This window comes from Oryx dammah, unplaced genomic scaffold (genome assembly GCF_014754425.2).
Source record: "Oryx dammah isolate SB20612 unplaced genomic scaffold, SCBI_Odam_1.1 HiC_scaffold_25, whole genome shotgun sequence".
Taxonomy (NCBI): Eukaryota; Metazoa; Chordata; class Mammalia; order Artiodactyla; family Bovidae; genus Oryx; species Oryx dammah.
The window spans coordinates 10402851-10474939 of NW_024070209.1; the positions used below are offsets into that span (position 1 = coordinate 10402851).

Consider the following 72089-nt stretch of genomic DNA (forward strand, 5'->3'; position numbering starts at 1 on the left):
CCCTGGGATTCTCCAGACAAGAACATTGGAGTGGGTTGCCATTTCCTTCTACAATGCATGAAAGTGAAAGTGAAGTCACTCAGTCGTGTCCAACTCTTAGCGACCCCATGGACTGCAGGCTACCAGGCTCCTCCGTCCATGGGATTTTCCAGGCAAGAGTACTGGAGTGCATTGCCATTCATTAGGCTGGCAATAATAAAAAAAAATACATAATAGCAAATGTTATCAATGATGTAGAAATATCAGAATCTTCAGATATTTGCCAGTGGGAATGTAAATCGGTGCAGCTAACGTGGAATACACTCTGTCAGTTACCCCAAAGGTTAAACATACAATTATCTGTTTCTGTATGACACAGCCACTCCTAGGCATATACCCAAGAGAAAAGAACACATTCGTCCACACAAAAACTGTAGCAAGAGTATTCATTATAGCCAAACAGTGGAAACCCAAATGTGCATCAATAGATGAATGGATTAAAAAAATATAGTATATTCATGCAATGGAATAGTGTTCATTTATAAAAAGAATAAAGTACTGATACATACTACGATGTGGATGAAACTTAAAAACATTATGGTAATTGAATGAAGGCAGTCACAAAACACCACATATTGTATGATTCCACTTATATGAAATATTCAGATTAGGCCAAGTCATATAAAAAGACGGTAGATCAGTTGTGCTAGGACTTAACAAGAGGGAGGCACAGGGAGCAACTGCTAATGGGTACCTGTTTTGGGGGGGATGTATTGGGGGAAAAAAAAAAACCTAGAACCAGATAGGGGTTGAAGGACTCTGAATACTCTGTGATAAAAAACACAAAAGTGTACTGTTTAGAAGGGTGACTTTGGGGCTTCCTTGGTGGCTCAGTGGTAAAGACTCCACCTGCCAATGCAGGAGACACAGGTTCCATCTCTGACCCTGACCTAGGAAGATTCCCATATGCTGAGAAGCAACCAAGCAAGTGTGCCACAACTATTCTGCTGTGTTCTAGAGCCCAGGAACCACAACTACTGAGCCCAGGTGCTGCAACTACTGGAGCTGGTATGCCCCAGAGGCTATGCTCCCTCCACAACAAGAAAAGCCACCACAGAGAGAAGCCTGTGCACCACAAGTAGACAGGAGGCCCTGCTTGTCACAACTAGAGAAAACTGGTGCTTAGCAACGAAGCTGCAACACAGCCCCAAAATGATAAAATAAATAAAATTACTCAAAAATTATTATAAAGAATGAATTTTAAATCTCAACTTAAAAATCAAATTAAAATTTAAAACATTTTTTTTAGGGAATGAAGACTCAGGGCTTTCTATGTCTTGAGCCCAGGTTCCATCCCTGGTCAAAGAACTAAGATTCCACAAACTTCACACCACAATGGAAAAAAAAAAAAAATTAAGGTTTCTGCGCTCACAAAGGCCTCTTGCCACCTACGGAGGCAGGAGACACACAACAGCGACAATCAGAACCAAGCGCAAGGTCAGCCATTCTTCCAGGCCAAGGACCGTGAACCCACCACGACTTCCGGAGCGGAAACCCGACCTTAGAGGCCCCTGATTGGCTGAGGTGAAGGAGCGGGCGGTGCAAAAGGGGGTTTGTAGATACGCTCTAGAGGTGGGGGGCGGCGCCTAGATGGGGGAACGAAGCCTTAGATCGCGAGATTTTGCTGGTTCCGCATTTTGGGTCTGGAAGGTGGGGGAGGAGTACTAGGCGGGTTCAGTTGCTCACACCCGCTCGCACCGGCTCTGCCTCGGTTCCACCCGGGCTTGGAGCTGTGGCGGCGCCGGCTTCGGCTGTCCGCCGGCTTCGGACCTTCCGCTCCTTCCCGGTTCCGCGCGGACTCCGAGTCCTGACCGCGGCGGGGGCCAGCGGCCCCTCCCCTCCGAGGACAGAAGATGAGCTTCCTCTTGTGAGTGTGGCCGGGGCCCCAGGGCTGAGTGAGGGCCGGAAGGGGCGATGGGGCGCGTGAGGCGAGGGCAGTCGCCCGGGCCGGGGTAGGGGTGCCAGGTGCTTGCTCTGCTAGCGCTCGGAGTCTTGGGGGAGTCTAGGATACGGGCAGAAGCCGACGGAGATGAAGGTCGAGGCAAAGGAAGCGGAGCGAGAAGGTTGGGGTATAGAAAGGCCCCGAGGCCGGTAGCGCCTCGAAACTTTTCCGCCCGAGTGCGCCTGAGGGCAGAGAGACGACCCGGGGCTCCCAATTTCTCTCACGTCCCCAGCCTTTTAGTAACGATGCATGCTGACTAAGCTTTTTATTCCACCGTACGCCAGCTTTATTATCGTCAGGATTAAATTTCCCCCGCGGAAAAATGCCGCCCCTGGAAAATGTGGGAGTGTCTCTAAAGTTAAGCTGCGGCCTTTACAAACAGTTCTGATTCAGCCCACTTTGTGAATTTGTGTAATTAACTAACATCTTAACTCAGTAGAATCCTGTTTTAGAGATAGCTGTTGGACCCAAATGAGCCTTCAAGTGGGAAAAGTTTGTAAATTCTCTGATGATTCTTAAGCACATTAACGTTTGGGAAGCATTGCTGTAACACCTTTTTTTCCTCGAGTGACCCTCTCTACCTAGTGTACTGCTTAAATATCTGTTGTATGAGCGAATCCATTTTTAGTTATGGGCATCACCCACATACTTGATATCTAAGTGTGTCATAACCAGAGTTCACCCCGTTTCTTATTGTGAGAAATTTGGATTCTTTTCTAGTATTTTACTATTGTAAAATACGATTACAAAGCTTTAACTAATAATCGCTTTTCCCCTTTGGATTATTTTTTAAGCGAATAGCCTTCTAAGTGTGATTACCATATCAAAAAATCTATTTGACTTATATTTTAATTGAAAGTTTCCTTATTACCAGAACACCCCCCCCTCCATAACCAGTCTTTTTCTTATGTTAATGTTTAGTTGGTGGTTTGTTTGTGGATGCACAGTTCTTATTTGTTTTTTTTGTTTTTTTTTTTTTGACGTAAATATGGCTCTGTTTATTTCTTTTAAACTTTTATTTTGTTGATAGGCAACTGAGTTTCCGCTTTTTGGCTATTATGAATAATGATGCTGTAAAAGTTGTGTATAGATTTTTGTTTTGGATGTATGTGTTAATTCTCTTGGAAATTTCCCCACAGCCTCTCTAGCACTTGCTAATTGAATTTTTGATTATAGCACATCCTAAGTGGATGTGAAATGGTATCTCATTGTGATTTTAATTTGTTTTTCCTTAGTGATTAATGATTTTGAGCACCTTTTTGTGTGCTTATTGGCAATTTGTGTATATTCTTTGAAGTAATATCTATTCAAACACTTCGACCATTTTTTAAATTGGCTTGTCTTTGGTTTTAAGTTGTAAAAATTCTTTATCCTGGATATAAGTCCCTTAATCACATATGCATTTTACAAAATTTTCTCCGATTTTGTAGATTCTTTTCACTGTCTTGATGGTGCCATTTGAAGCACAGACGTCTTCACTTACATGAAGATCATACACAACCTTGAGACATCTTTTCTTGCTAGTTTTCCATATTTAGCTTCCTGTCATTCACAGCTTGTTTTTATTGTAAAGGGCCATTCCCTCTAATGTAATACTTCGCTATTAAATTTAGCTCTTTATTATGTTAAACAAGCTTCCCATGTTAGATTTTTATTGTTTTCATAACTCCTTTTTACTTAACAATCAGTCTTATTTAAAATTCAGATTACTCAGGTAAAGTAAAAGTCCTCAGTCTTGTTTCCTTCCCTTCCTGGAAGTAATCACCAGTATCAGTTTGATGGGTGGCATTTTCTGTGCATTTACAAAATAGACTTCTCCTGTACATTTCATATTGTAATATGTGTGACCATGTATTGAAATCTATCTATGTGAATTCATGTAGCTCTGTCTTGTTCTTCTTAATTGCCGTATGGCATTCCATGATATAGATGTGTCATACTCATTTCTCTACTAGTAAGCTTTAGGATTGTTTCCAGGTTTTTCACTATTGAAAACAATCTTGGAAAACACATCCTGATATTATCAAGGACAGATGCCTAGAAGCAGAAGGGACGGATTGAGGAGCATTTCACATCTGTTCATTTGTCACTGTTTTTCTTTCTGAATTATATAATCATCTCTTTAGCCCATTTTTCTAAAGCCTTTTCTTAACCAATTATAAAAGCCCTTTATTATGTAGTTCATACTTTGTAATATATGTTACAAGTACTTTTTTCCCCTGAATTATGGAAGTTTTAATTGTTATAGTTAGAAATCTGTCCATTTTTTCCTGAGCTTTGTGTCATATTAGGAAGACCTTATGAATGGTGTGAGAGAGGAATAAAAGCTTGCTTTTCCCCTCCAAAACCAGTTGTTTATTTTCCCTGCCATAAATTTCAAATGTTTGCTTTGATGGCACCACAAGTATTTTGATACAGAAAACTGGATTTGTAAGCTATAAGAGCCTTAGAACTACCACTCTCGCAGCGCTGCTTTCTGTAGATGAAAACAGGCCAAAAGGAGGTTAGGTTTCTCAAGACATCACAGAATTAGTGGCAGATCAAGAACTAGAATCCAGGTTTTTTCTTCTGTTGGTTAGGTTGCCCTTTCTGTTATACCAGACTGCTTTGTGCAGCTTAATAAAATTGCCCTTTATGTGAAATTGTGCTGCTATTCCTGTTTCTGTGTAGGGGAAACTTTGTAAAAATTTTAAATCTTTACTTTATTGTGTGTCCCCCACCCCCACATTGTCACACTTTACGGGAAATGTTTTTTAATTTCAAAACAATTTATATGCCTAAAATGTTCATTCTATGTCCGGTCCTAAAAATGGATATATTCTTACTTTTAACCTAACAGTAGTAGCCGCTCTTCTAAAACATTCAAACCAAAGAAGAATATCCCTGAAGGATCTCATCAGTATGAACTCTTAAAACATGCAGAAGCAACTCTAGGAAGTGGGAATTTGAGACAAGCTGTTATGTTGCCAGAGGGAGAGGACCTCAATGAATGGATTGCTGTTAACAGTAAGTTTTTTTAATAATTTTCAACATTACTAGTTGATAAGATTTTGCTAAAGTCTTTTTGTTAATGAATTTTCTTTTGTGCATGTGAGTGAAAGTCACTCAGTCATGTCTGACTCTTTGCGACCCCATGGACTATACAGTCCATGGAATTCTCCAGGACAGAGTACTGGCATGGGTAACCATTCCCTTCTCCAGGGGATCTTTCCAACCCAGGGCTTGAACCGAGGTCTCCCGCATTGCAGGTAGATTCTTTATCATCTGAGCCACCAAGGAAGCCCTTTTGAGTATTTAAGTATCATAATAAAACATTATCAGTGAAGAAACATGTAAGTGCAAATACGTCCAAAGTGTTTTCTCTTCAGGGTGTAGTTGTGTAGTTGAGTAGAGAGACCTGAGGAGAAATGAAGAGTGCTTTGGGCTAATCTCTGAGAATGGTCTGAATTGCTGAGTAAAGGCAAATGAGAAATTGATAAAATACAAAGATCCTACCTGTGATGGACATGACTTTGTAGGGATCTATCTTCACAGTTGTGCCCCCACTCCCAGCACCTTTCATTTGCCTGTGTATACAGAAAAGTCAAGCGTAGTTGCTTTGGTCAGTCACTTGATTATTGTGACTTTGGAGTAGTCAGAAGGAAATTGAGAGACTGGGAGAAAGCAGCGTGATCCATGAGCTGAAAGTCACTCTGAATTCAGGAAGGTAAGGGCATGACATGGGAGGATATGCCGAGACTGGAGCATCATTTTGGAGTCCATCATTTTTGAGATGAGATCAGTTCTGGATGATAGAGTTTAAGTCTACTAGGAATTTTTGTTGTTCCAGGAATCTTTAAAACTTTTTAATGGAAATTTTCAGACATATAAATGTAGAGAAACTAGTAGAATGAATTCCCAGGTATCTGTTATCCAGTTTCGGCAATTATCAATACATGGCCTTATGCTGTTTCTGTATACTACCCTGATTATTTTGAAGGAAATCCCAGACATATTTCTGTGATAATGAAAATGTGTATCTTCACTATGGCCATTTAGCACTTGTAATGTGGCTACTGAGACTGAAAGTGAATTTTAAATTTAACTTCATTTTAATGTAAACTGCACTTCATTTTAATGTAAATTGCCCTGTGTGTCTAGTGGCTACCATGTTAGTACAGATTTGGAGCTTTTGTCAAATTCAGGTTTGATTTTGTTTATTTTAAGACTACTTCTCAAGTGGTGGTACATACTTCCAACAGTGTAGATGCTTCTGGGTTGATAATCATTGCCTTGGTCAGTGTGGCCTAATAGGAATATATTGTAAGTTATAAATGTAATTTAAAAATTTCCAGTAGCCACATTAAGAAAAATTTTATTTTCTTTAACTCATTAAAAAATGTTATTCATGTTACTAAGAGAAAAAAAAAAAAAAACAAGGTGCAAAACTATATAATGTGTTTTCTTTTGTGTTAGATGGGATAAGGAAATTTACGGGGCAAGAGTCAGAGAAAATTAGTAGTTACCTGTGTGTAGGGGGGAAGTTGGAATGGTTGGGAATTGATCTTTTTTTAAAATTATTTATTTATTTGGGTGTGTTGGATATTAGTTGTGGCATGCAGAATGTTTCCTTGCCGCTTCTCTCTCGTTTTGGCGCATGGACTCTAGAACTCGTGGGCTCAGTAGTTGCCCAGTGGCATGAGGGATCTTATTTCCCTGACCAGGGATTGAACCTGCATCCCCTGCATTGAAAGGTGAATTCTTAATCCCTGGACCACCAGGGAAGTCCCTAGATTTTTTTCTGTATATATTTTTATCTCTCTTTTGTTATGTGAACCATGTTAAGTATTATCTATTCAGAAAAGACTCCTTTTTTGTAATCTTATTCAAATTATTATCTTATTCTTTTTTAGATTTTTTAATTGAAGTATAGTTGATTTACAATGTTGTGTTAATTACTGCTCTACAGCACAGTGATTGTTATATATACATATATTCAGTTATGTATATGTTTTTTATATTTTTCAGTATTATCATAGGATATTAATTCTTCCTACTATTAGTAGGACCTGTTGTTTATCTGTTCTATATATAAGAAGCTTACAAATGCTAATCCCAACTTCCTAACTGATCCTTCCTCCATCCCCTCCCCCCTCCCTTGGCAACCACCAGTCTGTTCTCTGATATTTGTGATATCATATAGTATTTGTCTTTCTCTGAGTTACTTCATTTAGTGTGATAATCTCTAGGTCCATCCATGTTACTGCAAATGGGATTATTTTTTGCGGGGCGGGGTGGGGACCAGCATGCAGGATCTTAGTTCCCCAACCAGGGATTGAACCCATGCCCCCTGCATTGGGAGCACCTAGTCTTAACCGCTGGACAGCAGGACGTGCCATATTTTGTTCTTTTTTATGGCTGAGTAGTATCCCATTGTGTATATGTGCCACATCTTCTTTATGCGTTCATTTGGACTTTTATGTTGTTTCCGTATCTTGGCTATTGTGAAGCGTGCTACTGTGAACATAGGAGTGCGTGTATCTTTTTGAATTATAGCTTTGTCTGGATATATGCCCAGGAGTGGAATTGCTAGATAATATGCTAATTCTATTTTTAGTTTTCTGAGGAACATCCATAATGTTTTTCACTGTGGCTGTACCAACTTACATCCCCACCAACATTGCAGGAGTGTTCTCTTTTCTCCACATCCTTTCCAGCATTTATTTGTTGACTTTTTAATGATGGCCATCCTGACTGGTGTGAGGTGGCACCTCATTGTAGTTTTGATTTGTGTTTCTTTAATAATCAGTGATGTTGAACATCTTGTTTGATGTTGTTTCTCATCTTCATTTATTTCTCTGTTTTTGGCTGCACTGGGTCTTTGTTACTGTGTGTGGGCTTGCTCCACTGTGTGTGGAGAATGGGGGCTACTTTGTAGTTGGAGTGCACCGGCTTCTTACTGCAATGGCTTCTCTTCCTGCATAGCACTGGCTCTGTGGCGCACAAGCTTCAGTAGTTGTGGCACATGGGCTTACAGTTAAGGCATGTGGGGTCTTCCCAGATCAGGGATAGAACCAGTGTCCCCTGCATTGCAAGGCAGATTCATAACCACTGTACCAGCAGGGAAGCCCCAGTGTTGAACATCTTTTCATTTGCCTATTGGCTATCTGTGTATCATCTTTCATTCTGAAGGAGTCTGTTGGCCTTCTTCAGCCTTAGACTTTTCTTTGAGACTTACTGCTCTAATCAGCTAGTCTCAACCTTTTGCTTCCAGGATCCTTTTGTTCTCTTAAAAATTATTGAGAACCCAAAGAGTTTTTAATTATATGAGTTGTGTTTAATGATCTTGTGTTAGAAATTAAAACTGAGCAATTAAAAATATTTATTTTAAAATTCACCTAAAAATAGCAATAATAAACCCATTACATTACCCATTAACAAGTGTATTTTTATAAACATAGTTATTTTCCAAAATAAATCTTAGTGAGAAGTATGGCATTGGTTGCAAATCTTATTTAATGTCTGATGACTGGATTCTCATACTGCTTCTGTATTCAGTCTGTTGTGGTGTCACACCATGGAGCCTCTGGACAGCTCCACCGTGCCTCCTAAGAGAGTGAGAATTCAGAGCAATTAAAATATTTCTGACCTCACAGTTTCCCCTATGAAACAGGGAATCTCTGGACCATATTTTGAGAACAGACCAATATAACCAGCACTCCATCTAGGTGCATTCTTTGTTTTGAAAGAGTACTCAATGTATTACTTTCCTAGAAAACATGACTAATTTAAGAGGAAAGTTTATAAATGAGGGGGTTTTGTATAAAACTCCTTTTGACATGGTGGAGCTTTTTTATGCATTTGTTTTTTAAGAAACTTGGAAAAGCCCTAGTTGCGTTTAGGTAGTCTTTTAGACAGGGAACTGAGACATTTTAACAAATCTTTCCAAGGCTTATGTGGTTTTCTGTGTGCAAAGCAGTATGTTTCAGTCAGTTAAGCCTGAGTTTCTTACCCCCTTCCTCTTCTGTTTTCTTCCAGTTCTAGCTGAAGCTCTTTAAGAAAGTACTCCTTGACTGTCTCAGCTTCTCAAGATGTTACCTTTTCTCTGAATTCTTCTAGCACTTTTTGTTGGCCTTTGGATGCTCTCTTATATGTTGTATTATCCCTCTCTTGATTTTGTCCTTTTTGTTAGCTAGAGACTCTAGGACAAGGGACTTTATCTCATGTATTTTTTATGTCCTCAATATGCACTGGGTCTCAATTTTTTATCATAAATTAGATTTTTTAAATGCCTGATATAGCTGAAACACCTCCCTCACAGTATATTCACAATACTTTTCCTCTCTTTCCTAACACAAATAGTATTGTCTGGTCGAGACTGATAAGAAGGTATGGCTTTTCATTTGCTTGGATGTCATCAAATTGTATATTCTAATGTAATAATTACCTTTAAGTTAGAATTTTTGTTTTTAAATTTATTTACTTTTAAATGAAACAAAGATGAGCATTTTTAATGATAAAAGGTACAATTCACAAAGAAGATAGACATCATTAATCATTAGACACCTAACAGCAAAGATACATAAAACAAAAATCAGAAGATATATAAGGGAAAAGAAAAAATATATAATCATAGTGAGACATATTAACATTTCTCTGAGAATATTTTATCAAGTGCAGAAAAAATAAGAATAGGAGCATCTTGAATAATGTCATTAATAATTTAAATACAGTAGATTTTATTTATATTAATTTGAACATTTCATACAAAGATAGGCACAGTAAAGGACAAAAATGGCAAGGACCTAACAGAAGCAGAAAAGGTGGCAAGAATACACAGAAGAACTGTATAAAACTCTTAATGACCCAGGTAACCACGATGATGTGGTCACTCACCTAGACCCGTTCATCTTGGAGTGTGAAGTCAAGTGGGTCTTAGGAAGCATTATTATGAACAAAGCTAGTGGAGGTGTTGGAATTTCAGCTGAGCTATTTCAAATCCTAGAAGATGATGCTGTTAAAGTGCTGCGCTCAATATGCCAGCAAATTTGGAAAACTCAGCCATGGCTGCAGGACTGGAAAAAGTCAGTTTTCATTCCAATCCCAAAGAAGAGCAATGCAAAAGAATGTTCAGATTACCATACAATCGCACTGGTTTCACATGCCAGCAAAATCCTTCAAGCTAGGCTTCAGCAGTACATGAACTGAGAAATTCCATAGGTACAAGCTGGGTTTAGAAAAGGCAGAGGAACAAGAGATCAAATTGTCAACATACCCTGAATCATAAAAAAAGCAAAGGAATTCCAAACAAACATCTACTTCTGCTTCATTGACTGTGCTAAAGCCTTTGACTGTGTGGGTCACAACAAACTGGAATATTCTTAAAGAGATGGGAATACCAGACTACCTTACTTGCCTCCTGCAAAACGTGTATGCAGAACAAGAAGCAACAGTAAGAATTAGACATGGAACATTGGACTGGAATCAAGATTGCTGGGAGAAATATCAACAACCTCAGATATGCAGATGATAACCACGTTAATGGTAGAAAGTGAAGAGGAATTGAAGAACCTTTTGATGAAGGTGAATGAGGAGAGTGAAAAAGCTGGCTTAAAACTCAACATTCAAAAAACTTTAAGATCATGGCATCCGATCCTATCACTTCATGGCAAATAGATGGGGGAAATGTGGGAACAGTGTCAGATTTCATTTTCTTCGACTCCAGAATCACTGCAGATAGTGACTGCAGCCATGAAATTAAAAGATGTTTGCTCCTTGGAAGAATAGCTATGTCAGTACTAGACAGTGTTTTAAAAAGCAGAGACATCACTTTGCTGACAAAGGTTCATCTAGTCAAAGCTATGGTTGGTTTTTCCAGGAGTCATGTATTGGTGTGAGAGATGGACCATAAAGAAGGCTGATCACCAAAGAATTGATGCTGTTGAACTGTGGTGCTTGAGAAGACTCTTGCGAGTCCCTTACATCAAAGAGATCAAGTCAGTCAATCCTAAAGGAAGTCTACCCTGAATATTTGTTGAAAGGATGAATGCTGAAGCTGAAGGTCCAATACTTTAGCTACCTGATGCCAAGAGCTGACTCATTGGAAAAGACCCTGTTGCTGGGGAAAATGGAGAGCAGGAGGAGAAGGGGGCAACAGAGGATGAAGTGGTTGGATGGTATCATTGACTCAATGGACATGAGTTTGAGCAAACTCAAGGAGTTAGTGATAGAGAAGCCTGGTGTGCTGCAGTTCATGGAGTCACAAAGAGTCAGACATGACTTAGGGACTGAACAATAACAATCTTATATTCTAAACAAATGTATTTAAAATTTTGTATCTCATACATTGTTACTAGATGTTCATAGGACATTTAGAAAAACTGGTAAAAAGATAAACGTTACTAAATTTCAAAAAGTAGAATGTTTTTTGTGATTCAGTTATATATGTATACATATTAATTTTGAAATTGTTTTCCATTATAGATTATTACAAGATATTGACTGTACCTTGCAACACAATCAATAATCCCTGGGCTATACAGTAAACCTGTGTTGCATATCTTTTTTTTTTTTTAATTAGAAATCTAGCATTCTGTTCATGCTGAAGCAAACAAGTAGAATCAAACTAAACCAAGTCAAACAGACTAAATTTTTTAGTTAGGCAAAAATTCAGAGGTTTTCTAAAATTTATATATTATGCACATTATATATATGAATACAAGAGTTTTCTACTATGTTTGATAAAGGCTTGAGAAAGAAAAATTTAAAAAAAAAGAACAGATGGAGAAATTGGAAGACATTAACTAAATGGGAGCATTGAATAAGAAATAGAAAAAGTGAAACAAACTAGATAAAAGTAAAATTTCCTCGTATGGTCCAGTTGTTTTTAAACATGGTTGCGCATTAGAAACATATCTGGAACTCTGGCGCAAAAAAAATCTATACCTATGTATTTGTATTTTTCAAAAAATTCCAAATTAATTCTGATAATGTGTCCAGATTTTAAGACGTGATTATAGGTTTTCCTATTAAATGGTAATTTTGGTAATACAGAATTCTGTTATTTTTCTTTTGACCAATCATGATACAGTGGTATTGAGAGATAGTTACATAATCACGATAGTGGGAGATGTTTATCAATTTTCATACTCAATAGCCACACAAAAACGATAATTACAATTGTAAGCCATAATGGGGACATGATTAACCTAAGAACATAATTACATACAATTTGAGGGGTCAAGCAGAGTGATGTGGTAAATAGAAGTGCATACATGCACATGTTTTCATCCACCCAGCCAGTCTGTCTTTTTGTTGGTGCATTTAATCCATTTACATTTAAGATAATTATTGATTGTGTATGATCCTGTTACCATTTTCTTACTTGTTTTGAGTTTATTTTCTGTAGGTTGGTCTTTTCCTTCGCTTGTTTCCTGCCTAGAAATCTTCCTTTAGCATTTGTTGTAAAGCTGGTTTGGTGGTGGTGAATTCTCTTAACTTTTGCTTATCTGGAAAGCTTTTGATTTCTCTGAAATCTGAAGGAGAGTCTTGCTGGGTGGAGTATTCTTGGTTGTAGGTTCTTCTTTTTCATCACTTTAAAGATATCTTGCCATTCCCCTCTTGCACATAGAGTGTCTGTTGAGAAATCAACTTGATAGTCTGATAGTAGTTCCCTTGTATGTTATTTGTTGTTCTTCCCTTCTTGCTTTTAATGTTTTATCTCTGTCTTTAGTTTTTGTCAGTTTGATTACTGTGTGTCTTGGTGTGTTCTTCTTTGGGTTTATCCTGCCTAAGACTCTATGTTTTCCTGGGCTTGGTTGACCAGTTCCTTTCCCACGTTAGGGAAGTTTTCAGCTACTGTCTCTTCAAATATTTTCTCAATTTCTTTTTCTCTCTTCTCCTCCGGGGACCCCTATAATCTGAATATTGGTCCATTTAAATCCCAGATATGGGGAAGCCTGGTGGGCTGCTGTCTCTGGGGTCGCACAGAGTCAGACATGACTGAAGCAACTTAGCAGCAGCAGCAGAGGTCTCTTAGGCTGTCTTCATTTCTTTCCTTCTTTTTTCTATATTCTGTTCTGCAGCAGTGATTTCCACCATTCTGTCCTCCAGATCATTTGTCCGTTCTTCTGCCTCAGTTATTTCTGCTATTGATTCCTTCTAATGTATTATTCATCTCTGTTTATTCTTTAGATCTTCTAGGTCTCTGGTAAACATTTCTTGCATCTTCTCAATCTTTGTCTCCGTTCTTTTTCTGAGATCCTGAATCATCTTCACTGTCACTCTGAATTCTTTTTCTGGAAGGTATCGTGTCTTGATTTAGTTGTTTTTCTGGGGTTTTAACTTGTCCCTTCATCTAGGACATAAATTTCTGCTTTTTCATGCTAATTAACTTCCTGTAATATGGTTTTTGTTTTAGTTGCTGGGGGACTGTGATTCTTCTTGCATCTTCTCAATGCCCTCTGATGGAAGAGGCTAAGAGCCTTGTGTAAGCTTCCTGATGGAAGGGACTGGTGGCGGGGAAAAAGTGGGACTTGGTCTGGTGGGCAGTAAAGCTTTAGTCCAGTTATCTGCGGATGGGAAGGGTTGCCTGGGGAGACCTTAGAAATAGCTGTGAAAAGAAGAGAAGCAAAAAGCAAAAGAGAAAAGGAGAGATATAAGCATCTGAATGCAGAGTTCCAAAGAATAGCAAGGAGAGATAAGAAAACCTTCCTCAGTGATCAGTGCAAAGAAATAGAGGAAAACAACAGAATGGGAAAGACTAGGGTTCTCTTCAAGAAAATTAGAGATACCAAGGGAACATTTCATGCAAAGATGGGTCAATAAAGGACAGAAATGGTATGGACCTAACAGAAGTAGAAGATATTAAGAAAAGGTAGCAAGAATATACAGAAGAACTGCACAAAAAAGATCTTCACGACCAAGATAGTCACAATGGTGTGATCACTCACCTAGAGCCAGACATCTGGAATGTGAAGTCAAGTGGGCCTTAGAAAGCATCACTATGAACAAAGCTAGTGGAGGTGATGGAATTCCAGTTGAGCCCTTTCAAATCCTGAAAGATGATGCTGTGAAAGTGCTGCACTCGATATGCCAGCAACTTTGGAAAACTCAGCAGTGGCCACAGGACTGGAAAAGGTCAATTTTCATTCTAATGCCAAAGAAAATGAAGTCGATCAGTCGTGTCCGACTCTTTGCCACCCCATGGACAGTAGCCTGCACCAGGCTTCTCCGTCCATGGAATTTTCTAGGCAAGAGTACTGGAGTGGGTTGCCATTTCTTTCTCCAGGGAATCTTCCCGACCCAGGGATCGAACCCAGGTCTCCCACATTGTAGACAGACGCTTTACCATCTGAGCCATCAGGAAAGTCCAGTGCCAAAGAATGCTCAAGATTCTCCAAGCCAGGCTTCAGCAATACGTGAACCGTGAACTTGCAGATGTTCAAGCTGGTTTTAGAAAAGGCAGAGGAACCAGAGATCAAATTGCCAACATCTACTGGATCATGGAAAAAGCAAGCGAGTTCCAGAAAAACATCTATTTCTGCTTTATTGACTATGCCAAAGCCTTTGACTGTGTGGATCACAATAAACTGTGGAAAATTCTGAAAGAGATGAGAATACCAGACTACCTGACCTGCCTCTTGAGAAATCTATATGCAGGTCAGGAAGCAACAGTTAGAACTGGACATGGAACAACAGACTGGTTCCAAATAGGAAAAAGAGTACGTCAAGGCTGTATATTGTCACCCTACTTATTTAACTTATATGCAGAGTACATCATGAGAAACACTGGCTGGAAGAAGCACAGCTGGAATCAAGATTGCTGGCAGATGACACTACCCTTATGGCAGAAAGTGAAGAGGAACTAAAGAGCCTCTTGATGAAGGTGAAAGAGGAGAGTGAAAAAGTTGGCTTAAAGCTCAACATTCAGAAAACGAAGATCATGGCATCTGGTCCCATCACTTAATGGCAAATAGATGGGGTTAACAGTGGAAACAGTGCCAGACTTTATTTTGGGGGGCTCCAAAATCTCTGCAGATGGTGATTGCAGCCATGAAATTAAAAGATGCTTACTCCTTGGAAGAAAAGTTATGACCAACCTAGGCAGCATATTCAAAAGCAGAGACATTATTTTGCCAACAAAGGTCTGTCTAGTCAAGGCTATGGTTTTTCCAGTGGTCATGTATGGATGTGAAAGTTGGACTGTGAAGAAAGCTGAGTGCCGAGGAATTGATGCTTTTGAACTGTGGTGTTGGAGAAGACTCTTGAGAGTCCCTTGGACTGCAAGGAGATCCAGCCAGTCCATTCTAAAGGATATCAGTCCTGGGTGTTCTTTGGAAGGACTGATGCTAAAGCTGAAACTCCAATACTTTGGCCACCTCATGCGAAGAGTTGACTCATTAGAAAAGACTCTGATGCTGGGAGGGATTGGGGGCAGGAGGAGAAGGGGACGACCGAGGATGAAATGGCTGGATGGCGTCACTGACTCTATGGACACGAGTTTGGGTGAACTCCGGGAGTTGGTGATGGACAGGGAGGCCTGGTGTGCTGCAATTCATGGGGTTGCAAAGAGTTAGACACGACTGAGCGACTGAGCTGAACTGAACTGTGCTCCCTTCTTGGAAGCTTGGCTTGAGGTGACCCAGCCCTGGGTTTTATAGACTCTCTGGTAGGCTTTACTGGGGGATTCCTAGAGGGTTTACGCCAAGGGGGACCTGCCAGTGCCACCGACACTGTAGTGAGCCCCTGTTGACCTGTGCCTCCTCAAGAGACCCTCCAACACCAGCAGGTAGTTTTGGTTCAGTCTTCTGTGGAGTCACAGCTCCTTTCCTCTAAGTCTGGTGCACACAAGGTTTTGTTTGTGCCCTCCAAGTCTGGAGCCTCTGTTTCTCCCCGTCCGGTGAAGTTTTGTAATCAAATCCTATTGGCCTTCAATCAGATTCCCTGGGGATTCCCAGCCCCTTTGTCGGATCCCCAGGTTGGGAAGCCTGATGGGAGGTTCAGAATCTTCACAACAGTGGGAGAACTTTCATAGGTCTCCCACCCAGGGGCTGTGGCATTTGATTTTATCATGATTGCGCCTCTCCTACCATCTCGCTGCAGCGTCTTCTTTGTCTTTGGACATGGGGTATCTTTTGGTAGGTTCCAGCATCCTCCTGTCTATGGTTGTTCCATAACTAGTTGCAGTTTTGGTGCTCTTGCAGGAGGCGATCTAAGTGCACGTTCTTCTACTCTGCCATCTTGAACTGGAAGCTCAGTTGCCATTGTTATTAATATCTCTAATGTTTTCCTGCTTACAGGCTGTTTAAAACCTTAGTATATTAAAAATAAGTGTATATTAAAAGTTTACTTAAGGGCGCTCCCTGGTGATTTCAGTGGCTAAGACTCTGAGCTCCCAGTGCAGGGGGCTTAGGTTTGATCCCTGGTCAGGGAACTAGATCCCACATACCGCAACTAAAGATTCCATATGCTGCAACTAAGACCTGGCACAGCCACATAAATAAATAATTTTTAAAGTTTACTTTAGGTGTGACAATTAAAAAAAGAGAATTTATAGTGCCCCTGGATTGTTGAATCTCCTGAAGATTCTTGACTGAATCCTCCAGTTGAGAGACTGATGTTTTATTGTGTTTACATAAACATTTTAACACAATTCTATTAATTTTCCAGCTGTGGATTTCTTCAATCAGATCAACATGTTATATGGAACTATCACAGAATTCTGCACTGAAGCAAGCTGTCCAGTCATGTCTGCAGGTCCAAGGTACTTATACTGGCTATTATATAGGTGTTTATTTATTACTAAATAAAGCTAATTACCAATTGATACAAATTAAATAGTAAAGACTTATTGTTTTTCTTGCCTGTTCACTTGTGAAAACAAAAGCTTACCTTTAGCCTTTTAGTTATTAAATACTTTGGTATGTGTTTCCCAGTGTTTTGATTTTTTATAATTGCATTGTAGTAAGTATGTGTTCAGTAGGATCAAAAGTAAAGAAATTTAGATTTATCTTGCCTTTGCAAAAGCTATTTCTTCAATTTTGTTAATGGTTTTGTTTCTATTTTTTAAATTAATTTCTTAGAATTTTTAGTTGACCCTTTAATATTTAATTTTTCTCCTTGTGTTTATTTGGTATTAATTACTTCCAAATTGTGCTGCTTTAGTTACCTGGCTTAAAGAAGCTAGATTAAAAATTTTTGACTGTAATAAATTTCTAGAAATATTGACAAAGAGGTAGAACCCTTTATCACCCACAAGATTAAGATGTTATAGAATTAACGTTTTAGTATCCTTCCAGTCTTTTTTCCTATAACAGTTGATTGCTTTTATGTGATAATAGATGGTATTAAGATATTTACCTCTTGGGAAAAAATAGTCCTTTCTGAATTTGTGTCGTTTTTATGTAAAGGTGAAAGAGGTCCCCAGTGAATTTGAGTTACATTATTTTAAGAGAGATGTGTTTTATTTTGTGAAGTGTTGTTTTAGTCCTCAAATTTCCTATCTTTGGTTTAAATGGTCCGTAAAGTGAAGTTTTATTATTAGTCATTCTAGCTTAGCAAAGGTGAGGTAGAAAAAGATGCATGCATAAGATTTATTCTTTAGAACCCTCTCAAAAAAACAGGCTCTACTGATAATTTCTTAATGGCCAACAAGCTCAGAATAGGGAGGATCCATCAGCACCTTACCCACTCCTCAGCACCCTCTGTCTAACTGACAGGAACTCAGTTCCTTGGCCTTTCTCAGGGCTATGTTGTAAAACAAATTCCAGCATAACCAGCTGACATACTTTTTTCTTTTCCATTTATTACCATAGTATTTCAGAATATTGTGTAAGTTGAGTTGGCCCTCATATCCATGGTCCCTCTGCATCTGTGGATTCAACCAACTGTAGATTGTAGTATTTATTATTGAAAAATATCTGTGTATAAATGGACCTGTGTGGTTCAAACCCATGTTGTTTAAGGGTCAGCTGTCTTTCTGCAGGGACTCCCAAGTAATCTTCAGTAGAACTTTGGTTAATTTACTAAAATTATATGTGTGTGTATGTGTGCATGAACACACTTAACAATGTAGACAAACTGTGAACCTACTATGATTGTAAATTGCAACATGTTTTTTAAAACTTTATTACTAAAACTTTTTTCTCTCCAGATATGAATATCATTGGGCAGATGGTACTAATATTAAAAAGCCAATCAAATGTTCTGCACCAAAATACATTGACTATTTGATGACTTGGGTTCAGGATCAACTTGATGATGAAACTCTTTTTCCTTCTAAAATTGGTGAGTTAATGTTGTAGAACTAATATTGTTTTTAAATGATAAATGTGTTATGTTCTTTTTAATGCTCTGTTAGTATAACAAAATCTAATAAAGATTGCCAGATTTCTCTGCAAAAAGGTGGTAGATGTATACTCCTTCCAGCCATGTTTGTGTCTGCCTGTGTTTCTTCGTCAGTACTAGTTGCCTCTCAGTTTTTCTTTTCTAAAATGGGTAAATAAATTTCTAATATAATCTTCATTTTACAAAATATTGAAAAGATTGGGCGTTTTTTGGTTTATTGATTGTTGTTTGTTTCCTGTTTATATCCTTTTTCTGTTTCTTTATGTTAAGGATATATTAGATCTTTGTTGTGCATGTTGTATTTTTCTTTAGGTTGTCCTATTGACTTGTTTATGAGGGTTTTTTGGCTATGTATGTTATCTTGACATATTAATCTTTGCCTTTATGATGATTGGATCAGAAGGGACTTTCCTACTTAAAGATCATAAAAACATTTGTCGATGCTTTCATTTAGTACTTTTGTGGTTTTGTTTTTAAATCTTTGTTCTGTCAGGAATTTTTTCCCAATTATAAATGCGAGTCAGTTTGTCCAGTACCATTTATCAAATACATGGGTCTTTTATCCCCTGATTTTCGTGTGTGTACAGCAAATTAACATATGTTTTGGAGTCTTTAAATGTCTTTATTCTTACAGAAATTCCACACTGTTTTTTAACTACCACGGCCATGTATCTTTGAACATCTTGTAGGCCTAGTCTCTCTTCCTTGCTCTTCTTTTTCAGAATACTTACTCATGGCTATTCCAGAAAGTTTGTTCTTCCAAAGAATTTATAAACATTTTGTCAAGGTATAAAGAAGACCTGTGAGATTTTTATTAAGATTTCATTCAGTTTGTAAATTAATGTAGGGATTCTTGTTCTCTAGACAATACTGAGTCTTTGTATCCAAGAACAGTCTTTTAATTATTTCTTATTCCCTCTTGGAAAAATTTTGTATTTTACTTTAGTCCTTCATGTTTCTTAAGTTTATTCATAGGCCCTTAATGTTTTTATTGATACTCTGGTTTCTAACTGGTTATTGTTTAGTATATAGGAAAGCTGTTGATGTACCTATGAATTTTATAATTGACCATCAGTTTCTGACTATTTCTTTTGGATTGGTTTTCTTGAGTTTTTAAAGTTTATAGTCATATCAGACTAAGATAATACTAATTTTTTTCTGATAAATATACTGCTCGTGTACTCTTAACTAATTGCAGTAACTAGTACTTTCAGAGCAGTGCTGAGTAAAGGTGATGAAGGCAAACATCCTCTTCTTTACTTTCATGTGAGTGCTTCTAGTCTTTCAGCATTAAGCAGGAATCTTACTTTTGGTTAGAGGTTTGTGAATTTTTAAAAATCAAATTGATTGTAGGGTTTTATCAGATGCTCTTCTATTTTCTGTTGTTGATCGTAAGGTTTTCTCTCTTTTTTTCAATGTTCCGGTGCAAGAGTTTTTTATTTCTGGATATTTCGATTAAGATTTTGGCATTGATATTTATAGATGTGATTGGTCCCTGTCATTTTCAGTATAGGGTATCTAATGAACAACATATTGTTAGATTCTGTCATATCTGTTTGGGTTGCTATAACAAAAAGTACCAGAGACTGGAGGTCTTATAAGCAACAGAGATGTGTTTCTTAACTTCTGAAGTCTGGAAGTCCAAGATCAGAGGCCAGCATGGTCAGGTTCTGTCATAGGTCCTATTCCTGGTTTACAGATAGCAAGAAAACAGTCTTTTCGTTGTATCCTTACATGGCAGAGAGGGAAACCATCTCTGTTTCTTCTTATAAGGGCACTAATTCTAGCCAAAGGGGCAGAGGCCTTATGGCCTTAATCACCCCCAAAGGCCCCACCTCTTAATACCATTGTCTAGGGTGTTAGAATTTCAATATGATTTTGAAGGAGGCACAAAGCCTGCAGTGTGGGAGACCTGGGTTTGATCCATGGATCAGGAAGATCCTCTGGATTAGGGCATGGCAATCCACTCCAGTATTCTTGTCTGGAAACTCCCCATGGACAGAGGAGCCAGGTGGGCTACAGTCCAGGGAGCTACGAAGAGTTGGACACACCTGAGCAACAAAGTGCGTGCACGTGCATGCACACACACACATTCAGAACATAGCAGATTCCCTTTTGAAATCTAATCAGAGGCTCTTAGGAGAAAAATTTATGTCATGTTGTTAGATTTGGTCTGTTTGCTGTTGGTCATTTTTTCTGTTCTATAAAGCCTTTTGTTTCCTTTCTCATAGATCCTTTATTGTGTATTGGCTGTGCTTGAATGTTAAATTCAGCTTGGAAAGTGCTTAGATTAAAATAAATCACTTGTATTTATTGAGAAGGCAGTGGCACCCCACTCCAGTACTCTTGCCTGGAAAATCCCATGGATGGAGGAGCCTGGTAGGCTGCAGTCCATGGGGTCTCTGAGGGTCGGACATGACTGAGTGACTTTCCTTTCACTTTTCACTTTCATGCATTGGAGAAGGCAATGGCAACCCACTCCAGTGTTCTTGCCTGGAGAATCCCAGGGACGGGGGAACCTGGTAGGCTGCCGTCTATGGGGTCGCACAGAGTTGAACACGACTAAAGCGACTTAGCAGCTTAGCAGCCCTCTTATGGAGGTAAAGAATACTTTTGTCATTATTCTCTTTCTTCACCTTCCCAATTCTTCAATATTTTATCCTAATGTTCTGGAATTATTTCCCCCTTCATTAGACTATTATCCAGATCTTAACATATGCCATTATGTATTGTTTTAGACAAAACTTGATTGTTACTCATTTTTAAGCTAATATATCTAGCTTATTAATATTCTTTTTAATAGCAAGGTGCCCATTTGCTAGTTCTGACAGAAAAAGGATTTGACTTAAATATCCATCTCTTCAATACATGAATAGAGGACCAAGTCCAGAAAAACATGTCCATAACTCAGAATAATGTGTGAAAAGGCAAGTTGTTACAGAGACTGGGGATGAGGGGTGGAGGAACACATGCGCATACATCCGCTCACAAGAGCAAAATGCACTACGTGTCAGACTGTCACGGACTGGTGGAGAAGTCAAGAGTGCAGAATGCAGGGAAGGAGAAAGCGTTCTAACTTCTGTTTTCTGAAAAATTAGAGAAAGGGACCTGTTAAAGAGGAGTATAGTGTTATTAGGCCAACTTTTCTAGGTTATTTGGGAACCTTCTTGTGTGTTTGTCAACTGTACTCCGTGCCTGTTGTACTGTCTTCTGTGCCTGTTTCCTAAGAAGCATTGATCTTGTCAACCAAAATTCTCAGAAATGCAGCCAGTCAGATCCCCACCTGCACTGCTTGGAGAGAGATGACTACGATGTCTCCCAGTTCTTTTATGAGGAGATATTTATTTTCTTTGAAAAATAGGGAGGTGCCATTCTTCCCTTTTATTGAAAGTATTATTCCTCTTCTTACACTACAGGAAAATGGAAATAACACTTTAAAAAATTAAATATAAAGTTGGGGACTCCTAGTCTAAGAAGGAAGACTAGATTTTCAGAGTACTTCAGAAGATAAAATAATTTTTATTTGTAGACAGTAGATACTAATGACTCAAGGTGTGCCTTTTTCTTTTGGTTGGGAAGGTTCCCAGTCCTGGTAGAGTATGTGTGTGTGTGTGTGTGTGTGTGTGTGTAAAAAATCTTTTTAGAGTTATAAATTCCCAAAAGTAAAAATTTTCTATTTATAGTCTAAACTGTAAATAGAACTTCCTGGGAGTTCCTGGCAGTCCAGTGGTTAAAACACACTTCCAATGCAGGGGCTTCGAGTTTGATCCCTGACTGGGGAGCTAAGATTCCCAACAGGCTGCATGACAGGGCCAAAAAAACAAGTTGTTGCCGTTAATTTTAGGGAGAAATTCTCCAGTGTTAAACAAATAAAATTCAACTTTGATTTAGCGTCATCTTCCATAACTTGTCACTTGTGCCTGCTATTCTAAGGCAGTCAGCAAAAGTGTGGTATAAAGATACCTCACATACTTAGGTTTGGGTGGTTTTTTCCCTTGTATTTTTGCAATATATATATATGGATAGAAGCTTGTATTTGTGAATTTGTGTATTGGAGATGTTCATGGCATTGTCTGAATTTTTCTGCTATTTATTTTCCTCTTACTGATAAAGACTGATTGAGACATATATATATTACAGGTGTCCCATTTCCTAAAAACTTTATGTCTGTGGCAAAGACCATTCTAAAGCGTCTGTTCAGGGTTTATGCCCATATTTATCACCAGCACTTTGATTCTGTAATGCAGCTGCAGGAGGAAGCCCACCTCAACACCTCCTTTAAGCACTTTATTTTCTTCGTTCAGGTAAGTTGAATTGCATTGAATTTGCCGTGTCCTTTGACATGGATGTATTTGAATCGGTAATTAATAAAGAGTATTTGTAATATCTTATCTATAGATATAGAGGTAAGCATGCAGAGTTCTTCTGTTTTATTCCCTTTTTCTTGTTTATTTCTTTGATGTACATAACAGAATAGAAGGCATCACCCCCATTTGGGGCCTTTTGCCTCTGGAGAGACCTGCCCTGGTCTTTGATTGGAATATGACATGATGCACCAAACACCCAGGGAAGCTTATCAACACCCTGATGTCCCGTTGCCACCGCTGAATAAAGGGATGCCATGGGGAAAACATCTAGGGTTGTGTCGTTTCATGAGATGTCTATGCCTGAAGGAGAAACTTTTGGCAAAAACTCGTTAGCTACTATCTTAAGTTTCCAGAAATCTACTTCAGGCCAAATCTTACAAAGTTAGCAGCTAGAAACGTCACAAAGAACCACCCCCTTCAGAGGTGTGGCCTATTTCCTTATGGGCCCTTAGTTGGAATTAGAACTTTTTAAAGTAAAAATAATTCACATTGTTTGAAAAAAATGATCAAAGAATAGGGACTCCTTAGCCTAACTTTAGAAATATCTCTCTATAGATATTTTGATGGGAAAATCAGTAGCTTTTAGAGTAGATATTATATATCCAATTCTGTGTACTACACATAGGAGAATGTACTGTGCTTTCTTTTTTGTCTTTCTTAGAGATTGTTGCCTGTCATAGATAGTATGTAGATGTAGGTATGGAGGCCACTATCAAGTCCCTTGTATTTTAAAATAGAGAGTAAAAATGATCCTATTTTAAAATATTCATAGAGATTATTTCATCATTCTTTTGGATTTCAGAAAGCTAGAGTTGGGAATCCTTTCTCTGAGTGACATAGAGTTTTAATTTTAGATCTACTTTTTAATTTTATTTTTCTTCTTTTTTTAGGAGTTTAATCTGATTGATAGGCGTGAGTTGGCACCTCTTCAGGAATTAATTGAGAAGCTTGGATCAAAAGACAGATAAATTTTTCTTCTGGAACAGTTACCTTCTTGCTTCATCTACTGCTAGAGCTATCTCATTGCTTTCTGTTATAGACTAGTGATACAGACTTTAAGACAGGATAAAAAGACACCAATTGTCTGTGTCTACTGATAAAATTGTCCCAAAGGTAGGTTGGCCTAATACCTTCAGAGAGAAATTCAGGACATGGCTGAATTCGAGGCACTGTATGATCACTGCTGTTACTACCACAGAGTCATTTTTGGTTGTAGTATATGAGGACTAACTTGTAGTTTATTAGTTTACTTATTCATTTACTGAAGAAGATGACTGAAGTCTGATTCAGGTAACAGCATGATGGATATAAAAAATTTCTACCAATAATTTGTTGACAAGCTTCCAGAACAAATTTCCTAATAATGCAATCAGATCAGTTTTATTTTGCTTTTATTTTACAAATAGAAGAGGCATTTTGAAATTTTCTTTAGATTAAAAACATTTGTGTCACTTTGGATAACCTTTTAGTTTGAAGTTTATATGCTCGTGTTTTTATAGGTAATATACATGTATTTTTTTTCAAAATCCATGATTGCAATTTAAATCATCATAAGACATGGTATGGGAGCAACCAGAGTTATTTCTAAAATGACTTTATTTTTTAATCTTTATTTGGGATTTTATTCACAGCCTATCTAGATTTTTAGTGTGTATCAAAGAATTTTTTTAAGGCATCTAAGAATTAATTGTCTTGCAGATTTTTATTTTGAAAAGCTTCATTCAGATTAATTTTAATATGTAGGTTTTGGCTGAGAAAAGGAAGACGTCCAAAAAAATTACAACAAATTTGGGTCTCAAAAACCATTATTTTCATTCATGTTTTTGGTTTCAGAGGCCTTGAAATTTGGATAGGAGAATAGAAGAAAGTACTCAAGAGTACTTGATTATTTTGTTTTGAGTTTTCCATAAATAGAAACTAGTTCTGTGTATTTTTATTGTGTCTTGATACTTAGTTAAGAGTAGTATAGAAATGCATGAACTTTATCCCAATAAGGTTAAAACATAAGGAAAACCATAATTAAAAACCTTAAAGGTATGCACATTTTATAACCCAGCTAAAAGTTTGGTGTGCTACATGTTCTTTAATGTGTGTGTGTGTGTGTGTGTGTCGGGGGTAGGGGGGTATATGTTTAAAGGACACAAAAATGGGATAAGTAAAAAAAAACTTCATGGATTGGCGTTTTATTTGTTTTAATTGTTTTTGTATCAAAACTTGAAATTATTCTGTTGGGGTAAAAAGAATCTCCTTTAGTGAAGAAAAGATCTAATTTTCATTAGATTTTTCAGATCTAGATTGTTCGAAGTGTATTGAGGCACACATTGCTAAAGACTTGCCAGACTGGCAACACTTGAAGTTCATCAACATTTGTTTTAGAGCTATGATTTTTGCAAAGTACTCACCATGTTCCTTGATACCTTTGGTTAAGGTTAAATTTTGAAGGTGTTTTTTGTTATTTATTTTTATTATTCTACTAGATTGTAAAGAAAAAATGACTTAGAAACTCCATTTTTGTAATAACTCAATTTCAATAAATTCTTAAATATATATAGAATTTTAAAGGAAACAAAACATTTTATCTGATTTAGGCTGAAACCATACATCATTGTTTTGGGAAATAGTGGGAAAATCTCTTATTAAAAAAAGTCCTCTATGAAACATTCCATAATCCTCATTTGAAGATTATCCAAAAGAACCATCAGGCATTCTGTATGTTTATGTTGATCATTTCCAAACAAGAAGATTTTTAGAATGTTAGGATATTACTGCCTCTTGACTTTGAACATTGTTGGCTTTAATTAAGTCTGCTAGGAATGAAATATTTCTCAAGATTGTATTTTTATCATTTCTAATATTTCAAGTATCATCAAATAAAAGTGTTCTTACTTTCCTTCATTTATTTTCAGTGGTAGAAATCATCCCTCTCTGCATGACTTAGAGCCCTAAAACTAAGTAACTAAAGTAACAGTAGTAGAGACAGCTTAATAATGGAACATAGATTTAAAACTTTGTTGGTAATTAAGAATTCAGGTAATTCAAAATGTCCCTTTTTTAAAAAAACTAAAAGCAATACCAAAAAAGCATTCCCAGTTAATCTGGCTTAACCAACAGTGCAACCAAACATTTGTGTTAACATTATTTATTTATATCCAAGGCCAGTAAGTAAACAGGAGAGATGGAGCAAAGGGCAGAGAACATGGAGAAAATAGCACCTTCTTGGCTTGGCTAGAAGGCCAGCCTTTGATTGAAGTTGGAAGGAGTCAGTCTTTGACTCCTCTCAATCTTGATTTATCTCCCTGAGTAACACTCACTCCCCTGGCTCCTCCTAATCAGAAGTCCTCTCTCAGTGTCTCATCATTGCTCTTCACACCCGACTAAAATCATGGGTTGGATAGTACTTGCTGAATTATGCAGTTAATCCTCTGGTGCTTTAATTTCCAGGCCTTAAAAAAAAAAACTTTCGGACAATGATGTGCAGATTTTTGTTTAAATAGTGAAACTTCCTTGTTCTACAGTTTTTGTATTGACAACCAAATGGCTCCTTTATTCTTTGCCAAACTGTGAAAAAAGTGGTTTTTAGTAGGCTGCCAGTTAACAAAGTATTTCCTTTCATCTTAAGACCTGTAGATCCTTAGCTCATGTGGCTGCCTACTTGAGAAATGCACATCTGTATTCATCATGACATTGATAACAACAAAAGAAAAGTTTTTCTAGTAGAGCAGAGGCAAGAGGAGCAGTCTTGGTGGTAATGTTAATTTTTCAAATATTTTTGAGATTTCGTGATTATGCTGTTTGGCCCTCTCTCTGAGCAGTGAGGTCACATTAGAAGTGGAGAAGCTTCTGAACATTACATCATTACCTCATACACATAAACCAGTCCCAAAGAGTGTAAGTCCTAGAAATTTGTTTCTAACTGGCTTTAGTCATGCTGCTGGTGTCACCTTTGCCTGATTATAGGAGTCTGTCTCTGCTTTCTGTAGAATTCTGGCCTGAAAATACTAGCTGGGACACCAAACTAAGCAGCTTCAACAGGGACATTATTTCCTCTTAATAGCAGTTCAGGGACTGGTTCAGGATTTGGTGTTTAACTAGTGTACAATTCTGGCAAAGAGGGAAAATAGTAGGTCCTCAGTCTTCCTGTGCTTTTGCATTAGATTTTGATATTTCAGATTGTAATGGACTTTGGGGGATGATATTATCTGTGGTAGCAGTAATTTTACTGAAGCAACTGCGTTGAAATTCACTTGGGTTTTCTCTCATCAGATTCTGTTTCAAACAAGTATTCTGTAAATCCAAATGGATTACCAGTGTGCTATAGATTTATTATAGGACAACATTCTATGTTTGGTCTACATTGAAAATAACTTGCTTAAGTTAGTCTTGGTTATCTAAAGTATTTTTAAATGTTCTTTACATGAAAATTTATTTTGTATTTTTAAACCTTTAGGGGCTTTATCTATTTTTCTAAGTCGGTTAACTGTACTTTTTAAAAAAAGTGTTTTGTATCTACTTTTGTAACTTCATCAGAATAAAATATATTGAAAGAAAGGACTGATGAAAGTATGTCTCAACACATTTGTTTCTATTTAACTGTGAAACTTGAGAATTTTGCAGGGTCTGTGGAAGGTTATCTTGGCTTATCATTTAGGAGTGAAAATGTTTTTTTAACTCTTAGAAGAAAGGGAAGTTCCTAATCTTATAATACCAGGGCCCCACCGCCAAGAAACAAACTGTGCCTTGGGATGCAGTGGCTAAAACCCATTCCCAGACAAAAAATAGTCTCCTTACCACACTGGACAAGCTCTTGACCTCTTTTATATATTGCTGATTATGAGACTGAGAAAAGGGAAGAGGAAAGACTAGATTCATTAATCTTCTGACCTTGAAAGGAGTACTCAGCATATGTGTAAGATACTCCCCCACACCCTAAACAGCCATTTTTCATTATAGGAGAAATACTAGTTATTTTTAGAGGTTCATATTACAGATGCCTAATTTTAGGTCTATTTAATATAGCATTGCTAAAATTGTTTTGACCTTTTTTGAGTGGAGTTAATGAAAATGAATGTGGCTAAATAATACGGCTTAACTCAATTTTATATAGAGGTATGGGTAAACTAGTAATCAAAATTTGAACTTTCTTTTTTGATGGTTATATTTCTATAGGCTTGAAACCTATTGCTAAAGTGTTGAGTTTGTAAAAGTGTCTAGTGGTTAAGTTTGAAAGCATTTTAAACTTCATGAGTGAGTAGAAGAACTCAAATAATATTTGGGAAGGCCAGAGTCTGACTTTGAAGCCACACAGCCAGAAACTGTCCAAACCACGCTTTGGACGTTTTCTAGCAAATACCCCAATGCTGTTGGGGTAGATTTGGACCCTATAGCTTACCTTCCTGTTATTGGCCTCTAGATGTCAGTGAACCGTGAAAGTGAAGTCGCTCAAGTGAAGTCGCTCAGTCATGTCGGACTCTGCAACCCCATGGACTAGCCCACCAGGCTCCTCCCTCCATGGGATTCTCTAGGCAAGAGTACTGGAGTGGGTTGCCAGTGAACCTTAACTCCTCCCCAGAGCTGGTCAAGCATCTGCCTTGACCAGAATAAAGGACTATACTTAGTACCTCCTCCTATTTTGGTCTCTTCCTAATCAACTTGAAATGATTGGTTCTCTTTGGCAGACCCTAGGTCACATAGCTCTCTCCTGGCTGCATGTGGGGCTAGGAAAAATTTCTGGATTTTAACTTGGGGTGCAGAGCTCATAGCAAACTATTTGAAAAATCCTGGATGGTACAAAAGCGTGGTCAGTCTGCTGTTCAGTGAACTTTTGTTCCTGTTCTGTGAAAAGATGAAGAGTTTTCACTCTAATGTAAGTATCTGAGTGCACTGTTTAGTTCAGCTGACATTTTTTTGAGGCAGATTTGCTAGTTGAAGGAAGTAGATTATTGATTCACAGATAAGGCCAAGCTCCTTATCTGTGGCTGAATATCACTTCCTTAGAGGAACTTACTTACCTGTTTTTTTTTTTTTTTTTTTTTTTTTTTTAGCAGGGAGGAGGGGGAATACTTTGAACAGTTTTATTGCATTTAATCCTTACAGTGATGTATTGAGGGAGTGGCAGTTGAGATGTACATGAGGGATTTTCAGTGTTTTGTAGAACATGTCACAAAAGCTCAGACTTCAACTACATAGCAGGTGGGTCTTTTTCTCTTGGCTGCATTTGTAAAAGTTCTGTATGCTCAAGAGTGCTAGGAGGCTCTATAACATAAAATGACTGCAATTAAAAAATCATGCAAATGAGTTAAGGAAAATGTGAAAGCCCAAGATAGTGAGATTGTTTTGTTTTGAAAATCCTTTTCTAAAAAGGTTCAAATTCACTCACTGTCAATCAGTGCATGCTCTTTTTGTCCTGTGTCATGCCGGGCTTTTGACACAGGTTAATAAAGCAAGATCTTGTCATGGAGTTTATGGACCAGTGGATAAAAAAGACATTGGGTTGTCCAAAATGTTCCTTTGGTTCTTAAGTCAAAATACACATTTTTCATTTCTACCAAGAACTTTACTGTAGAATGTAGTCACCATTTTGTTCCACTTCCTTTTGCCATTTTTCAGGCAACTTCATGATTCTATCTCCGAAAACTTTTTATCTTTTTGAGCAAAGAACTATGCCAGCTTCCTTTTACAGTCTTCCAGGGAATTGAAATTTTCTAACATTCAGAGAATTTAGTAAAGACTGAAATACATGGAAATCTGAAGGTGCAATATGGTGAATATGGCAGATGAATCAACTTCCCAGCCAATCTGTAACATTTTTTACCTGGTTATCAAGGAAACCTGGAAGATTGAGTTTTCTGTTGACTCAAATCCCGGTTGGTCTAATCATTGGTTTTCCAGAAACCACTCATAATAGAGGACTCCCAAGAAGGCTTTTTTTTTTTTTTTTTTTGCTTAACTTATGTGGAACCCAAACATCAAAGTGATTAACCAACCTCATGCAAATGATTTTCAGTGATTGATTTGGTATTTTGAGTATGTCAACTACGTCCCTCATGGTGTAACATTATTCTCAATTGATGTCTGGATTTGATCACTGTCAACTTCAACTGGTCTACCCAACTGTGGAGTATCGTCCAGGGAGAAATCTCCAGCACAAAACCTGACAAACCACGTTCAACATTAAAATTGCAAAAATTCACCAATTTTGATAGTGTTTTTTTTAAATGCATGCTACAGCTGTCACAGTCTAACAAAACTTTTGAATGAAGTTAAAGACAACTTCATGGGTTACATCCTTGTTGTGGCAAAGGGGCTTGCATAACTCAATGAAGCTATGAGCCATGCTGTGCAGGACCACCCAAGATGGATGGGTCATAGTGGAGAGTTATGACAAAACATGGTCAACTGGAGGAGGGAATGGCAAACAACTCCAGTATTATTGGCAGGAGAGCCATGAAAAGGCAAAAAGATATGACACCGGAAGATTAGCCCCAGGTCAGAAAGTGTCTGATATGCTACTGGGCAAGAGCAGAGGACAGTTACTAATAGCTCCACAAAGAATGAAACCGCTGGTTCAAGGCGGAAATGACTCAGTTGTAGATGTGACTGTTGGTGAAAGTAGAATCTGATAATGTAACAAACAGTATTGCATAGGAACCTGGAATGTTAGGTCTGTTGGACGTGGTCAAACAGGAGACAGCAAGAGTGGATGTCAACATCTTAGGAATTAGTGAACGAAAATGGACAGGAATGGAAGAGTTTAATTCATATGAAAATTACATCTATTACTGTGGACAAGAATCCCTTAGAAGAAATGTAGTAACCATCCTAGTCAAAAGAGTCCAAAATGCAGTACTTGGATGCAATCACAAAAACAACAGAATGATCTAGGTTCATTTAATCCAAGTCTTTCACACTGATGCTGAAGAAACTGAAGTTGACCAGTTCTATGAAGACCTACAAGACCTAGAAATAACACCAAAAAAAAAGATGTCCTTTTTATCATAGGGTATTGGACTGCAAATGTAGGAAGTCAGGAGATACCTGGAGTAACAGGCAATTTTGGCCTTGGAGTACAAAATGAAGCAGGGCAAAGGCTAACAGTTTTATCAAGAGAACACACTGGTCATAGCAAACACTCTCTTCCAACAACAGAAGAGATGGCTCTACACATGGACATCACTAGATGGTCAATACTGAAATCAGATTGATTATATTCTTTGCAGCTGAAGATGGAGAAGCTCTGTACAGTCAGCAAAAACAAGACTGGGAACTGACTGTGGCTCAGATCATGAATATTGCCAAATTCAGACTTAAATTGAAGAAAGTAGGGAAAACTACTAGGTCATTCAGGTATTGACCTGAATCAAATCCCTTATGATTATGCAGTGGAAGTGACAAGTAGATTCAAGGGAGTAGATCTGGTAGACAGAGTGCCTGACAGGAGGCAGTGACCAAAACCATCCCCCCAAAAAAGAAATACAAGAAGGCAAAGTGGTTGTCTGAGGAGGCTTCACAAATAGCTGTGGAAAGAACAAAAGGAAAAAGCCAGGGAGAAAGGAAAGATATAGCCAAATGAATACAGTGTTTCAGAAGATAGCAAGGAGAGAGAAGAAGGCCTTCCGCAACGAAAACTGGAAGAAAACAATAGACTGGGAAAGACTAGAGATCTATTCAAGAAAATTGGAGATATCAAGGGAACATTTCTTGCAAGGATGGGCACAGTAAAAGACAGAAAGGGGAATAATGGAAGTAGAGAGGCTTCCCTGGTGGCTCTGGCAGTAAAGAATTCACCTGCAATGCAGGAGACTTGGGTTCAACCCCCGAATTGGGAAGATCCCCTGGAGGAGGGCATGGCAACCCACTGCAGTATTCTTGCCTGGAGAATCCCCAAGGACAGAGGAGCCTGGTGCACTACAGTCCATGGGGTTGCAAAGAATTGGATGTGACTGAGCGACTATGCACAGCACAACAGAAGCAGAAGAGATTCAGAAGAGGTGGCAAGAATACACAGAAGAATGTACAAAAAAGGTCTTAATGACCTGAATAACCATGATGGTGCAGTGACTCACAGAGCCAGACATCGTGGAGTGTGAAATCAAGGGGGCCTTAGGAAGCTTTACTACAAACCGCTAGTGGAGGTGACAGAATTCCAGCTGAGCTATTTCAAATCCTAAAAGATGGTGCTGTTAAAGTGCTGCACTCAATATGTCAGCAAATTTGGAAAATTCAACAGTGGCCACAGGACTGGAAAAGGTCAGTTTTCACTCCATTCCCAGAGAAGGGTAATCCCAGAGAATGTTCAAACTATGGAAAAGTTGTACTCACTCCACGTGCTTAACAAGATCATCCTCAAAATCCTTCAAGGTAGTCTTCAGCAGTATGTGAACCAAGAAATTCCAGATGTACAAACTGGGTTTAGAAAATTGCCAACAGTTGTTGGATCATAGAAAAAGCAAAGAAATTCCAGCAAAACATCTGCTTCATTGACTACACCAAAACCTTTGACTGTGTGAATCACAACGAACTGGAAAATTCTTAAAGAGATGGGAGTATCAAACCATCTTACCTGTCTCTGGAGAAACCTGTATGCAGGTCAAGAAGCAACAATTAGAACCTTACGTGGAACAACTGACTGATTCAAAACTGGGAAAGGACTACAAGGGTTTATATTGTCACCCTTTTTATTTAACTTATACCCAGAGTACATCATACAAAATGCCAGTCTGGATGAATCACAAACTGGAATCAAGATTGCCAAGAGAAATATCAGCAACCTCAGATAGGCAGATGATAGCGCTCTAATGGCAGAAAGTGAAGAGGAACTAATGAGCCTCTTGATGAAGGTGCGAGAGTAAAAAAGATGGCTTAAAACTCATTCAAAAAACTGAGATCAGGGCATCTGTCCCATTACTTTATGGCAAATAGAAGGGGGAAAAGTGGAAGCAGTGGCAGATCTTATTTTCTTGGGCTTCAAAATCATTGTGGACAATGACTGCAGCCATGAAATTAAAAGACACTTCCTCCTTGGAAGGAAAGCTATGACAAACCAAGACAGTGTATTAAAAAACAAAGACATCACTTTGCCAACTAAGGTCCGTATAGTCATAGCCATGGTTTTTCCAGTAGTCATGTACGGATGAGAGAGTTGGACCATAACGAAGGCTGATTGTGGAAGAATTGATGGGTTTGAATTGTGGTGCTGGAGAAGACTCGAGAGTCCCTTGGACAGAAAGGAGATCAAACTAGTCAACCCTAAAGGAAATTAACGCTGAATATTCATTCAAAGGACTGATGCTGAAGCTAAAGCTCTAATACTTTGGCTACCTGAAGGAAGAGCTGACTCACTGGAAAAGACCCTGAGTCAGGTAGCTCCCTGGAGAAAACAAAACTGGAACTGCCTTAAAAGATGGGTGGTTGCAGCATAACAGAATTTTCCCACGGTTTGTATAGGGAAGTGAAGCAGTCCAGTATTAGTGAAGGATGTGTTTCGATTGGACAGGTAGGTAGAGGTAAGTCAAATGAAAGGACTTGGGTTTTTTGCTTGTAGGTGATGACTCTGAAAGATTTTAACTAAGCAAATAATGGACAATCTTCATTTCAGGTGGCTCCAACAGCAGTTCCAAAAAGTGAGGGTAGGAGGAAGATACTAAAGCAGATAGACCAAAACAACCACTCCCCAGGTGATCCAGGGGTTAAGAAACTGCTTTCTAATGTAGGGAACATAGGTTCAATCCCTTGTCAGGGAACTAAGATCCCAGTTGCCATGGGGCAGCTAAGCTACTGTGCCTGCATGCTCTGTAGCAATAGAGGTCCGTAGGCTACAATGAAGACCCAGCACAGCCGGGGCGGGGGAAAAAAGTGAGCCACTGTTAAGTTATGGAGTGAAGACTGTTGGAGCAAAAGTACTGATTTTCAGTAAAGGAAACAAGGAATTTTGCAAATGCAGTTCAGTGAATTTAACACTGGTCTCTTAGTTAAAAAATAACTAAACCAATTAAAACCACTTTAGTGTTCAGTTCTGGCTCTGCTTGTTTCCAGTTGCACAATGTCAAACATGTGTCTCTTCTCAGCTCTCCTTTGCCTGCTTCATTCCCACTATGGCACTACCCCCATGGTTACAAAGATGGTCCCCAAGAGTACATCTTCTACCAGTTTAGCGATCCAGGTGCTAAAATGATCCTTTATTTTCCTTAGTTCCCCAAAGTCTCTAGACCAACCTGCCTAGGTCATGGGATATGGTCTGCCTCATTGAGACCACCCTGTTTTGAGTAGTAAAGAGGTGATTCTCCACTATACTCTGGAAGAAATATCTTTGGCAATTTAGTTACATCTCTGAAGAAAAATTGAAAGTTTGTAAATTATCCCTAATCCCACCAACCCTAATTGTTAAAGAATCAAGCAAAGAAGAAAAAAAAAAATGAGGCTATTAATAGTAATGCAAAGGAGAAACTGGGGCTTCCCAGCTGGCTCAGTGGTAAAGAATCTGCCTGCCAAATGCCAGAGCCGCGGGAGACATGGATTCAATCTCCGAGTCAGGGAGATCCCCTGGAGGAAGTAATAGCAACCCACTCCAGTGTTCTTGCCTGGGAAATCCCATGGACAGAGGAGCCCATGTGGTTGCAAAGAGTTGGGTGCAACTGAGCATTAGCACTGATGAAAAATTATGAGGGTAAAATAGTAAAAAGACAAAATTCAACAGTAAAATTTAAAAATCTAATTGGCTTTATTGACTCAATTCAGGCAGCATCTCATCTAGCCAGTAAAGGGGAGTTCCAAAGAGCTACAGAAATGAAAAGGCTTAAAAGGCAAGTAAAAAGGTTATTTCAGGCTTAGGTAACCTACCTACAGGAGACAAAAGGTTTTTCTGTGACAGATTATTTTATTGGTGCTGAACAGAATATGACTGATCAGAAGACAAGGCTTGAACTGAGTTGGTTACCACATAAGCCATCTTGTTGCATAGTTTGCATAGGGAGGTACACAGTCCAGTGATAATGAAGGCTATATTTCAGTTGAGAAGGCTAAGTGCCAAAGAATTGATGCTTTCAAATTTGGGTGCTGTAGAAGACTTGAGAGTCCCTTGGACAGCAAGGAAATCAAACCAGTCAATCTTAAAGGAAATAAACCCTGAATATTCATTGGAAGGACTGATGCTGAAGCTGAAGCTCCGATAGTTTGGCCACTTGATGCAAAGAGCTGAGTCACTGGAAAAGACCCTGATGCTGGGAAATATTGGGGGCAGGAGGAGAAGGGGGTGACAGAAGATAAGATGGTTGGATGGCATCACTGACAATGGACATGAGTTTGAGCAAATCCTGGGAGGTAGTGAAGGACAAGGAAGCCTTTCTGACATGCTGCAGTCCATGGGGTTGCAAAGGATTGGACATGACTTAGTGATCAGACAGCAACAAGTAAGGAGAACACAGTATCTCCCCAAGAGCAAAAGTGGAGAAATTTTAAGCTAAGGTTATACGCATATTCATGAAGGGGCTTGGCTCAGGAGAATTCAGTCTAGAACGGGGGCAAAAGTTGTCAAAGTTTTAGTTGATTCAAGTCAGGAGGGCCAGGAAAGGTCAATATCATTCCTTAGCTTCCAGTTGATCTGTTGGTTGAGCTTTCCAGGGGATGGGAGTGGTGTCTGAATTTTGCAAAACAACTCAGAATTTGCCAGGCTATCCGAGATCTGTGGCTCAAGTGGCTCTTCTGCTGAGCCATTTCCTGCAGGCACCTTCAATTCAGAGACATCCAAAACTGGGTTAGTCGACCCTCCTCACCCCAAACCTAGTCCTCCTCTACCCATTTCATGTCCAAGCCAGAAACCTGAGCGTCCTCCCTGACGCCTGCATCCCCTCTCCCGCCAATACCGTCTTCCAGTTCATCCATTCACCTCCCAGGTGTCCGACTCCTCTCCTCCCATTCCTGCTGCTGTTCAGGCCTTTAGTCTCTGGACCACTGCGACTGTCCCCGCTCTTCGTAGGGGCCAGTGATCTTCCTAAAGCTCAAATCTGAAAACGACTCCCCTGCTTAAAATCCTCCCCCGGTCCCTCATGGAGCGAGAAGTCGAAGCTCCTCCGTTTAGCAGCAGGTTTTCTGGTGGAGAGTAGGAATGGGGGCGTTCCACCTAGGGCGCCAGGGTTCTTGGGACGAGGGAAAGTCCGAGCACCGGCTTCTAGGCCGAGGCGGAAGGACCCACTGGGGGCGAGGGCTGGGAGGCAGAGGAAGACAGGTGAGAGGGCAGACGGCGGGGCCCTGTGCGTGCGGGGCGGCTCGCGGCCTCCGGACAGCAGGGGGCGGCCTCGCCTGTGCGGCGGCGGCTCTGGTCCCGGACTCCGCGTCTTTCGGGCGACGCGGCGACCTCGGACGGCGGGCCGCGTCGGCCGGGCATGGCGGCGTGGAGCCCGGTCGCGGCAGTGCCTCTGCTTCGCGGAACCCGTCGGGTGAGCGCGGACGGGGACCGAGCCACTCTCCCCGGGGCAGGAACTGCGCTGGGACCGCGGGGCGGGCGGGTTTGGAGAGACGGCCTGCGGAGGGCGACGCGCCGGGCCAGGGGCTTCGCCTTCCTTTCTCTCATTCATTGATTTGCTGGTTCATTCATTCAGTGGCCCCGGCTATGGGTACTGAGAGAAGTGTCAGGCCCGGCGCGTGCTGGGGGAGCTCCCCAATGGGGTGGGGGTTGAGGCCGAGGGGAACGGATACATAAACAGTCGTAATACAGCAGGCACGGAAAAAGCAATGTTGCTTTACCGAGCCGAAGACATGGAGTCAGAGCCTGGAGTCGCGGCGTGCGTGCCGGTTCCTGTGACTGAGTCAGGGCTCCGGAACGTCCTCCTGGCTTCTGTGACCTTGACCCTTTTCAAATCTCACACTCCTGGAGTAGGGAGCCAGTAGAGGGCACTCACCATACGCTCTCCTAATTTTCTCTCCCCCTTGCCAATTCATTCTTCCTTCACTCCATCCATTTCTTTTGCTTTCCTTTCACATTCTTCCTCCTCTTGGACCTGCCTCCCCCAAGCATGAAGGGCACTGCTGCTGGAGACTTTCACTGTGGACAATCGACATTCCAGGGGTTTTGTCAATAGATTGCTAGTTTAAAGGCCGCTGCCTGCAGATCAGCAGAGATGAGGGAAAGACTTTTCCCAAAGAGTCATAGCGCTAACCCCACTCTCACCCTTTACTGACTGCTGCGCTCCCTGCCACCTGGCTACCCTCTGCCTTTGCCCCCACCCCCACCCCCAGGGCACTGTTTTCAGAGGAGGTCTCCCGTCCACCCAGTCTTACGCAGGTCCACAACATAAGATTCTGTCCCTCTGAACAGCACTCAGTCTCCCTCCAGATCTCCTGACCTGCGTTTCAGATGCCTGCTAGAATCAGGACTTCTTTGCGGATACCTAGTACATACGCCGGTTTTCTCTGGTGGCTCAGCCGGTAAACAATGCGCCTGGAATGCAGGAAACCTGGCTTCGATCCCTGGTTTGGGAAGATCCCTTGGAGGAGAGCATGGCAACCCACTCCAGTATTCTTGCCTGGAGAATCCTCAAGGCCAGAGGAGCCTGGCTGGCTACAGTCCATGGGGTCGCAAAGAGTCAGACACGATTGAGCAACTGACCACACAGTACATATGCCCTGAATTGTGTGCATTTTCCCCCTTGCTCATTCATTCATTCATCCATCACTCAAGTTCTCCTGGGGGCCTGCCCTGGGTCAGTTCTGGAAGACTGTAATAGCAAGACAGACCCATGTCTTGGCCTCTAAGACCAATTGGTGAAAGAGTCAGGGCACAAGGTACTTTAAAGAAGGTGCTCTGAGGTTCTATAACACAGGACCCTGCTCTAGGCCATCAGAAAAGGCCTGAGGATGGGCAAGACTGAGGGGGTGAAGGGATGGTACCTTCAGCACCAGCATGTGAACAGCACTCCACCCACCATCCTCCTCCAGCCAGGGAGCCTGGTACTACTCCCTTTTTAAGGATACTCTTAGCTGAGAATCTTTCCTGACTTGCTTCAAAAGGCATTGTTACATTGGCATCAAGAAGCCTGTGTAAAAAGTCCAAAATCTTTACCCTGACACTGAAGCCCTGCCATACTCTATTTTCTTTTTTTCAATATTTATTTTTACTGATTTGTTTGGCTGCACTGGGTCTTAGCTGAAGCATGCAGAATTTTTGATCTTTGTTGCAGCATACAGGAGTTTTAGTTGCAGCATGCAAACTCTTAGCTGCTGCATGTGGGATCTAGTTCCCCCACCAGGGATCGAACCCAGGCCCCCTCCATTGGGAGTGCAGAGTCTTAGCCACTGGATCTCCAGGCAAGTCCCTGCCATGCTATTTTCAGTCTCTCTTTTCAGCATGTGCTTAACCTAGCCAAGGGGCTGCTGACATGATTTTCTGCATCGTCATCCCTAAGGGTTGATACATTCCCATCAGAAGCACTGGCTCCTTAGGGTAGCTATTAGGGGAGGGAAGAATGTTACTTCCAATGGTAAATAATCTAAAAATGTTCCTCTTTCATGTTCTTTCATAGAATTCTGTTTCTTCTTTCCAGTAAGGATTGCAGAGAATAGCTGTCTTATTGAGCAGTAGGTCACAGGGTTATACCCCACTGGAGAGAATGTGGAATGTTAATCAGGCCTAAGGGTGGGTGCTATTTGGTCCCATTAGTACATGGTCAGCGGCATGCTTGCCCAAGCAGGGGATGCCTGGTCTCTCCTGGTCTGCATCTTACTAAGGGATCCAACCTTGGGCATATCACTTGGGTGCTTCAGGCACCTCACTAAAACTGTCTTCATGATACTGTCTCACTATCATGAGGAATAAACATCTGTAGAATTAACAGGAACCTTGTTATCTCTGGAGTCCAAGTTAGTTATTTACAATTCCACGCCTCCCTCAAAAAATGTTTATTCTGCATCCTGGGGAACTTAAATGGACATCCGATGCCATGCAGTGCCCCCAGTTTAGCCCAGGGCTGTGCCTTGCAGGGGAGGTCCGAGGGGCCTGCACAGTGACTCTCCTCTGTTCTGTGGCAGCTTCCTCTTCTCCCCTGGGCCCAGCGCATGTTTGCCTCACAGACCGAGGGGGAGCTCAAAGTGACCCAGATTCTCAGAGAAAAGTTTCCTCGAGCTACAGCTATCAAAGTCACTGACATTTCAGGTAAGGTTTTCTCTCATCTTTCCCACAGAGTTTGGTAGGATTTTACTCGCTGGAGGGGAAGATGGTAGGGCACTTGGAGGATACCCCCCACCAGTGGCTTCTCAGGATATACAGATTTTGGACAGATAGACCTTGGCCTCTCCTCCCGGAAAGGGTGGAGGTGGGAATGCAGAGACTTAAGCAGGGAACTACTTAAGGACTCATGGTTGCCAACCTGGTCCAGCTCAGATTAGATTCCTCTTAGTCACCGTGGGGCTCAGCTCCAGTCTTTAGTTTGACTTTGAGATGAGCCAGACTTTAATTCCCCACATTCTTCTGATACCCTAGAATGCCAGAGCTGGAACAGATTCCAGGAAGAATGAGTCCAGAGACGCCAAAGAACTTGCCTGGCCCTTCACAGGGAGGTGGCCACAAAATCAGGACTCAGGGAGACTGTCCTGAGCCCAGTGACCAGCCCTAGCCAGGCCCTGCCTTTCTCAAATGACCCCTGGGGCCTCAGAAGTTCAGGCTGACTGTGTATTAGGAACAGGCTGGGCAATCAACGTCTGCCCCCATTGGACAGGAAAGATAAGGCCTTTATCCAGACAGCCTGTGGAAGAGTTGGTGATTCCCACACCCAGACAGTCTCCATTGCTCTAGGGCTTACTGGCTTCTCTGAGAACATAACTTTTACAAGGATTAGGAGAAAGTTCAGAGAGTCCTTTTATCCTGGTCACTATAGGAAATGAACCAATCTAAAGATCTGTTAGAATGGCAGGGTGAGTGAGCCCTCTGCAGGGGTCCCAGGGCAATGCTGAGGTCTTGATGTCACCAGTCCTGTACCTGCCACAGGCCCAGTTAGGGCAGAGCTGGAACTTGACCTCTGGTCTGGCTCTGCCTAGTCCTGGGTAGAGTGCAGAAAGGGGATCAAGGCTGGAAACCTTGGTTTAGCCAAAGCTTAGTCTCCTAGAACATATAAGAAAAGCTTAACAAAGCCTATTGAATGAATGGCACTTTCTTGCTGAACTGTTGCCTGCTAGAGCAGCACATTTTATTGTTACCATTCATCAGCCCTAGCTCTCTAGCTACATGGAGACAAAGCTTGGTCTAGGGGTAGATGGGTCCACACAAACTCTGCCTTGAGAGCTGTCCCTTACCTGCCACAGCCCGGGGGGGAAACCTTTAATTCAGCTTGTAGAGCAGGGGTGCTGGAGAGCCCAGCTCTGTGATGAGCATGTCTTCACTGTTTATTGTAACGCTGTGTCCATACCATTCAGCTTTCTGCTGAGTGATAGCGTTCAGATCATCTCTCTCACACTTCCTTATTCCTTTACTTTTGGATACTACTGCACGTGGTTTTCAAATCAGATTTTAATGTGTTTTTGCATTTTTAAAAATACCAACTACTGGTCCTTTGGGAAGTGGGACATTGAAATTCAGTCCCTCCCACCTTCTTCCATGGCATTTGCTGGCTTAATAAAAGGAGCTAGTAGGACAACTGACATTTCTGAGGCTTTGCATGTTTCGTGCCTTTATCTTCCCTGCCTGGAAGCAGTAGTGCTGGGTACCAGATACAAGTGCTTTGCAGAAGGAAGAGCACATTTGGGACTGAGGCAGCCTGCCAGGGGGAGGCCGGGGTCCGACTGTAAGCCATGATTGTCTAACAGCAGCTTTCTGCTGAATGATGACATTCAGACCTTCTTTGGATTGTGTGGTATTTATTCAAGGACATAAGTAACTGTGGCTGCTGTAACTTAATAACAGAAACACTTTCAAATGACATTTATTTCAGGAGGCTGTGGGGCAATGTATGAAATTAAAATTGAATCAGAAGAATTTAAAGAGAAGAGAACTGTCCAGCAGCACCAGATGGTGAATCAGGTCAGTAGAGGCAGCAGTGCTTCTTTGCCACATCCCTGCATCTGAAAGGGCCTGCGAGTGGAGACAGTATCGCACTACCCATCCTAGGAAAGCATAATGCACACCGCGTCATGTGAGCAGGACTCAGGATCTGAGAAAAACATAAACTGAAACTATCTGGGATTGTATCGTAGGCAAATACGAGTTTTATTCAAAAGGGAAAACAGGCTACCCAATAGTTATTTTATATTTCCCTGTATAATACTGTCAATGTTTACTGTTATTATTGCATATTGAATAGTGTTTGTAAACATAAGACCAAAAAAGATACATGTTCTTGTAGATTTGAAGGTTTCATTTAAGCCTCTTTTAGGACTACTTTACAGGTGGGTAAACTGAGGCATGGCCTGATTGAGAGCTGCTCCAGCTGTCCCAGACCCAATGACAACAGCAGGGGGCTAGAACATCAGATTTAACCTGATTAAGGCCCAGTGTATTCATTATCTATGCTTATTTCACTTGAAATTTATACCAGCCTTGACCCTTGCACCTGTGTCTGTAAACTCACCCCTCCATCAGTGTGTTTATCATTCTGGAAAGTTGGACTTTGTAAACTAGTTTAACTCTTGTAAAGCACAGCTCTGGCCATGAAAGTCAAATCCAGGTGTTCCAAACGACTCTTCCAGGCCTTCCCCACCCTTCTTGGCATGGACCCTCCCTCTGGCCCCGGCCCATTGGTCTCTCCATGCTTCTGGCCCTTTGTCCATATCAGATCTCCTGCCTGGGCTGCCCCTCCCTCACTTCTTTGCTGGGCTCAAATGCTGCCTCAGTTTCCTAATTTGTAACAGGGAGAGTAACAGGATTTGCCTCTTTGGAGGCATCAGTGGTAAAGTCAGGTAAAGCACTGAGAAGAGCGTCTTGACACACGGTGAGCCCTTCATAAACGTCAGCTGCCATCACCATCACCATCTTCCCTGTAAGCACTGCGAGGAACCTGCACCAAGTCCAAGGGGCAGGGCCGTAGTCTCCTCCGCTTGGGAGAATGTCACCTGTGTCATCTTGGGCTCAAAGTTCCCTTTGGGCCCCTACTGAACACGTGCCCTCTCTGGCCCCATCCTTGCTGGGGAACCTTGCTTATTTGTCTGTCATTGCCCTAGGAAGCCAACTCTGCAGGCCAGCCCTGCGTCTGTTTTCTTTTTTCATAATTTTTATTTTATATTGGAGCGTAGTTGATAGAGGGAAAGGAGAGCTGGCCTGGGTTTGGTTATTATTTTACAGAGAAATTAAATGTTTAATGCCTGAAAGACTTTCCACTTCAGAGAATTCACCTCCTGGTACTGGTGTACTTTTAACCTGGAGCAGCTACACAGCAAGGCCCACAAGCACTGGAGCAGGGTTGGCAGGGGAGGGAGGCCTGAGCCTGACCTCTGGCCTCATTCAGGTCCTGGTGCTGCAGGGACTAAATATCTATTTGATTGTGGTTCCTCATTTATACTTGGGCCCTGACATCATTTGTGGCCTTAAACAAACCTCCTAATTTACAACTTTATTTATTCTGATCTAGAATAAAATTGGGGAATTGGTGCTGATCAGCATGGTTTTATTTAAAAAGAATATTTTTACATGAAGCTATATATATTTTTTTCTTTTATTCAAGTAATTTTTAAAAATTTTGGCCGTACTGCTCAGCTTGCAAAATCTCAAGTTCCCCAACCAGGGATTGAACCCAGGGCTAAGCTGGGTCTTCCTTGCTACAGGGGCTTTTCTCTGGTCATGGCGAGCAGGGGGCTACACTCGGGCTCTGGTGGGAGGGCTCCTCATTGTGGTGCTTCTCTTGTTGTGCAGCAGGGCTCTAGGGTGCACGGGGGTCAGCAGCTGCGGTCCTCAGGCTCTAGAGCTCACGCTCAGTAGTTACGGTGCAAGGGCTTAGTTGCTCTGCAGCATGTGCGATCTTCCTGGATCAGGGATCAAACCCACATCTGCTGCAAGGGCAGGCGAACCACCGAGCCACCAGGGAAGCCTCCTCAGGGTGGTTTTAAAGAACAGCTGTTCTTTGCTCAAAGAGAAAAACACAAGGAGCGGCCTAGAAGCTCTTCACCGGGGCAGCCTAAAAAGTTAGAACACATATAATGGAACACTATGCTGATACCGAAAAGAACAAGGGTGTGCTTTATGCCTGAGATGGAAAGACCCTGCGTTAGGGGAAAACGCAGAGTGTGGAACAGTGTGTTTGGCATGCTATCATTTGTGTTTTAAAAAGGCAGGGGGGTGGAATATATGTTCATATTAGCTTGAATATGCATTTTTAAAATTCTCACAAAGATACACATGCAGGTAACAAGTTTTATATTTGGGAGGGAGGTGGAAATGGGGACAGCCATGGAAGGGAGACTTCAGGACATGCCTTTTTATGCCTTTTGATTTTTGAGTGAACTTAAATAGTGATCCCAAAAAAAAGTGTTTTCAAAAAAAAAAGGTGAAGATTGTTTAAAGGAAGTGTGTGTGCAAAGTGTCCTACAGAGATAAAGCTATTAATATATAAAAATATTCCAGTAGAGACTTACTGTAATCAGGGTCAAATACAAAACAATGATGATCTCTTCTGCTTCCTTAGGCACTAAAAGAAGAAATCAAAGGTATGCATGGATTGCGGATATTTACCTCTGTCCCCAAACACTGACTGTACTCTGGCTGCCTTGATGCTGCTGCTAAAACTTTGGATGAATCTTGGTACCACCATTCTTTCCTCAGCATATGACAAAAAAAATTTATCTATTTTGTTCATAGACATTTCCATATTGTAATTATAGAAGAATATGGTATCTATTTAGACATTAAATTAAAGGCAACAGATAAGTAAAAATTTTTTTCATTACAAAATATGTACTGAATCCTGCTTTGTGCCTAGGCAACATTCTTAACATGGGGATAATGTAATTAATAGAAGCAGACCAAGAAAGACTATATGAAATTTTTGAAGGGTCATGAGTAATGCTTTTAGTTTCTTTATTTCAGAAACATGTCCTTTTATTCAAAGTGGTCTTGTCTTTTGAACAGTTCTGTCCTGATTCTAGAGGCAGAATGGAGTGCAAGCTTCCTTGTCAAGAAACTCTTTTCTCTTCTCCTCTATGAAACTGCTCAGGTCCCTTAATTTGACTGAAAGGAAAGGAAAGACTTTGGTTTTGCTCTTCCCTTAGTTTACCACTCTCTTTCCGTTTCCCTCCAAAATTCGTACCAGAATGATCCTGGACCCTCCAGTTTCTTATTTCCTGGAGTAGACTCTGGGGAGTGTTGGCTGCCTGGGTCAGGGTCTAGCGTCTGAAGATCCCCCACCCTTCGCACCCTGGTAGGAGGTTGAGCCCACCTCCCATAACAGAAGCTGGAAAGGCTTGCTTTCCTAGCTCCTTGGCAAACAAAGCACAGGCGGATGATCTCGACTCAGCCAGTCAGATGGATCTGCCTTGAACTCTGCACTGGGAGCGAGTGACGCTGTGAAGCAGGGGCAGTGGCCTGTCCGTTTTGGCAGCTGTGGCAGCGATGTCCAGTGTTCTGGAGGTGTCTGTGTAATAGGCCACCGTCTCTGGAGTCCGCGGCAGTAGTCACGCTGTCTGCAACATGATCTGGGCTTTGTCCTCCTCTTCCAATCCATTTTCAGAAGCTGCTTCGTCAGTGTCCCCAGAAATTCTATGATTATCCCCATGTCCTTTCACTAAATTCTTTTCTGCTCACACTGGCCTAGTCAGTGTCTGATGCTTACAAACAAGAGCCCTGATGGGTTCGCCTGCCCCGCACAGTGGGTGTAGCTCCTGCCCGCCTGCTCCCGCCTCCCCGCTGGAAAGCTGAGAAATCACACCCACTGCACTGTCTTCCACGTGACCCATCACCACGGCGACGGGAGGTTGACCATCCACTCCTTCAAACTCCTGTGTGTTCCATGGGATTGACCACCAGAGAAACCATTGGTCACTATTAGTTCTTAAGATTCCTCTTACCTCCCTAAGAAATAAAAGTATGTAGGTAAAACAACTTTGCGCTCTGGAGCAGCACAAATTTTAAATGTTCCATTCATATACTGCACCCTCACTTTTTGGTTTAAAATTGTTCTCTAACCCCACAGTATAGAGGAAGGATTGGTGTCCTGCCAAGGCAGAACGGACTTTTACAGGGAACAGATTCATTCATTTCTATCAGAGTTGAGCAGAAAGGATAAAAGAGAACTCCTAAGGGCCCAAGGCACCCCTGAAAGAGCTACACACCCTGGAGGACAGCTTTTAGGTGGTGTAGTGAGGAAACACCTAAGTCCCAGGGATAAGGCAGGGGTCACAGAGAGACCACAGAATTAGATACATGTCGATTACTTGTGTGGAGCCTAATTATCCTCGAGGGTGGGCTGGACACAGTGATCTGCTTCTAAAGAACAGATTAAGGTGCGAGTGACAGTGTGCAGCTTCAGAGACTAGGTCATAAAAGGCACTGTGGCCTCCTCCTTGCTCTCTAGGCCAGCTTTGCTCTGGGGGAAGGCAGCTGCCATATTGTAAGGACACTCAAGCAGCCTGTGGAGAGGTCCAGGTGATGAGGAACCACGGAGTCTCCAACACTCAGTGAAGCAGGCCTGCCAGCAGCCCGCAGAGAACTGAGCCTTCTGCTAAGACAAGAGCCATTCATCTTGGAAGCGGATCCTTCCAAGTCCATTACAGTGAAGTCTTCAGAAAACTGTACTCCCAGGTGACACCTTGACTGCAAACAGCCAGAACTACTCAGCTAGGCTACTCCTCAATTCCTGACGAATAGAGACTGTGAGATAGTGTTTGTTGTTTCCAACTATAACATTCTGGGATAAACTTTTATGCAGCAATAGATGACTGATACACATGTGCATTACCAGGACAACACTGGGGATTACACATATTACAGGAAGGGCTGCAAAGCCAAACTGCAGAAAGGACAGGGCTACAGCTAAATGTCAGGACCAACCACCACCACCACCACGTGGGGCTCCTTGCCACTCCTGTCTGCTCTCTGCAGATCGGCTTCATCGTCTCTCACTGTAAATCAGCGTTCACCACATGCTGTCAGTATACAACTGACTATACCGCCAGTAGCTCTTAATTTTAAAACCTTAATGTGTACCTCATGAAAAGGACAGGAGAAGGCGATGGCGACGGCAGGAAAAGGTGAGTGAGAGACTAGGGAGAGAAAGTCTGGTTAGGAGCGTGGTGGCACTAGAGAAACTATGGTCTTCCCTCTGCTTCACCACATCCCTGCCCCAGAGGACTCCCCTGCCCACCCCCAGTTGTTCTTACTCCCAAATTAAAAGGCAAGCTGGGAGAGGAATCACAGTATTTCTTTTTAGCTGACTGAATAGGAAGAAACTGTTTAATGTTAGCAGCCACAGTATATATTACACTGTACCTGATACAGCCAATTCCTAGAGCTTAGATTAAGGGCTACTTATGGAAACTGCTGAATTAAGATGGTACATTTTCTGAGTGAAATGTCCTTTTAAAAACAGTGTATAGTTTTCCTGTGGAAAATCCAAGCTAACTAAGCAAGTCAACCTAAGTAAGGGACATTGCCAGGCCCACTGGCTCTCCCTGTTTTGTTAAGAGGGGTTCCTGCGGTGCCCCTCTTACTGGGGTTAGGGCACCCAACTAGCAGTTGTGGGACAGGCTGGTCTGCAACCTGGGAGAGGACTGGGGCCAAAGTCCCACCCAGACAATGGCAGTGCCAGGGGGTCAATAGATTCAATTTCCTTTCTTGGGACTCCTGACTGGAAAAGGTAAGATCAAAGGACAGCTACTGGCTGATGGAAAGCTCTGGGCAAATAAATCTGGTTCAAATCGGGAAATATGAAGAGAATCAGTCAAGGAGAAGCGGAAATTGAAAACAGCGGCCTAGGAGCTGTCATGAGGGGCATTGGTAACTCCGAGTTAAGAGCAAGTCGACACTAGGAAATAAAGACGGTGGCTGTCAACCGAGTGCAAATCAGAACTACCTCGAGCAGTATTTTTAAAATACCCATACCTGGCCCCTCCCAGTCAAAGAGACCAGCTAGTGGATGCCGCAGCCTAAGTTAGAGACAGACTCGACGTGAACCGCCACGGACCCCTTAGAGCCCCCGGCGTCGGGACCCACCCCTCAGCCCGCTTTGCCTGCTTCCACCCGGAAAGGCCTGCGCTGCCCACGCCCTTGTCCCCCTAGGGAGCTGCTGCGCAGGCGTCAGTCGGCCAGCGGGCCTCCCGCGTCCAGGGGGCGCACCCCCCCGGCCCCTACCTGCAGAGTAGACGGCGGCAGTGCGCGCCCCGAGCCCCGACCCAGCCTGGGCGGAGGCCACGCTGCCCCGCGCGGAGTCAGCCCGGGGGACCCGGGGCCAACGGGCCGGACCTCCACTAGCCTCGACCCTCTCCGGGGAGCCGCAAAGAGCCTCCGGCAGTGGAGCCGGTCCGTGTTCCCGCCCTGCGCTCGCTCGCGACAACTCAAACCCGTCGGCGCGCCGCGGAGCCCCGGGCTGAGGTGGGCGGCCACGGCTCAGCGCAGCCCCGGGGCCCAACCCCCGGGCCCAGCCCCCGGGCCCTCGCGCGGGCTCCGGACCTCCCCGCGGCTCCGGCGCCCCTCCCCTGGCCGCGGCGGGGTCTTCAGCCCTCGCCCGGGGGCCGGCTTTGGACGCCTTTTTGTTTGTTTGCTCTGACAGTATTGATAAGTGCAAGTCTTCCGTTTGGCACCTCATTTCAGGGAACTGATCCCTTCTTAAGCTGTGATAAAATACTCTGATGCTGTGAATTTAAAGGAACATTTATGTACTTAAATTTTTTGAGAAAAATGTAATATTTATTAGAGAGACAGAAAAGAGGATACAAGTAAAATGTGCCAGACGGTTTCATTTCTTTTAGAAAAAGAATAAAAAGAAACAATCATCTTGACCTTTGTTCAAACGCAGTTTATTCAAAACCCAGTGTCTATGGTAGCCTGGCGTCTCAGTCAGCAGGCAGCTTCCCTGGCAGTTATGAAAACAAAAAGGTTGTTAGGGAGCAGAATAACCAGATAAACAAATGGATAAACGTGTAAGAAGTTAAAACAACTGAAGTTCAATCAATCACTTTGTTGTTATTCAGTTGCTCAGTCGTGTCCAGCTGTTTGTGACCCCGTAAACTGCAGCATTCCAGGCTTCCTGTCCTTCACTGTCTCCCAGTTTGCTCAAACTCGTGTCCATTGAGTCAGTGATGCCATCCAACCATCTCATCCTATGTTGCCCCCCTTCTCCTCTTGCCCTCAATCTTTCCCAGCATCAGGGTCTTTTCCAGGGAGTCGGCTGTTGTCATCAGATGGCCAAAGTGTTGGAGCTTCAGATTCAGCACCAGTCCTTCCAATGAATATTCAGGGTTGATTTCCTTTAGGATTGACTGGTTTGATCTCCTTGTAGTCCAAGGGACTCTCAAGACTTCTCCAGCACCACAGTTTCAAAGCATCTATTCTTCAGCGCTCAGCCTTCTTGTTTCTACTCTCACATCTGTGTATGACTACTAGCAAAACCATAGCTTTGACTGTACAGATCTTTTGTCAGCGGAGTGATGTCTGCTTTTTAATACACTGTTTAGGTTTGTCATCGGGCTTCCCTCGTAGCTCAGTTGGTAAAGAATCTGCCTGCAGTGCAGGAGACCTGGGTTCCTAATCCTGAGCAGGAAGATCCCCTGGCAAAGAAAATGGCAACCCACTGCAGTTTTCTTGCCTGGAGAATCGCATGGACCGAGGAGCCTGGCAGGCTACAGTCAATGGGGTTTCAAGAGTCAGACACGACTTAGCAACTAAACCACCACCACCTAGGTTTGTCATAGCTATTCTTCCAAGGAGCAAGTCTTTTAATTTCGCGGCTGCAGTCACTGTCCACATTGATTTTGGAACCCAAGGAAATGAAATCTGACCCTGTTTCCACTTTTTACCTATCTATTAGCCATGAAGTGATACTGGATGCCACGATCTTCGTTTTTTTTGAATGCTGGGTTTTAAGCCAGCTTTTTTGCTCTCTTTCACCTTCATAAAGAGGCTCTTAAGTTTTTCTTCACTATCTGCCATTCAAGTGGTATCATCTGTATATCTGAGGTTGTTGATATTTCTCCCAGAAATCTTGATTCCAGCTTGTGAGTCATCCAGCCCAGCATTTTGTATGATGTACTCTGCTTGTAAGTTAAATAAGCAGGGTGACAATATACAGCCTTGTATATTCCTTGTATACTCCTTTCCCAGTTTTGAATCAGTCCACTATTCCATGTCCAGTTCTGTTGCTTCACTCTAGGTTTTTGGCTTTTTATAAGCAGTTTTTAGCACAGTTTATCCCTGGAGAAGGGAATGGCAACCTACTCCAGTACTCTTGCCTGGAGAGTCCCAACGGACAGAGGAACCTGGCAGGGTACAGTCTATGGGGTTGCAAAGAGCTGGACATGACTGAGTAAGGAAGCACACACACAGCACAGTTCGCCTAACTTTCCTTTTGTTTTTAAAGTTAATTTTATTTGTCCAAGTGAAATCTTTTTTTTTTTAATGGCTACACTGGGTCTTCACTGGGGCCCTCGGGCTTTCTCTAGTTGCTTCGAGCAGGGTCTACTCTCCAGCTGCAGTGCGCAGTCTTGTTTCACAGCATGGGCTCTAGACAAACAGACTCTAGAGCGCAAAGCTCAGTAATTGTGGCTCATGGGCTTAGCTGCCCTTAGGCATATGGAATATTCCTGGACCATGTCATATCCCCTGCATTGGCAGGTGGATTCCTTTACCACTGGACCACCAGGGAAGTCCTATAGAACTGTTTTTAGAGCAGTTTTAGATTTACCAAAAAAAAAAAAAAGAAAAGAAAAGAGTATAGAGAGTTCTATATCACACTTTCCCCTAGTATTAACAGCTTACATTATTATGGCACATTTGTTACAGTTAGTAAACCAATACTGATAACAGTATTACAAGTTAAAGCCCAAAGTTTATTCAGATTTCCGTTGTTTTTCCCTGATGTCTTAGCCAGGTAGCCCCTCCACCATACCACGTTATTTTTGGTTATACTGTCTCCTTAGGCCTCTGTCTCTTGAGACAGTTTCTTAGAATTTCTTTGTTTTTGGTGACTCTTTGAATAGCAGTACATACAAATAAGGGGTAAATTATAGATGTGCTTGATTGAAAGCAATTTAAAAACAAAAAAACCACAAAAGGAGTCACAATCTAGTTGGCCAATTGAAAATTATTCTAATCATTTTGGCAAATGTTAGGTAATCACATCTTAGACACCACACACACACACAAAAGTGCTCTAACATTATTAAAAAGAAAACAAGTGCCCTGAGTTTTGGACCTTAGGAAGTAACAGCTTCACCCAAACAGGATGAGTTTAAAGGAAGGCGTTGTCTGGGGTAGGGTTTGATAGATTTATAAACAAGGTTAGAAAGGAAAGACTTTAACACATGCATTGTTAACCGTAACTGAAACTGCAGAACACATTTTGGGACTTAGAAGAGCATAAGTTCTTCTGTGTTGGTGCTGAAAGAATTCAGTGAAAGGCAGAATGACAGGTAAGAAAAGAGTTTATTAGTATAGGACACTTGTGAGGGGGTACAAATGGGGAGGCAAGGGAGTACCTGGCCGAAAGCTGGGTGAACTGTATTTCTATAATCAAAGGAAAAATGGGGAGAGAAAGACCACCACCAGAATTCTTCCTCATTCTTGATTAGACATAAAACTTCCATATCAGCTCCTCCTCCATGCCAAGTGGGGGAGTTTTCTTGTCCCTACATGATCAAACTAGGACTGTCATGGTGCAAAGGAAATGGGCAAAAAGCCTGCAACCTATACTAAAACTGGTAAATCATCTCCGGTTTCAGTATAATGTCATCTTTTCCCTATATTTTTGTTTTTAATGTTCTCAGAGGAGCCTGTCCTAGGAATCATCAACTTACTGACCTCACAGGGCAGGATGTGATTCTCATTCCACCATTGTTTTATTGTTCAGGGGCATATCTCATGCTACTGTTGCATGGTTTTGTTGCTACACAAGCCTGCTTTCTTGAGTGATCATTAACTTACAGGGGTCTCTCATACTTTTTTTTTTTTTTTTTTTACCTATAATCCTCTAGCAGGATTATTTAATCACCTACTTTGCCCATTCACTCTGTACCTATCATAAATGTGTTACTATTAACCTGTAAAATAAAGGAAGAAAACTTTATAAACAGGCTGAGATTTTCCTTCCTTTACTGAACAGAGAACTGTTGGAAGAAAATAATACCTTGGGTAGAAATGGAAATTCCTGATGCTTTGGAAATTGTTCAGTAATTTTTCCAACACTCAGGCACTGACCAAAGCAACTGAAGCTACAAAATATCTTGAACTATTTACTCACTGTCCCATATCTTCATCTGGTTTTGGTGCAGAGGCTACAACTTAAAATAGTGACCATAAATTTATGCACACAACACTTGTTCTGTACAAGCCAATTGAGCTATTTTCTGAATCAAATTTGCAAAGTCCTAAAGAAAAAATAAGCTTCAAAGAACAGGATGTTTTTCAAGTCAGTCTCTTTGAAAGCTAATGTTAACTTGCTCTATTCTAGACTTTTTCTGGTAGTTAATAGTTTGGAAATGAGCTCATAATCTGATATAAGAAGGTCAGATTTTAATATCTTTGGTCTCCATTCATCTGATTAAATGCCAGAAGCAGTTAATGTACTAGTTTAATGAGCATGATGGCTCATTACAACAAATATCCATCATTTAAGTGTCAGCTGATTTTCTTTCTGCAAGACTTAAAAAAGAGAACTAAAACAATCCCCCGAAGAGGTCTGGATCTAGATAAGTGGCTTTATCAATATCATGTCAGTAAAGGCATAATAATTCAAAAGAAATTTTAATTATAAAATTTTAGAAATTATATTAAACATAGTTGTAAGTTGGGCTGTCATTAAGTACAGCCCACTACATTTCACTTTGGTAGCCAGTGTAAAAGGTAAGCTGGTTGCAACTAACTTACCTTGAAACACAGGCCACCGTGAGCAACAAGTTTGAGGCCCTCCTGACATCTTCTGGTCCTCTGATGTGTGCTTATGAAATAAGCCCGTAAAGTGGAGGCAAAAAGGTAATTTTCCTATCTAAAAGTAAGACAGACATGAATAAATATTTTTCAAAGCCAAAAAAAAAAAAAAAAAGAATATGTCTCAACCTAACCCTTCCTTCTGACCCATTTATAACTGGTTCTCTGTGATCTCTGGGTAGATCTCTTTATTGAGAATAATTAAACACTGGATTTGGTAGCTGACTATGCATTTGACTGTTTCACTATCCATCCTCCTACTTCAGTGCTAATATAAGAATGCAAATCCTATGTGGTCAGATTTCTTTGAAGACAGTGAGAAATGTTTATTTTATCCTGGCTAAAGTTAATCACACTTTCTGAAGTGAGCCCTTACATTTACTGCTGTTTAGAAGTTTCAGTAAGCTAAAAAAAAAAAATTAATTTAGGTCTTAACTAAAAAAAAAAAAATTTTAATTTAGTTATCACCACACTGCATTCAATTTATAGCCCAGCCTGGAAAGTGTGAGCTGAATACACCTGCTTCTGCCACCAAACTTCCAGCTGAAACAGCACGAAGGTGACTGAGAAGAGGACATATGCTGTTTCCACGTCTAGACTGCCTGATCTACGATTTGGTGGAGAGCTCAGCTGGTGCCATATGTAAAACTCAGCAGGTTGATTGACCAAAATTTTACAGATTCCAGTTAGTCATTTGGGATCCCATAGACATGCTGAGAAAATCATGATGAACTAACCATGATCTTCACCACAGTTATCCATTTGGTACCAATGTAAGTATTTTCTTACTTTACTTGAGTAAGATTTTGTTTTGTTCAAGATTTCCTCCAAGTGAATAATGGCAAAATTTAGCAAACTAGCATAGTTCAATTTATTAAGTTACCAAAAGTAACATTCATGCTTCAATTTATGACAAACTCTGCATATAAATAAAGGAACAGAAGCACCCTACTATGCTTTTTTATTCAGAAATAATGATTAGGAGGTAGAATCCAACTTTTTGTTATTTATAGATGCTGCCAAAGGTAGAAATGTTTATCATATTTCAAATACTGTAGGTTGGAAATTGGCACTTGGTAGCTTTGAATGTAAAACTTCATCTTAGCAGGAGAAACTTGACTAAGGGTCAAAATTTAGTCAAGGAATATTACTAAATAAAATAATTTATTAATAATAAATAAAATATGTATTTTGGTGCTATCCATCCATCCAGTATTTTTTTTAATTTATTATTTATTTATTTAGCTGAGCTGGGTCTTAGTTGTAGCATGCGAGCTCTTAGTTGGGGCATGTGGGATCTAGTTCCCTGACCAGGGATCGAACCTGAGCCCTCTACATTGGGAGTGTGGAGTCTTAGCCACTGGACTGCCAGGGAAGTCTCTATGCAGTATTTTGAAGAACCTCCAGTAATAGTCACAGTTGTGGGTAGAAAAAACTCCAGTGTTGTTGATTTTTTTAACGTTTTTAAAGTGATATTAAATATAGGCATGCTTTGTTTTTATCTCTCTTCACTTTATTGTGCTTTGCAGATATTGCATTATTTGCAGGTTGAAGGTTTGTGGCAACCTTGCATTGAGAAAATCTATAGGCACCATTTCCTAACAGCATTTGCTCACTTTGTATCTCTGTGTCACATTTTAGTAATTCTTACAATAGTTCAAAAATTTTTTTAAATTTCATCATTGCTGTATTTGTTATGATGATTTGTGATTTTTGATCTTTGATGTTACTATTTAAATTTTTTTTATTAGAGTATAGTTGATTTTAAAATGTGTTAATTTTTGCTGTACAGCAAAGTGAACCGGTTATAGATGTAAATATGCACATTCTTTTAAAACTTCTTTTCCAATATAGGTCATTACAGAGTATTGAGAAGGGTTTTCTGTGCTGTAGAGTAGGTCCTTATGAGTTGTCTATTTTATATGGTAGTGTGTATATGTCAATAACCTTCTCCCGGTTTATCCCTTCCCCACCTTTCCCTCCTGGCAACCATAGCTTTATTTTCTACATCCGTGACTCTACTTCTCTTTTGTAAATAAGTTAATTTGTACCCCCTCTTTTTAAAGGTTTCATATATAAGCAATTATCATATGAGATTTATTTTTCTCTGTCTGCCTTACTTCACTCAGTATGACAATCTTCAGTTCAGTTCAGTTCAGTCGCTCAGTTGTGTCCGATTCCTTGCAACCCCATGAATCGCAGCACGCCAGGCCTCCCTGTCCATCACCAACTCCCGGAGTTCACTCAGACTCACATCCATCGAGTCAGTGATGCCATCCAGCCATCTCATCCTCTGTCGTCCCCTTCTCCTTCTGCCCCCAATCCCTCCCAGCATCAGAGTCTTTTCCAGTGAGTCAACACTTCGCATGAGGTGGCCAAAGTACTGGAGTTTGAGCTTCAGCATCATTCCTTCCAAAGAAATCCCAGGACTGATCTCCTTTAGAATGGACTGGTTGGATCTCCTTGCAGTCCAAGGGACTCTCAAGAGTCTTCTCCAACACCACAGTTCAAAAGCATCAATTCTTCGGCGCTCAGCTTTCGAAGACTCTAGTTAGGTGCTAATGCATCTGGTGGTTTTATGGTGAAACCAGGGCTCATTTACCATTGTAAAAATCCTAACGTCCTTAAGAATTTTGCTAAATTTACTCTACCTGTGCTCTGCAAGTGGAACACTTAAGCCTGGATGACAGCACATCCGCTTATTATATGATTTACGGAATATTTTAGGCCCACTGTCGAGACTTACTGCTATTAAGAAGAAAGATTCCTTTCGAAATATCACTGTTCATTGACAATGCACATGGTCACCCAAGAGCTCTGATGGAGATATACAATGAGATTAACATTGTTTTCATATCTGCTAACCCAACTCGGGACTTCCCAGGTGGCTCAGTGGTAAAGAATCTGCCTGCAATGCAGGAGGTGGATTCAACTCCTGGGTCAGGAATATCCCCTGGAGGAAGAAATGGCAACCTATTCCAATATTCTTGCCGGGAAAATCCCATGGACAGAGGAGCCTGGTGGGCTACAGTTGGTGGAGTTGCAAAGAGTCGGACATGACTGAGTACACACACACAATACAACACAGCACTCATTCTGCAGCCAAGGGGTAATTTTGACTTTCAAGTGTTAGTAGTTAAGAAATACATTTTTTATTTTATTAGTCATAGTTGATTTTAACTAAACAAGAGAATCTTGGCAATATCTATTAAAGTTCAGATAGAAAATAAAAGGAATGCATTTTGTAAGGCCATAGCTGCCATAGTGAGTGATTTCTCTGATGGATCTGGGCAAAGTCAGTTGAAAACCCTCTGAATTGGAAAGGCTTTGCCCTTCTACATGCCATTAGGACCATTCATGATCCACGGGAAGAGGTCAAAATATCAACATTAATAGGAGTTTGGAAGTTGATTCCAATCCTCACAGATAGCTTTGAGGGGTTCAGGATCCCGGAGGAAGTAACTGCAGATGTGGTGGAAATAGCAAGAGGACTGGAATTAGAAGTGGAGCCTGAAGATGTGACTGAGTTGCTATAATCTCATGATAAAACTTTTCACAGATGAAGGATTGCTTCTTATTGATGTAGGTATGTTGTTCTTTCAGACATAAAGCTATTGCACACTTACTAGGCTACAGTATAGCATAACCATAACTTTTATATGCACTGGAAAGCCAAAAAAAGTCTTGTGACTTTATTATCATATTCACTTTATTGCAGTAGTCTGGAACCAAACTTGCAATATTTGCAAACTTGCAAAGAAAGGGGTTTCCCAAGATGGAATCTGCTCCTGGTGAAGATATTGTAAAGACTGTTGAAATGACAGCAAAGAAACTAGAATATTACATAGACATAGTTGATTGATAAGGCAAAGGCTGGTTTGAGAGAACTGACTCCAGTTCTGAAAGATGTTCAACTGTGGGTAAAATGCTATCAAACAGCATTGCATACTACAGAGAAATTGTCCATGAAAGGAAGAGTCAATAGATGTGGTTAATTTCATTACTGTCTTATTTTAAGAAATTTCCATAGCTACCCCCCTCTCAGAAACTACCACCCCAATCAGTCAGTAGCCATCAACATTGGGGCATGATCCTCCACCAGCAAAAAGACCTAACTTGCTGAAGGCTCAGATGATGGTTAGTATTTTTTAGCAATAAAGTATTTTTAAAAATCAAGATATATGTATATTGTTCTTTCAGACATAATGGTATTGCACACTTACTAAACTTCAATAGAGCATAAACATAACTCTTATATGCACCAGGAAACCAAAAACAAAATCATGTGACTGTATTATCATATTCACTTTATTGCAGTGGTCTAGAACCAAACTTGCAATATCTCTGAGGTTTGCCTGCATACATCTTAGCACCTTTGCTATTTTTATACAAATAGACTTTGACAAAGTAGGAAAATAATCCTTTTCATATTCATTTCTTCAAATGCAGAATCACTTTCATTTCCTCTATAACATACAACGTTTCTGCTTCAATTACTGAAAGAATTCCTTCATTCTGAGCTTCTAATATGTAGAATTTTACAAGTCCTTGTAGGGAGAAGAGATTCCTATCGAAATTCATGGCCAAACCTGGTCCATGGCCAAACCTGGCCCTCACTCTCCCGACTTTGCTTCTCTGTGTAACTGGTGTCTGTGTTTCTCCAGTCTTGTGCACAGTTATTTGGAACTACGGTTTATATGCGTTCCACTCTGTTGTCAGGCCTGTTCACTTGGTGCTGGGAGCTTACATTCAGCCTCAATCAACCACACTTTAAGTTTCTGGGCCTCTAATCACAGTTTTCCTATGTATATGCTTCATATATATATATATACACACACACACATATACTCTTTCTCTATATATAGAGAGAATGTGTTTCATATACATATATACATATATTTAATTTGTGCCCCAAACTGGTTGGGTCTCCCATTTGAGGATTTTTTAGATAGTCACTCTTTGTTTTTGTTAGGCCATTTGGATCTCCATTTGGATTTCTTTCTTCAATTTACTGACTTTATATAGCTTTTTTCTTCTTTGTTGAAGGGAAAGATTGCTGGAACTCTCTCGTGTTGCATTCCCCCCAACCCCCCACTGTACCGTACTTTAGGTTTTTAAACAAGTGAATTTGAACTATGAAGATCATGAACTCATTGGAGCAATGAGTTCCTTTTACTGTATGAGAGATTTTTTAAATTTATTTTTTAACACTTTATTATTTTATCAGCTGTGTTGGGTCTTTGCTGCAGCGTATGGGCTCAGTAGCTGCCTAGTGCAGGCTTAGTTGCTGTGGAGCATGTGGGATCTTTGTTCTCCAGCCAGGGATGAACCCACATACCCTGCATGGGAAGGTGGACTCTTAACAACTGGACCACCAAGGAAGTCTCATGAACAGCCGTGACTTTTCTTTGGATTTGCTATCAGATTTGACTTCTGATTTGCCTTCTCTGCAATTTGAAGGACTGTTATCAGACACATACATGTCATTGGCTGAGTGTCATCCTCAGATGTCTCCAGGAGGCTCTGTCTCTGACTTGACAGTTTCTATTATCAACTGTGTCATTTATTTGATCATTGATTCAGCTGTCTTAACTATGGTATCCACAAGCATTTCACATTGACTGCTATTGTCTGTTGGTCAATCTCTGCATGTCTTCATTGATTTTCTGGTTCTCACTATCCTTCTTTCCTCCATCTCTTGTATTTTCTGAAATATATGTGAATATGGATATAAGAGGATAGGTGATAATATTCATACAAGTCCTGGTCAAATTTCTCTCTTTTTTATTATCTGAAACTGGTCTTTATTTCAATTTGGTTTTTGTGTGTGTGTGAACTATGGGTTATTTTTTAAAATTTATTTTAATTGGAGGATAATTGTTACAATGTTGTGTTAGTTTCTGCCACATAACAACAATGAATCAGCCATCAGTTCAGTTCAGTCACTCAGTCGTGTCTGACTCTTTGTGACCCCATGAATCACAGCACACCAGGCCTCCCTGTCCATCACCAACTCCCGGAGTTTACTCAAACTCATGTCCATCAAGTCAGTGATGCCATCCAGCCATCTCATCCTCTGTCGGCCCCTTCTCCTCCTTCTCCCAGTCCCTCCCAGCATCAGAGTCTTTTCCAATGAGTCAACTCTTGGCATGAGGTGGCCAAAGTACTGGAGTTTCAGCTTCAGCATCATTCCTTCCAAAGAAATCCCAGGGCTGAACTCCTTCAGGATGGACTGGTTGGATCTCCTTGCAGTCCAAGGGACTCTCAAGAGTCTTCTCCAACACCACAATTCAAAAGCATCAATTCTTCTGCGCTCATAAGCATACCTATATTCCCTGGTCAAATTTCGTGAAGATTTGGTGAGTAATCTGCTCTGCTGTCCTCTGTTATTGAGGAGTTGTTGGTGTGCCTTTTGAGTTTGTTGGTGTGCCCTTTCAATATCTACCTTTTAAAATTCAAATGATGGTATGATCTTTTTTCCCTCCCCAAAATACTGCTGTGTTCTGTCAGTCTTTGGGAATCTCACAGATACCGGCTTTTACTTAATTTACGTTGCTTTCAGCAAGTGTCTAACGGTGGCTCTGCCTTCTGTGCACCGCGAAAAGTGTGATTTCCACTCTTCTCTGGTCTTCAGCACAGCGGGCTAGCTCCACAGTGCCCTGCGAGGTCAGGTGCTCCGAGGTAAGTGCATGCTGTCCGGCGGGGCCACTCATTTTCTCACGGGATGAGAAAGGACGCTTTACATGAGAACATACTTGTTTTCTTCGTCCTCCTTCTAGTTTTTTTTTTTTTTTTTTAGGTTGCTATTTCTTCAGAAGATTCCTGACTTGCTTTGTATAGCTGAGTTCAATCTCTGTCTGACAAATGTGATGTATTTCTTAAGAACACCAATTCCTCACTGCATATGTTTTCCTAAGTCAAACGGATCCCCGAGTTCAGTGCTCCAGTCCGGGCGTAGGGGTCAGGAAGGGGCTCCGGGCCCGGCAAACACGCAGCCTGCTGCTGGTCTCTCCGAGGACCCCACTCCCGGGAGCTCTGCACCGAGATGGCCGATCCACCGCCTGCCACGGTCCCTGCAGCCTCTTGCCTGCTTTTGTTTGTAAATGACTCGGTTGTTCTCCCAAGTCCAGAAGTGCGAGCTGAAGCTTTGTCCAGGCGAAGGGCCACAGGTTCCGGAAAGAAAGATTGAGGATAGGTAGGTATGGACGTCGCCTGTCAATGCCCTGGAAGCTTCGCCCTTGGCTCCATTGCCCAGCAGGATGGAGCGCCCCAGAAGGAGGTCCTACGGGTCTCTGGGATGCAACATCCTGGGAGGAACCCCGAGGTCCAAGAGGCCCTCTTAGGTAACAAGGGATGTGGTCCATAGGAGGCCCAAGGGAGGTGGTCCCAGGGCTCCTGGACCACAATTGAGCCTTCTAGCTGGCACTTCAAGCCTAACTAACCTCTACGCCATTCCCTTCTCTCTTGGCCACCCCTAAACCAGACTGTGTCTTGGAAGCTCTTTGCCCCCTTCTGAGTAGAAGTGGACCAAACACATTCAGTCCATATGGCAAAATAAATGTTAAGTCAAAGCCAAGCATAAAATGGAATGCCATCATTGGAAAATTAGCTTCAGAGGTAGTTATCATCAATAATCTGATACTTTATGGTTAAAAATTCAACTGAAAACTTAAAATTATATAATAGGGTGTACAGACAGTATCTCAAATGTGTCAGGCCAGATTGTTCCTGTGGTCCTCATATTACACATTTGTGGAATAAAACAAATGTTTATGTTCACGACATAATATCACATCATTGATCTCATTAACCTTAATTCATGAAGGACATTTTTAAGTAAAATATTCTAAAAGGAACTTTGTTCCTAGGATTCATAGCTTGAATTGAAGTTTTTAAAACCCTTCATTTTTTGCCAAAAAATAGTTGGCAAACTGTAAGTTATCTTTTGTTTATTTAAAATTTTAGCTCCCACAAGAAGCCAGAAAAGGACTAATCAAAGTAGGAACAAGGAAGTAAATAATAAGCATAAAAGCATAATTAATGAGGTAGGAAACAAAAGATAGTGGAAATAATAAATCAAAATGCTGATTCTTTTGGAAAAAATTAACAAGATCAACAAATCAATAGCTAAACTAATTAATGGAAAAAGGAAGTAAGCACAAAAAATACACAGTAAGAAGGCACATAGGGGAAATAACCATAGGCACAGAGGAAACTAAAAAAAAAAAAAAAAAAAAAAAGAGAGAGACTATTTTGTACAACTTTATGTAAACAAATTTCAAACCACAGATAAAATAAATAATTTCCAAGGAAAAAAAATTCCCAAAATGGACCCTTGTGGAGGGAGAAAACAGACCAGTCTCCATAAAATAATAGAGAAATTTATCAAATAAATACACCTATATATACCATATATCGGACTTCCCTGGTGGTCCAGACCGTAAAGCGTCTGCCTACAATGTGGGAGACCTGGGTTCAATCCCTGGGTCGGGAAGATCTGGAGAAGGAAATGGCAACCCACTCCAGTATTCTTGCCTGGAAAATCCCATGGACAGAGCAGCGTGGTAGGCTACAGTCCATGGGATCGCAGAGTCAGACATGACTGAGCGATTTCACTTGTAATTTACTTGCAATATATACCGTATATAGGGGAATTCTATCAAATTCCTCAAACACCAGATAATCCTAACATTATGCAGGGACTAAAAAAATGAAAAATGAAAAAATGAAAAAAAAAGCTAAATCCTTTTGTTAAGCAAGTATATAAATTAATTAATAAAATTAAACTTGTTTTAAAAATCCTGAGGGATCCACAAAGAACTATATTAGAACCAGTAAATGAGTTCAGCAAGGTTGTAGGATACAAGATCAATATATCAGTTGTATTTCTATACACTAATAATGAATAATCTGAAAATAAAACTAGAAAAATTCCACATACAATAGCATAAAAAGAATAAAATATTCAGGAATAAATTTACTTAAATAAGTATAGGATTTGTACCCTGAAAACCACAGAACATTATTGAAAGAAATTGAAGAAGATCTACAATAAATGGATAGACACCACCTGTTCATGAGTTAGAATATTGTAAAGATGGCAGTACTCTCCAGATTGATCTATATAGATGCAACACAGTCTCTATCCCTGTGGCTTCCTTTGTGGCTCAGCTGGTGAAGAATCCACCCGCAATGTGGAAGACCTGGGTTCGATCCCTGGGTTGGGAAGATCCCCTGGAGAAGGGAAAGGCTACCCACTCCAGTATTCTGGCCTGATAGTTCAACTGCTTTGGAAAACAGTCTGACAGTTTCTCAAATAGTTTAACATGAAGTTACCATATGACCCAGCAATTCTAGCTATCTACCTGAGAGAAGTAAAAGCATACCAACACAATCTTCTATATGAATGTTCATAGCTTTGCTTCTAGAAGTCAAAAAGTACAAACAACACAAATGTCCATCAGCTGGTGAATGGGTAAACCAAATGTGCTATATTGAAAAGGAATGGAGTACTGATACACGTAACAACTGTGCATGAACGTTGAAATCATTATGCCAAGTGAAAGAAGCCAGAGAAAAAGGACCACATAGGATTCTATTTACATGAAAAATCCTCAATAGACAAATTCTTAGAAAAAGAAAGTAGACAGGATTAGGGATAAGACGTGACTACTAACGGGTACGGAGTTTCTTTTTGTGGTGATGAAAAAATCTGGAATTATATAGTGTTGATCCACACACAACTTTGTGCATAAACTAAAAGCCACTGAACTGTACACTTTAAAATGGTGAACCTTATGTTTTATGAATTATATCTCAATAAAGCTGTTACTTTTATAACCTATATGAAAGTGGAGGTAAGAGAATAGGAAAGAACTCTATAAAGTGATACAAAATTACTTCCAGTTGATGCTGTTAGGATATAAAAGTGCAGCCAACTGGAAGCAAGGCCATGAACTAGTAGAAGGATAAATAAATTGTTCTGGCCACACAGCAGAATAGTATACAGCAATAGAAAGGAAGGAACAACTAGCGCCGGTGTTCAGCTCCAGCAGCCAGGGATTCAACCTGAAGAGATGAACGGCGTCGGTGAACGAGACAGCCTCTCAGTTTTCTTTTGGACTGCCTATTTATTTCAAGTTTAAGATTCTCTTTTATCCTTTTATAAAAACATTAGGTCAGAGGTTTGACATTTTCAGTTTCCCCTCACCCAGATTTATTATCTCTATAAATCACTGTTGCTCTTCACACAGAGTTCCTGCTTCAGTGATTCTCTTGGAATCAGCCTTACCATCTATTATCTACTTCTTCTATAGTTAACTTGTTATTTCATTGTAACTCATGCTACATTCCTCAGTTTACTACTTATCTTCCTAAGTCCTAACATCCTGAGCTCACTATCTCTTAATAAGGTTTCTAATAATGAGTGATGTTGAGCATCTTTTCATGTGTTTGTTAGCCATCCATATGTCTTTTTTGGAGAAATGTCTATTTAGTTCTTTGGCCCATTTTTTGATTGGGTCTTTTATTTTTCTGGAATTGAGCCGCAGGAGTTGCTTGTATATTTTTGAGATTAGTTGTTTGTCAGTTGCTTCATTTGCTATTATTTTCTCCCATTCAGAAGGCTGTCTTTTCACCTTGCTTGTAGTTTCCTTTGTTGTGCAGAAGCTTTTAATTTTAATTAGATCCCATTTGTTTATTTTTGCTTTTATTTCCAGTATTCTGGGAGGTGGATCATAGAGGATCCTGCTGTGATTTATGTCGGAGAGTGTTTGCCTATGTTATCCTCTAGAATTTTTATAGTTTCTGGTCTTACATTTAGATCTTTAATCCATTTTGAGTTTATTTTTGTTTATGGTGTTAGAAAGTGATCTAGTTTCATTCTTTTACAAATGGTTGACCAGTTTTCCCAGCATCACTTGTTGAAGAGATTGTCTTTAATCCATTGTATATTCTTGCCTCCTTTGTCGAAGATAAGGTGTCCATAGGTGTGTGGATTTATCTCTGGGCTTTCTACTTTGTTCCATTGATCTATATTTCTGTCTTTGTGCCAGTACCATACTGCCTTGATGACTGTGGCTTTGTAGTAGAGCCTGAAGTCAGGCAGGTTGATCCCTCCAGTTCCATTCTTCTTTCTCAAGATTGCTTTGGCTATTCGAGGTTTTTTGCATTTCCATACAAATTGTGAAATTATTTGTTCTAGCTCTGTGAAAAATACCGCTGGTAGCTTGATAGGGATTGCATTGAATCTATAGATTGCTTTGGGTAGTATACTCATTTTCACTATATTGATTCTTCCGATCCATGAACATGGTGTATTTCTCCATCTATTAGTGTCCTCTTTGATTTCTTTCATCAGTGTTTTATAATTTTCTATATATACGTCTTTAGTTTCTTTAGGTAGATATATACCTAAGTATTTTATTCTTTTCATTGCAATGGTGAATGGAATTGTTTCCTTAATTTCTTTTTCTACTTTCTCATTATTAGTGTATAGGAATGCAAAGGATTTCTGTGTGTTGATTTTATATCCTGCAACTTTACTATATTCATTGATTAGCTCTAGCAATATTCTAGTGGAGTCTTTAGGGTTTTCTATATAGAGGATCATGTCATCTGCAAACAGTGAGAGTTTTACTTCTTCTTTTCCAATTTGGATTCCTTTTATTTCTTTTTCTGCTCTGATTGCTGGGGCCAAATCAAAACCACAGTGAGGTACTATTTCATGCCAGTCAGAATGGCAGCGATCCAAAAATCTACAAGCAATAAGTGCTGGAGAGGGTGTGGAGAAAAGGGAACCCTCTTACACTGTTGGTGGGAATGCAAACTAGTACAGCCACTATGGAGAACAGTGTGGAGATTCCTTAAAAAATTGCAAATAGAACTGTCTTATGACCCAGCAATCCCGCTGCTGGGCATACACACTGAGGAAACCAGAATTGAAAGAGACATGTGTACCCCAATGTTCATCGCAGCACTGTTTACAATAGCCAGGACATGGAAACAACCTAGATGTCCATCAGCAGATGAATGGATAAGAAAGCTGTGGTACATATACACAATGGAGTATTACTCAGCCTTTAAAAAGAATACATTTGAATCAGTTCTAACGAGATGGATGAAACTGGAGCCTATTATACAGAGTGAAGTAAGCCAGAAAGAAAAACACCAGTACAGTATACTAACACATATATATGGAATTTAGAAAGATGGTAATGATAACCCTGTATGTGAGACAGCAAAAGAGACACAGATGTTTAGAACGGACTTTTGGTCTCTGTGGGGGAGAGAGAGGGTGGGATGATTTGGGAGAATGGCATTGAAACATGTATACTATCATGTAAGAAATGAATCACCAGTCTATGTTCAATACAGGATACAGGATGCTTGGGGCTGGTGCACGGGGATGATCCAGAGAGATGATATGGGGTGGGAGGTGGGAGGGGGGTTCAGGATTGGGAACTCATGTACACCCGTGGCTGATTCATGTCAATGTATGGCAAAAACCAATACAGTATTGTAAAGCAAAATAAAGTAAAAGTAAAAATTTTTTTAAAAATAAATTTAAAAAAAGGCTTCTAGCTATAGTGTCTCTAAAAACTCCTAACTTCTCTAAGCTATAGTAAAATATGCTAACTTTACAACATTCCTTAAATCTTCAACTTCTAACTATTTTAATTATTTCTAAGCCCCAAATTCAGTAAACTCCTTTGCCATAAACATTCTCCTCACAAATAGGCTTCAGATAGCAATCCCTCCCATGGCCTCAAGCTACGGCCTATGTGCTCATCCTGGAACACTCTTTTGTAAAAGTCCTTAAACAAATGTCAATGATTAACTTTATGAATTATTCTCTGAGCACAGCTGCAGAAGGCTTTGTGTCTTCTCATGCTCCTCTCAAGAACAATAAGCACCTTAATATTCCTTTTCAGTCAACTCAGCCGAGGAAAGGAAAAGACAAGTCAGAATTACAAGGCCTAACTCCTTCATCCCGGGACTGTGCCTGAGGAATGAGGAGAGGGGTCTGGGGCCGTGGCTCCATTTTGTCAGCCTAACATGTCTCCCGACAAACTAGTATTTTTAACAATTATGAATCTCACATTCATTATGCTACGTGAAAGAGGCCAGAGAATACAAAGGGCTAAATACCATCTGATCCCATTTGTATGACATTCTTTTCTTTTTTTTTTAAGTCACTCAATAGTGTCCTACTCTTTGCGACCACATGGACTATACAGTCCATGGAATTCTCCAATCCAGAATACTGGAATGGGTAGCTTTTCCCTTCTCCAGGGGATCTTCCCAACCCAGGGATCAAACCCAGGTCTCCCACATTGCAGGCAGATTCTTTACCAGCTGAGACACAAGGGAAGCCCAAGAATACTGGAGTGGGTAGCCTATCCCTTCTCCAGCAGATCTTCCCAACCCAGGAATTGAACTGGGGTCTCCTGCATTGCAGGCAGACTCTTTACCAACTGAGCTATCAGGGAAGCCCATGATATTCTAGAAAAGGTAAAATAATAGAGAGAGGAATTAAATCAGTGCTTGCCAGAGGGTAGGAGTGGAAGAAGACTGACTGCAAAGGGACAGGGAACTTGTTGGGGTGATGGACATGTTTTGTATCTTGCCTTTGGTGCTGGTTACTTAGTGTGATACGTCAGTATAAATCAAATTATACACTTAAAAAGTAGTGAATATATCATACTTCAATAAACCTTCCTTTTAAAAAAAGTTTGAAAGTATACTTTATATGCTGACTTTTGTGTAAGGGAAATAAAAGTCTATATACAACCCAGCAATCCCACTGCTGGGCATACATACTGAGGAAACCAGAATTGAAAGAGACACGTGTACCCCAATGTTCATTGCAGCACTGTTTACAATAGCTGGAACATGGAAGCAACCTAGAGGTCCATTGGCAGATGAATGGATAAGAAAGCTGTGGTACATATACACAATGGAGTATTACTCAGCTATGAAAAAGAACACATTTGAATCATTTTTAATGAGGTGGATGAAACTGGAGCCTATTATACAGAGTGAAGTAAGTCAGAAAGAAAAACACCAATACAGTATATTAACGCATATATATGAAATTTAGAAAGATGGTTAACGACGACTCTATATGTGAGACAGCATAAGAGACACAGATATAAAGAACAGACTTTTGGACTCTGTGGGAGAAGGTGAGGGTGAGATGATTTGAGAGAAGAGCATTGAAACATGTATATTACCATATGTGAACTAGATCACCAGTCCAGGTTCGATGCATGAGACAGGGCACCCAAAGCCGGTGCACTGGGACAACCAAGAGGGAAGGGACGGGGAGGGAGGTGGGAGTGGGGTTTGGAATGGGGGACACATGGTGGATACACCCAAGGCTGACCCATGTCAATGTATGGCAAACCCCACCACAATATCGTAATTAGCCTCCAATTAAAACAAATTAATTTTTTTAAAGTATACTGTGTCTGTTTATTTTTGTAAAAGGAAAGATTGGAAAGATAGACCAGAAACTTAATGAGACTGGCTTACCTAGAGGGCCTAGGTGGGAATTCAGAGGGAGGAAGACAGAAAAGAATGAGACTTTTCTTTTTTTTTTTTTCTTTTTTTTAAATTAACTAATTAATTAATTTATTTATTTTTTATTTTACTTTACAATTCTGTATTGGTTTTGCCATACATTGACATGAGACTTTTCTGAATACAACTTTTTCATATAGTTTTGACTTTTTAACTATGTTAATATTTTACATATTCAAAAAACAAGAGTAAATCAATGAAGATGGGGGAAAATACTTAACATTTTAAAATGAACTTAGCTGTAAGTCAAATTGGTAACAAACTCATAAAGAAAAAATAATGATTAGTTCAAGAACTTTGAACACAGTCCTCTTTTTTTAAAAAAAAAAAACTTTTTATTTTGTATTGGGATATAGCTGATTAACGATGTTGTGATAGTTTCAGATGTACAGTGAACAGACTCAGCCATACGTATACGTGTATCCATTCTCCCCCAAGCTTCCCTCACATCCAGGCTGCCACATAACATTAAGCAGAGTTCCCTGTATTATACAGTAGGCCCTTGTTGGTTATCCATTTTAAATATAGCAATAAACACAGTTCTCTTAATTGGACATATTTCTGAGAGTTTAAAAAATCTACAAAGAAATCTTGAATTTTACTTGATATTTTTGTTGTTGACAGTGGTATGAGTGTAACAATTCTGAAATCATTTTGTGTGTATTGTAGGATTGAATAAATGACGTAAATATATTGATATTGTTGGGAGTGAATGTTTTCACTGTGGAAAAAGGAAGATACCAAGAGAGAATTAGCCCCTGGCTCTGGGAGCTAAGCTGTGGAGTTTATTAAAACACTTATATTATTAAATTATTATAATTAAAAATTAAAAAGTAAACAATTTAAATTAAAAGTAAATAATTTCAAAGAACAGCAACATCAGAGAAAGTCACTCTGTGATGGTGATAGACCCAAAAAAAGCAGGGTTACCTTATAATTGTGTCCACCGCTTCCCGGTGGCTCAGATGGTAACGAATCTGCCTGGAATGCGGCAGACCCAGGTTTGATCGCCCTGGTTGGGAAGATCCTCTGGAGACGGGCAAAGCAACCCACTCCAATATTCTTGCCTGAAGAACTCCCTGGACAGAGGAGCCTGGTGGGCTACAGGCCCTGAGGTTGCACAGTCATACACTACTGAGCAACTACACTTCACTTTCACTTATAATCATGTCCAAACACAGACAAAAAAATTTAAAAAACAATGTGAATATTGTTTTTGTTCTAGTTGTTTTTTTTAATTTTATTTGTTTATTTATATTTCTGTTTGTGCCGGGTCTTATTGCTGCATGCAGGCTTTCTCTAGTTGCAGCGAGTGGAGGCTACTCTCTAGTTCTAATGCAGGGGCTTCTCACTGCGGTGGCTCCTTTGGTTGCAGAACACGGGTCTAGGCCCATGGGCTTCAGTAGTTGCAGCACGCAGGCTCGGTAGCTGTGGCACAAAGGCCTGGTCACTTGGCGGCATGTGGAATCCTCCTGGACCAGGGATGGAACCTGTGTGCCCTGCATTGGCTGGACCACCAGGGAAGTCCTTGAATATTGTTTAAACCACAAAATAGCCTAACACTGTGATTGGTAGCCTTGTTCCCATGCTTCTCTCTTTCTAGATAAGAATTAAGATACCTGCCCATAGAATTAGTTTTGCCTCCTTACCAGCCATATTCAGAGCAAAACCCACTCCTTCAAACCTTTCTCCATAATAATCCAACACAAGCCCGAATCCTGCTAAGTCCTTCCTGACACCCTCCCCCGGGACATTCCATGGCTCCCCAAGTTGAGCGGTTTCCCTTGTCACAACAGGTCAATATATGTAACTTTGTTCAACTACAGGAGGGCTTCTGGTGGCCTTTGGCCTTTACAATACAGATGGAGAGCACAGAAATGAGAGGAAAAGTCTTGTGGTGTTAGAGTGAAACTAGGGCTATCCATTCGAATGCCATGATTTTTTTTTTTAATGTGTTCATTATCTTCTAAATCTGTCCACTGGGAAATGATACTCCAGCAGCACTGGACATGAATATCTCTCAGATTCTGATTTCTAAATATTTCCCATTTAAAAAGAGCCAGGGCTTTTTGGAGAAATGGTCAATTCCAGGACTGGGGCAGGAAAGTGTGAGGTAAGCCTAGAATATGTTGTGTGACAGAAAACAAGAAAAACACGAGGACATGTCAAAGGTCACAGGCATGAGCTTGAGAGGTTGCCACTGGTTAAACATGAGACAACTTCTGTATCAAAAATGAATATTTTAAAAATATGCAATTATACATAATCTATGAGTTCACAGTACTAATAACATTAACAATATAAAAGGAGAAGGAAAAATGTTTTTTAAAATAAAAGAGTGCCAATCAATAAATGTAGGAATTATACCATTGAAAAATTACCATTTTTGTAACAACTAGGGTTAATGATTGATTCACACAAGAATCAATGGGAAATAAAACCACTGGGTGGGTGCCCTGGAATAAACACTGCATTTTCCTTCACCACAAACAAAACCCTACCCCAGGGTGCAAGATTGTTGGAGAACAGGTTACTCATACAGTTTCAAAGTATCTCCTCACAAATTATTGATGTATTACAAAGGAGAAAGTCTTCAGGCACCTCTGCAGCGGAGAATTCTGCTGGACACTGCCTGAGCTCAATCACAAGTCTCGCATTACCATTAATAGGACAAGAGTACCTCCCCCTGTGAGGCATTGAAAAAGACACATTGTCTGGGTAGGATTCCTGGCAAATGGACTTGGCTTGAATCTAATAATGAAGAAGCAGACAAACCAAAATCGAAGGGCATTCTGCAAAGCAATTGACTTGAACTCTTAAAAGATAACAATGTCACAGAAAAAAGGGATAGATAGGGCAACAGTGGCAGCAATAAAGGAGATGAAAGAAACATCACAACGGATGCACTGTGTGATTCTGGGTTTAGGGGAAACCGTAGTTACAAGGGACATTATGAGAACCACTGGGTATGACCTAATATATGATGTTTATATTAGATAATATTATATTGACGTTAAATTTTCTGAGGGCAATAATTATGTCGTTGTGAAGAATAACCTTATTCTTAGTAGACACAGGCAGAAGGACTTAGAGGAGAGTGTCCTGATGTTTGCAATGAATTCTCAAATGGCTCATCAAAAAATATGTATAGGTAAATATATATATATGACAGAAACGGCAAGGACCTAACTGAAGCAGAAGATATTAAGAAGAGGTGGCAAGAATACACAGAAGAACTATACAAAGAAGGTCTTACTGACCCAGATAATCACCCATGGTATGGTCACTCACCTAGAGCCAGATATCCTCGAGTGTGAAGTGAAGCATGACTTAGGATGCATTACTATGAATTAAGTTAGTAGAGGTGATGGAATTCCAGCTGAGCTATTTCAAATCCTAAGAGATGATGCTGTTAAAGTGCTGCATTTAATATTCCAGCAAATTTAGAAAATTCAGCAGTGGCCACAGAACTGGAAAATGTCAGTTTTTATTCCAATCCCAAAGAAGGATAATGCCAAAGAATATTCAAACTATGGAAAAAGTGTACTCATTTTACATGCTTAACAAGGTTATACTCCAAATTCTTCAAGCTAGGCTTCAGCTGTATATGAACCAAGAACTTCCAGATATACAAGCTGGATTTAGCAAAAGCAGAGGAACTAGACATCAAATTGCCAACATCTGGTGGATCATAGGGATGATCCAGGGAATTCCAAAAAGACGTCTACTTCTGCTTCATTGATTATGCTGTGTGGATCACAACTAACTGTGGAAAGTTCTTTGAGATGGGAATACCAGACCACCTTACCTGTCTCCTGAGAAACCTCTATTCAAATCAAGAAGCAACAGTTAGAAATAGACATGGAACAACAGACTGGTTCCAAATTGGGAAAGGAGTACGTCAAGGCTGTATATTGTCACTTATTTAATTTATATGCAGAGTACATCATGCAAAATGCTGGGCTGGAATCAAGATTGCTGAGGAAATATCAACAACCTCAGATATGCAGATGATACCACTCTAATGGCAGAGAGCTAAAAGGAACTAAAGAGCCTCTTGATGAAGGTGAAAGAGGAGAGTGAAAAAGCTGGCTGGACACATTAAGAAAAAAACTAAGACCATAGCATCCAGTGCCATCACTTCATGGCAAATAGATGGGGAAAGAATAGAAACAGTAACAGACTTTATTTTCTTAGGCCACAAAATCACTATGGATGGTGACTGCAGCCATGAAATTAAAAGGCTTGGAAGAAAAGCTATGACAAATCTAGATAGCATATTAAAAAGCAGAGACATCACTTTGCTGCTAAAGTTGTATACAGTCAAAGCTGTGGTTTTTCTAGTAGTCATGTATGGGTGTGACAGTTGGACCATAAAGAAGGCTGAGTACCGAAGAATTGATGCTTTCAAGTTGTGGTGCTGGAGAAGACTCTTGAGAGTCCCTTGGACAGCAAGGAGATCAAATCAGTCAACACTAAAGGAAATCAATCCTGAATATTCATTGGAAGGACTGATGCTGAAGCTCCAATACTTTGGCCACCTGATGCAAAGAGCTGATTCATTTGGAAAAGATCCTGATGCTAGGAAAGATTGAGGGCAGGAGAAGGGAGTGACAGAGGATGAGATGGTTGGATAGCATCACTGAGTTAATGGACATGAGTTTGAGCGGACTCCAGGAGATTGTGAAAGCCTGGCATGCTGAAGTTCATGAGCTCGCAAAGAGTCAGACATGTCTTAGCAACTGAACAACAAACCACAATTTAAAATATTTTTATAAAGGCCATTGTATAGAAGCCAGTTTAGTAAAACAAATGAGAACTTTTCCCAACAGTTTCTCTTTTTATCATATTCTTTATTATGTTTGGATTGAAGCTCACTGAACATGGATAATGGTACATAATCTTGGAGTTTTTTCTCCTCACAATGTTTTGGAGGTAGAAATGTATATTGATGATGTTTTAATTCATCCAAATGTAATGTACAGAATTCCCAAATAGTATTTTCTCTTGAAAGCCTCATGACCTAAATGTGACTAAATAAAATTAATTTAGTTCTTAAAGATTAGCATGTCCAAAGTTACGAATGTTAGCACCAAACAATTCTATAAAGATTAGAATTAATATTTAATCTTATTTTTATGCTTCACATTATTTCATGTATTTATTTTTATTTATGGCTGCCCTGGATCTGTGTTACTTCGGGTAGGATTTCTCTAGTTGTGGCAGGCAGAGGGGCTACTCTCTAGTTGCGATGCATGGGCTTCTCGTTGCAGCGGCTTCTCTTGTTTCAAAGCACAGGCTCTGGAACACAGGCTTTGGTAGTTATAGCACACGGGCTCAGTAGTTGGGGTGCATGGGCTTAGTTGCATGTGGACTTTTCCTGGACCAGGGATTGAACCTGCACTAACAGATAGATTCTTAACCACTGAACCACCAGGGAAATCCCACATTTTAAAATCATAAAAGTATAAATCTTTTCTTTAAAGTATTTTTTATAAAGACCATTGTTTGAAGTCAGATTAGTAAAATAAAATGAGTAGTCAATTTTTTTTTCAACAGTTTCTTTTTCATCATATTCCTTCTTAGATTTGGATCAAAGCTCACTAAGAATATTCTCTCAGCTCAAAAAGAATATAGGTTCTTTCTAAGGTTATCCAATTAACACTGTCTTTCAGTCTTTGTATTAACTGTCATTAAATTTATAGTTATTTGTAAATTATCAACAATTGATTTTGTGTAATTCATAGCTTTCACAACCATTAGTCATTATGGCATATTACTTTTTGTAGTA

General features: G+C 40.5%; 2 protein-coding genes across 2 annotated transcripts; both read left to right on the top strand.

Moving 5' to 3' along the window:
• The first annotated feature begins 1635 nt into the window (after nt 1–1635).
• MOB1A (MOB kinase activator 1A) lies at nt 1636–26367 on the top strand. Its single transcript, XM_040223907.1, has 6 exons — nt 1636–1906; nt 4821–4987; nt 16631–16724; nt 18114–18247; nt 22448–22611; nt 23565–26367. Exons 1-6 carry the CDS (start codon nt 1893–1895, stop codon nt 23640–23642), a joined length of 651 nt encoding a protein of 216 aa, XP_040079841.1. The 5' UTR covers nt 1636–1892; the 3' UTR covers nt 23643–26367.
• Nucleotides 26368–35995: 9628 nt separating this feature from the next.
• BOLA3 (bolA family member 3) lies at nt 35996–43690 on the top strand. Its single transcript, XM_040223919.1, has 4 exons — nt 35996–36104; nt 38692–38815; nt 40587–40675; nt 43269–43690. Exons 1-4 carry the CDS (start codon nt 36051–36053, stop codon nt 43332–43334), a joined length of 333 nt encoding a protein of 110 aa, XP_040079853.1. The 5' UTR covers nt 35996–36050; the 3' UTR covers nt 43335–43690.
• The last annotated feature ends 28399 nt before the right edge of the window (nt 43691–72089 follow it).

Bases quoted from the DNA above. Each gene is read 5' to 3' on its own strand.
- MOB1A (XM_040223907.1), top strand. The intron at 18,248-22,447 runs GTGAGTTAATGT...TATATATTACAG, and splicing joins TCTTTTTCCTTCTAAAATTG to GTGTCCCATTTCCTAAAAAC. The intron at 22,612-23,564 runs GTAAGTTGAATT...TTCTTTTTTTAG, and splicing joins ACTTTATTTTCTTCGTTCAG to GAGTTTAATCTGATTGATAG.
- BOLA3 (XM_040223919.1), top strand. From the start codon at position 36,051: ATGGCGGCGTGGAGCCCGGTCGCGGCAGTGCCTCTGCTTCGCGGAACC. The intron at 38,816-40,586 runs GTAAGGTTTTCT...CATTTATTTCAG, and splicing joins CAAAGTCACTGACATTTCAG to GAGGCTGTGGGGCAATGTAT. The intron at 40,676-43,268 runs GTCAGTAGAGGC...CTGCTTCCTTAG, and splicing joins AGCACCAGATGGTGAATCAG to GCACTAAAAGAAGAAATCAA.